Genomic DNA, 71,879 nt, shown 5'->3' with positions numbered 1-71,879 from the left:
GTGCACCCCAACACCTCTCACTCTGCTGCACCCCTCACTGTGCACCCCAACACCTCTCACACTGCTGCACCCCTCACTGTGCACCCCAACACCTCACACTGCTGCACCCCTCACTGTGCACCCCAACACCTCTCACTCTGCTGCACCCCTTACTGTGCACCCCAACACCTCTCACTCTGCTGCACCCCTCACTGTGCACTGCAACACCTCTCACTCTGCTGCACCCCAACACCTCTCACTCTGCCGCACCCCTCACTGTGCACCCCAACACCTCTCACTCTGCTGCACCCCTGACTGTGCACCCCAACACCTCACTCTGATGCACCCCTCACTGTGCACCCCAACACCTCTCACTCTGCTGCACCCCTCACTGTGCACTGCAACACCTCTCACTCTGCTGCACCCCAACACCTCTCACTCTGCCGCACCCCTCACTGTGCACCCCAACACCTCTCACTCTGATGCACCCCTGACTGTGCACCCCAACACCTCACTCTGATGCACCCCTCACTGTGCACCCCAACACCTCACTCTGATGCACCCCTCACTGTGCACCCCAACACCTCTCACTCTGCTGCACCCCTCACTGTGCACCCCAACACCTCTCACTCTGCTGCACCCCTGACTGTGCACCCCAACACCTCTCACTCTGCTGCACCCCTGACTGTGCACCGCAACACCTCTCACTCTGCTGCACCCCTGACTGTGCACTCCAACACCTCTCACTCTGGTGCACCCCTCACTGTGCACCCCAACACCTCTCACTCTGCTGCACCCCTCACTGTGCACCCCAACACCTCTCACTCTGCTGCACCCCTCACTGTGCACCCCAACACCTCTCACTCTGCTGCACCCCTCACTGTGCACTGCAACACCTCTCACTCTGCTGCACCCCTCACTGTGCACCCCAACACCTCACTCTGCTGCACCCCTCACTGTGCACCCCAACACCTCTCACTCTGCTGCACCCCTCACTGTGCACCCCAAAACCTCACTCTGATGCACCCCTCACTGTGCACCCCAACACCTCTCACTCTGCTGCACCCCTCACTGTGCACCCCAACACCTTTCACTCTGCTGCACCCCTCACTGTGCACCCCAACACCTCACTCTGCTGCATCCCTCACTGTGCACCCCAACACCTCTCACTCTGCTGCATCCCTCACTGTGCACCCCAACACCCCTCACTCTGCTGCACCCCTCACTCTGCTGTACCCCTTACTGTGCACCCCAACACCTTTCACTCTGCTGCACCCCTCACTGTGCACCCCAGGCTGTCTCCTGTTGCGTGGATCGCGGGGTTGGCCCTAGAGCTGCGCAGCCGCACTCGTGTCTGTGTGGACTGCGCAGCCGCGACCTGCTCAAGCGGCCATTTTAGTAGAGGCAGGAGAGCCCCCGGCCAGGGGGCTAATGAGCAGCGGGGACCCGGCGGAACGGCATGGAGGGCGTGGATGGCGTCCTCCGTGCATTAAAATACAGTGCAGTTTCTAGGCTAAAATGCACCCAGGGCGAGTGTGTAAAAATTGCGCCCCCCCCCCCCCCAAGCAAGGTATGGGTGCCCGCAGTATAGGTTAGCCAGGTCTAGTTGCACTTAGTATAGGTCCCCCCAGTATAGGTAGCCTGAATAGGTATCCCAGTATAGGTAGCCAGGCATAGGTGAGCCAGTATAGTTGCCCCCGCTATAGGTTAGCCAGGTAGGTGCCTCCAGTATAGGTAGCCAGTATAGTTGCCCCCAGTATAGGTTAGATAGGCAGGCGCCCCCGGTATAAGTTAGTTAGGTAGGTGCCCCAGTACAGGTTAGCTAGGTGGGTGCCTCTAATATAGGTAGCCAGAATAGTTGCCCCCAGCATAGGTTAGATAGGTAGGTTCCCCCCAGTATAGGTTAGATGGGTAGCTGCCCCCCAGTATAGGTTAGATGGGGTAGGTGCCCCCCAGTATAGGTTAGATTAGGTAGCTGCTCCCCAGTATAGGTTAGATTAGGTAGCTGCCCCCCAGCGTAGGTTAGATTAAGTAGGTGCCCCCCAGTGTAGGTTAGATTAGGTAGGTTCCCCCCAGTATAGGTTAGATAGGTAGGTGCCCCCCAGCGTAGGTGAGATTAGGTAGCTGCCCCCCAGTATAGGTTAGATTAGGTAGCTGCCCCCCAGCATACGTTAGATTAGGTAGCTGCCCCCCAGTATAGGTTAGATTAGGTAGCTGCCCCCCAGCGTAGGTTAGATTAAGTAGGTGCCCCCCAGTGTAGGTTAGATTAGGTAGGTGCCCCCCAGTGTAGGTTAGATTAGGTAGCTGCCCCCCAGTATAGGTTAGATTAAGTAGCTGCCCCCCAGCGTAGGTTAGATTAAGTAGGTGCCCCCCAGTGTAGGTTAGATTAGGTAGGTGCCCCCCAGTGTAGGTTAGATAGGTAGGTGCCCCCCAGCGTAGGTTAGATTAGGTAGCTGCCCCCCAGTATAGGTTAGCTTAGGTTGGTGCCCCCCAGGGTAGGTTACATTAGGTAGGTGCCCCCCAGGGTAGGTTAGATTAGGTAGGTGCCCCCCAGTATAGGATAGATAGGTAGGTGCCCCCCAGTGGGTTAGATTAGGTAGCTGCCCCCCCCCCCCCTTCCAGTATAGGCTAGATTAGACAGGTGCCCCCCAGTATAGGATAGATAGGTAGGTGCCCCCCAGCGTAGGTTAGATAGGTAGCTGTCCCCCATAATGGAGGGGGGAGCCGCAGCCGCTGGGAGGGCAGCCCGACCTCTCCCTCCCTCTCCCCGGGCCGCCCTCCGTGCTCCCCCCTCAGATGCAGAGCGCAGCAGCAGCAGCAGCAGCCAGGGAGGAAGCGCTGTAAACAACATACCTCCCTGCGTTCCAAGCGCTGCTCTCTCGCTGCCGGTCTCTTCCTCTCTGCCTATACGATGATGCACACGCTGGTTCCTGTTAGCCGGAACTAGTGTGTGCATCATCGTATAGGCGGCAGAGAGGAAGAGACCGGCGGCGAGAGAGCAGCGCTTGGAACGCAGGGAGGTATGTTGTTTACAGCGCTTCCTCCCTGGCTGCTGCTGCTGCGCTCTGCATCTGAGGGGGGAGCACGGAGGGCGGCCCAGGAGAGGGAGGGAGAGGTCGGGCTGCCCTCCCAGCGGCTCCGGCTCCCCCCTCCATTTCAGCGCCCACCTCCCAACAGCGCCCCGGGCGGCGGCACGGGCCGCACGGCGCTAAAAACGGGCCTGTTAAAATATCATGCAGGTATTTCACTTTTTTTTTACTATTTGGCCTCGTGAGTCCTTTAAAACAGAACTAAAAGTAAAATATATCAGTGAAGTTGACACATAGTTTGCTATACTATCAGCCAGGCTTGAACGGAATGTACAGTGCAGAGAAAGTCCTGTCCTGCTAGACATTTCACCCCCAGTCTGCTTCCCTAGTAAAATGATTCAGAGATTCGGTTCAAAGATCCAGATCTTTTCATTGAACCGATTCGAATCATCCGAATCCTTGAAAAGATCCGGACTTCCCATCTCTACAGGATATGACATGGTCAATCTGAGTACTCCAGTCACCTGACAGTCTAGTCCAATCAGAACCCAGCCTCACTCTGAGATCTAGAATCTAGCCAGACATGCCAGCAGCCATCTTAGAGACAGAATCTTCAGAGCTTATGAGAGAGACAGAGCAGAGAAACTGCCTTTAAGATCCTATGAGGTGAAAATAGGTGAGCTATCTTGGTTTATGTATACTGATTCATGCTGCTAATGACAATGTTAGTAGTTATATGTTAGAATTTATACTGAATACTGTTTTTGTATGTTTCTCCCTAGCTCTACCGCTCGCTTGAAACTGCTATGATCGCATTCTACCAATATTGCTCAAGTTGTGATCATCTTTGTTCCTGATTGCCTACCCTGATGTTACCCAATAAAGGAAAGTATCTTTGTACCAGCGTTATGTTAAAGTCTTTCAAGGATCCGAGGACAGTTACATGGAGTTCAGGATAAGATAACCTTCCCCACCTAGGAAAGACTTCTCTTGGCCTTATCCCCTCCAGTGAGAGATAACATTTTATTTCCTGCCCGTACTTCAGAAACTGAGGAGTCCTGGTTTACCCTGAGCTTGCTGGGTACTTTTAAAATGTCAAAAAGAAAAATAAGTAATATATGGGTTTATTTTGAGGAGGTTGATCCTAATAAAGCAAAATGCAAAATCTGTAAAAAGGTATATTCAACCTACGGAGGATCAACTTCAAATTATAAGCGGCATCTGCGAATAAATCACCCGAGAGAAGTCCTAACGCAAATTAGACAAAAGAGCACAGCAAAATCAAGACGACCATCAGCAGGCAAAGCAGCAACATCAGCACCCTGCACAATTAGCATCCCCACAACAGAATCATCCACCACATCTGGAGGAGGCGCGACTTCTCAAAGACCAGGGCAAAGTCGCACAACCAGTTGTGTAAGACCACCAACTACCCTCTTCAAACAATCCAAAGTGGATGAGGAGTTGGTGAGGATGATAGCATTGGACTTCCAACCGTTTTCGATCGTTGATGACAGAGGATTTAAAAATTTTGTGGCGACTATTGATCCTACATACTTCTTGCCACACAGAGAGACTCTAACAACAACTTTGATGCCAAGTATGTATGTGAGAACTAAGGCACATGTAATGGAGTGTGTAAATGATGCATCAGCTGTTTGTCTGACCACTGACTGCTGGACATCTCGAACAACAGTTAGTTTTATGGCAGTAACTTGTCATTATATTAATAAGGACTTTAAACTGATGTCCTCTCTTCTGGACTGCTTTCCTTTTACAGAGAGACACACAGCTGACAACTTAGCGGCTGAGCTTCAAAACATTTGTGAAGAGTGGGGCATAACCAACAAAGTCAGTGCTTGTGTCTCTGACAACGCAAGCAATATCAAAGCAGCCATTCAGAAGGTTGGTTGGAAGAATGTGGCCTGCTTTGCCCATACGCTAAACCTAATTGTGAGGGAAAGCTTAAAAAAAATACAGGACACCGTGGCGAAGGTTAAGAATGTTGTGGAATATGTACATAGAAGCACCATTGCATCTGAAAGACTAAAAGCGACACAAAGGCAAATGGGCCTCGAAGAGCTGAGGCTCAAACAAGATGTTGTCACAAGGTGGAATTCCACTTATTATATGCTGAAACGATTTCTCGAGCAGAAGGAAGCCATAATTTCAACCCTTGCCTTGGTCAACCCCAGCCTTCCAACCCTGACTCTGGATGAGTGGGACATAATAAAAGCTGCTTGTGAGATCTTAAAGCCCTTTGAGGAGGTTACGGTGGAAATCAGCGCAGACAGGTTTGTATGAATTTATTATACCTTATAACCATTTACATTTTTGAAAAACTCTGGTTAGTTATCAAGTAACCCTTGTACTCTTGCATTGCAAGATTTAGTAGCTTGTTTAGTCTAGGGAGGAGAGGTAGTAACACTTTTATTTTTATTTGACCTACATTAGCTCCGTGTTCATTAATAGGAAAGGTGTCTCTACATCAGGCGATTTTAGGACATAATGGACTTTCCAAAATTGTAATCAAGGGGTAATCGTCTGATGTATGGCCAAGTTAAAGGTGCTCGACCAACCAATTTTGGGGAATTTTGAGTAATACATCACGTTATTTTCTCGATAGTGCAAGATTTTCAGCTGCAGTTGTTTGGTCAGCTGTACATCGATACGGCAACCAATTTTTGGAACGAGTGATGAAACGACGAAACACCTGCCGCTGCCCTTAATGTGTAATGTACCCTTGTGTGTGCATTGTTACCTGTCCTGAGGTCCCACTTTAGCATTCTTCCACCGATTCTTGCGCCGGGCTGCTGGCGCATAGCATGTGACGTCAACACGCTATGTGCCAGCAGCATAGTGCAAGAGCCGGTGGAAGAATGAGGAAGTGGGAACTCATGGGCACAGGACAGGCAGGGGCAAACTCTGACTCTGTTAAGTTTCCCAGAGCTGCTCGATGCTCTGTACACACACTGTTGCTACATCCAAAGTCAACTGTATCAGGGAAAGAAAGGGGGCGGGGCTGTGAGCTGCAGGATACCTACAGACATTCTGGTGTCTCAACTTGTGACTGTTCCCAGACACTACAATAGCCCTGGTCTGAGAGGGGGATTCTGGGCAGCTCGTTTGCCTATGACAGGTAACCTATGATATACACACACAGAGGTACATTATATATTAGGGCGGGAAGCGACGGTGTGGAAGTGGCAGGCTTGACCAATTCTTTTAAGATTTCATGCTGAAATCTGATGGGAATTGGTCTGCTGGTGTATGCGCAGGAAGGATAAAGATCCAAATCTCTCTCTAATTAGATTTGATTTGAGAGAGATTGGTCTCTATCTAATCTGCCCATAATTGCCTAATGTATATGTATAGCCACTATAAGTCCTCTCCTTTCTTTTTCATTATAACAGATATGTGACCGCATCTAAGGTAATTCTGATGGCAAGAGAGCTTCAAGAAACTGTGCTACGTTTATGGGATGCTGCTTTGTCCAATCATGGCCCTGTTCTTGCAATGATGGATACACTATCGATGGAAATGAGTAGTCGTTTTCATCAAATGGAGTACTTTCGTCCGCTTGCTGAGGCCACTTTATTAGATCCTCGCTTTAAACAAAAAGCTTTCCATGACACAGCAGCAGCAGATGAAGCTTCCAAAAATATAATTACAGCTGTTGCAAGAACTCTGTGTAGTAACCAGCATCAAGTGGACCTCACTGACCCGCCAACCACTCCCGCTCCCCAGTCTGAACGTACAGCTTCTTTTTGGGAGGACTTTGATGAAGAAGTGGCTGAATCAAGCACAGTTAGCGACCCTATGTCATCTAGAGCAACGGCAGAAATGCGAAGCTATCTCGCCGAGCCTTTGATTCCAAAGACTGATGATCCACTAGCCTGGTGGAAAGCCAGGCAGTCAATTTATGAGGGCCTGACGGCAATCATGAAGACAAAATTATGTATAGTAGCCACCTCTGTGCCTGCAGAGAGAATATTTTCCAAAGCAGGCCAAATCATCTCTAAGAGAAGAAACTGGCTAAATCCTAGCATGGTTAGGCAACTGGTTTTTCTCAATGCAAATCTCCCATCTCCTGCAGACCGCTAACTCTTTAGATTCTTATTGTTCTTGATTCAGGTTCTATTTTTATTATTTTTGTTTTATTGTTCTTCTTTGGTTGTTCACTTATATGTTTCTTTGCCAGATACTTGCCTAATGAGAGGGAAGGCTCTGAGTCCTATAGAGCCTTCCCTGTCTTCGTTCCTGCACTGTGTCATCCATTCGCAGTGTCCGACTGAAACTTCATCAATCTTCAGAAGCCAGAGTGCTCCTGAAGATGGGCTTGGTCTGTACTGCGCATGCACAAGTGTGCCCTCTAGCATACTTGTGCATGCGCAGTATGGTGCCACCTGTCTTTGGGAGCACTTGGGCTTCCGAAGATTGCTGAAGTCTCCCGCAGCGAGGGATTCAAACAAGAAGAAGCGGTCTCTGACCAATCAGTCGGAGACTGCTTCTGGGGGACACAGTGCAGGAATGAGGGGGGCCCCAGGAGGAGAGGGAAGGCTCTAAAGGACCCAGAGCCTTTCCTCTCATTAGGTAAGTGTAATCGGACTTTTCTTTCCTTTTTTTTTTTTTTTTTTTTTTTTTTTGATTTAGGTTTGCTTTAAAGAGTAGTACGTTGAAGAAAAAAAGTTTTTGTACTTTTTGCACAGATTACATTGTTGTTTTATTATTGTTGTGGTTAATTAAAACTTAATAACTCTAACTCTGTTGTGTCATTTTTGCAATTGCTTGTGTATATGTTACGGCCAGAACCCGAAGTTTGGCTACTTCTAGTTCTGGCCGGCCACTTCGGGTTCTGGCCGGCCAATTAGCGAAGTGGCCGCTGCGCTGCGGCCAATGTTAGAAATGGATTGTTTACTCTGATATTAATGTATCTTCTGGCCGCAGCGCAGCGGCCAAACGTATTAATTTGTTGCAATTAGGCCGGCGGCAATGTAACAATTCAAGCCGCCAGCTTTTTATCTGCCTTTCTCTCCTTCTCCCCCCCCCCCCCCCCCCGCCTTTCTCTCCTCCTTCCCCCCGCCTCTCTCGCTCTCCTATGGGCAGCCGGAGGGGACACGAGTGTCCCCCCGGAGTCGTTCGTCGCGGCAGGGAAGCCTGCCGTTCTTGCAGAGCGGGTGCTGGCAGAAGCAATGTCTGCAGCCTCCCCGCTCTGCTGCCCCTGCTGCGACGAACGACTCTGGGGGACTCGCGTGTCCCCCGCCGGCTGGCCATAAGAGGAGAGAGAGAGAGGCAGATAAAAAGCCGGCGGCTTGAATTGTTACATTGCCGCCGGCTTAATTGCAACAAATTAACTAAGTGGTTATACGTTTGGCCGCTGCGCTGCGGCCAGAAGATACATTAATATCAGAGTAAACAATCCATTTCTAACATTGGCCGCAGCGCAGCGGCCACTTCGCAAATTGGCCGGCCAGAACCCGAAGTGGCCGGCCAGAACTAGAAGTGGCCAAACTTCGGGTTCTGGCCGTAACATATATAAGAGCAGCTGCTGTTCCGTACTAGTAGCATAACTCCCAACTGTCCCTTTTTTGGAGGGACAGTCCCTTTTTGGGAGCCCTGTCCCTCTTTCACCCTCATGTGTCCCTCTTTCAGGACTTTGTCCCTCTTTCTATGTAAATATATTTATATACTAAAAATGTATTTGATTGACTATACACTTTATTCCCATCCTTTAAATTGATATATTACTAATTTTAAAATGTATGAAGGAAAATGAACTAGGATAGAAAGGACCAGTGTGGTTTGAATGATAAAACATATTTTTCTTATGAAATCTTTATGGTATGCTTGACTAGAGGTGTGGTGAGGGTGTGGCCAGGGGTGTGGCTTAAGTGTCCCTTTTTCTTATCTCAAAGTTGGGAGATATGTAGTAGTACTAGACTAGTCAGGAGCTGAGGCTGTGAAGTCTAAATCCCTGAGTGCGCTGGGCCTGGGAGGAGTTCCTTCTTTCACTCAAGTGATTAAAGGGCACTGAAGCGGGAGGGATATGAAGGCTGCCATATTTATTTCCTTTTAAGCAATACCAGTTCCAAGGTTGTCCTGCTGTTCCTCTGCCTATAATGCTTTTAGCCATAGCCCCTGCACAAGCATGCAGCAGATCAGGTGTTTCAGATTTTATTGCCAGATCTGACAAGATTAGTTGCATGCTTGTTTTAGGTGTGATTAAGACACTGCTGCAGCCAAATAGATCAGCAGGGCTGCCAGGAAACTGGTGTTGCTTAAAAGAAAATAAATATGAGAGCCTGGGAGGTGTTCATTCTCTTTTACTCAGTGCAGCTGCAGTTCCTGACTCATCCACTGAACTGATTTGGTTCAGTGTGATGAGTCAGATCACTCGACTCACAGGAAAGAACCGGCTCAAATGAACCGATCACTCATGAACCGGACATCACTAGGTGATGCACTCCTCCCCCGGAAGTGGAGCTGAATCAAACACAATGCAGACACATGTAGCAGCTAGATAGCTGCAATGAGCCCGGCCAGCCCACTGAAACTCTTTCTGTCAGGGAACGTTGGTTAGGGCTCCCTGCATTACTGGCAATCTCATGGGGTTTTTATTGCAAAATAGCTAAGAATCATTAAAAAAATGCAGGCTAGCACAGCTACTACTGGGTGCCTGGGCTGCTGCAGGAAGCTGGATGGCATAATACAATGTACAGTAATGTCAGCTTGCAGAGCAGAGGACACACAGACTGCTCAGCTGGCTTGCAGTCTGAGTGTTCCTGTCTCTACCTGAACTGCTGACACTGCACTGTGCTTTTCACTTGTACTGGGCTCCCTCCCCCACAGATAAGGAACCAGGGGCGGACTGGCCAGGGGGGAAGGGGGGCAATCTCCCCCCAGGCCTCCTTTCATTCAGTGATTTGGGGCAGGTCTGGTGTCTGGTGTATTCAGGTTTGTTATTGTAATGCAATGTGAAACACTGTTAGCTGATAAAAGTGCAATTAGAGGGCAGGCAGCTGGTAAATATACACAGCATGATGCAGAGCTTGCCTGGAGGGTCCGTGGGCAAACATCTGTCTTGTCTCTCCCCATTGTGATAATGACTGCATGTGTGGATAAGGCTTTAAACAAGTTGAAAAGTTTTTGACAGTCCCTAGACTCCAGGAGGGCTGCTTTCTGACTTGTGTGAGAGGCTGGCAGGGACAGGAGTCATATTATAGGCAAGTAGCCTCTGTGTGATGTGAAACTGCAATACAGCTCTGCTCCATCTCAGGCTATTCTCAGTTTCTCTCCACTCCTCCTTTCTCTGGGCTAGTGCAAGCCAAAATCGCAATAGCAATCACTAGCAATTTGTGGGTGTGATTTTGTGAAACAATTTTTCAGAGCTTTTTTTGAATGTATCGCTCCAAAAAATGTTACATGTAGCGTGTTTGCGATTTTAAAAAAAATCACAACGCTGCTGTGAGAACACCGTCATAGGGTAACATTAGCCAAGCACTTTTCAAATCACTGTCGATTTGAAAAACGCTCAGAAGCACCCTTGGTGGGCACCAGCCTCCCTCATTCACCTTTGTTTCCCTTTTCCCCTAGTACTGGCTGGGTCTTCCTCTTATACAGGAAAGCTAAATAAAAGTGCAATCCTGGTGAGGCAAATTATTTAGTATTAAATAACCTACCTACCTATCTAACCTACCTATCTAACCTATACTGGGGAAACTACCTATCTAACCCATACTGGAGGAACCTACCTGTCTAACCTACTGTATACTGGGGGAACCTACCTGTAACCTATACTGGGGGAACCTACCTATCTAACCTATACTGGGGGAACCTACCTATCTAACCTGTACTGGGGGAACCTACCTATCTAACCTGTACTGGGGGAACCTACCTATCTAACCTGTACTGGGGGAACCTACCTATCTAACCTGTACTGGGGGAACCTACCTATCTAACCTGTACTGGGGGCACCTACTTATCTAACCTGTACTGGAGGCACCTACCTATCTAACCTATACTGGAGGCACCTACCTCTCTAACCTATACTGCGGGCACTTACTTGTCTAACCTATACTGGGGCACCTACCTAGCTAGCCTATACTGGTAGCAGCTATACTGCCTACATGTATTGGAGGCACCGACCTAACATACCTATACTGGGGGCACCTACTTATCTAACCTATGCTGGGGACAACTATTCTGGTTACCTTTTATTAGAGGCACCCACCTAGCTAACCTTTACTGGGGACACCTACCTATCTAACCGGACACCTACCTATCTAACCTATACTGAGGGCACCTGCCTATCTAACCTATACTGGGCGCAACTATACTGGCTATCTATACTGGAGGAAACCTAACTAACTTATACTGGGGGCAATTATACTGGGGCACCTATGCCTGGCTACCTATACTGGGGGGACCTATAGCCTGCTACCAATACTGGAGCACCTATGCCTGGCTACCTATACTCGGGGGACCTATAGCTGACTACCTATACTGAGTGCAACTAGACCTGGCTAACCTATACTGTGGGCACCTATACCTGGCTCCACGGCAGGGAAGGGGGGGGCGCAATTTTTACACTCGCCCTGGGTGCATTTTAGCCTAGAAACTGCCCTGGCGCCGCCGTTCTCCGTTCTTCAGTCAAGCACCGGAAATCGGCTACCTAACTTAGTATGAAGGGTGCACTTGGCTTAGTGTTAAAAAAGAGGACAGAGAGGGAATAAGAAGAGGTATTTCCAGAAGAAGCATCTTCAGCAATATCCAAGCCAAAAAAACACAGGCAACCATAACCCATGTACATGAGAAAGGATGCTGTTTTAGAGGGGAAGGGGGCTCTGAGGTGGGGGCGCAACCTCAATGTTTGCCATAGGATCTATATTACCCAGGTACACCCCTGGCTGGTTACCTGAAGCAAAAAAATCCAATTATGTGTGAAATCAGTATAAACGTTTAATTTCCGCATGCACAACTAAACACATGTAAGTTAAGGCTAGGTACACACTAGACACAGTTGCAGGACGGACACTGCAGTCCGGATCAGGGGAAGATTAGGGGAAGTACCACCGTACTGCAAACTGATGAAAGTGCATCAGTTTCCGTTCAGGTTTTTCCCTGACAGAAAACGTCTCTATCATTGGGAAGGAGTGGGAGGATTTTTTTGGGCCAATCATAAAGCTCAGGCTATCCGTTTTAACATCCGTTTTTTGCCTGTGGAGCTGGAGATGCGTTTTCTCATTGCTTTCACTACCCCCTGCGTGTATCCGTGGTCCTGATCCGTTGCGTGAAAATGCAGCAGATCCGGACCTTCCGTTCAGGTTTTGAAAACGGGTCCCCGCAAACGCAGACGGATGCGTTTTTTACTTGGGTGAGGCTGGCTGCTATTTTGAACATTAGTATCCGGGACTCCGTTTTTCAACAGGTTTGAAAAACGCAGCCACGGATACGTTTCCGGACCTAGTGTGGACCAGGTCTAACTCTGTAAAGAGTTTTTGCCATCATGTATTTACGGTAGTTGTGCATACACGGATTAAACTGTTATAATACACTGTTGTGCTTATTTTTTATTGTTTTTAAAGTGTTTTTACCGAAGTACGGATTACTGCTACAGTAAGAACATCCACTGAAGTTACGAGCGCTATTGCAGATGGTGTCCATTGTATGGGTATGTTGTGAATAGGTATAAGAATTTGTACCCAGGGACGCCACCAGGGTACAAGCAAGGCACGCCCATGCTTGGGGCCTCCAAGCTCGGCTGCCCTGTGCCCTACGCCCCCAGCTTCTGCCTCTTGTTCTCATCCATGTGCTGTGCCTCTGTGGCCCCCTTCGGCCATTACATGGCCCTGATCCAGTGCTGAGCCTCGCCCCTCTCCTGCTTGCCACTGAGCATCCCATCACCATAGTTACTTTCAGTCGGCACCTCTCATGACGTCAGAGGAGACGACCGGAAGTAACCATAGTGATAGGAGCTAGGCGGCAAGCAGGAGACTGCGAGGATCGGCGCCATGTGAGTTATAATGGCAGAAGGGGGCCACAGAGGCAGAGCACATGGATGGGGACAAGAGTTGATAGAGGGGCACAAGAGCTGGAACAGAGGAGGAACAGGAGGACAACAGGAGACCTACAGGAGGGACAAGAGGTGGCACAGGGAGAACAGAGGGGGCAAGAAGAGGTGACACACGGGGAACAGAGGAGACACAAGGGTAATGAGGGGACAAAAGGAGGAACAGAGCGAGACAAGAAGTGGCGTAAGAATGATCAGAGCAGGACAGGAAGTGACACAGGGGGACAAGAGGTGCCACAGGGGGACAAGAGGTGCCACAGGGGGACAAGAGGTGCCACAGGGGGACAAAAGGGAACAGAGTGGGACAAAAGGTGACACGGGTAACAGAGAGGGACAAGAGAAGGCACAGGGGGACAAGAGGTGGCACAGAGGGACCAGAGAGGGACAAGAGGCGGCACAGGGGGACAAGAGGTAGCACAGAGGGAGCAGAGGGGGGAAAGAGGTAACACGGGGACAAGGGGTGGCACAAGAGGGAACAGCAGGGGACAAACTGTGACACAATGGGGAACAGAGGGGGGCAAGAGATGGCACAGGGGGAACAGAGAGGGTCAAAAGGATGCACAGGGTGGAAAGAGGGGAACAAGGTAAAACACGGGGACAAGAGGTGACACAGGACACGTATGTGGAATTACAGCCTTAAAACCTCTTTTCCAGCAGTAAATGGCTTCTGAGAGAAGGAAAGAGATAAAGAGGGTCAATAGTTCATAGATTTTAGCTCTGGCATACTTCAATGAATGTGTAATCGAGCAGACAATTGAAACAGTAGAAACTTAGAGTAGATTTAAAGCTGACCTGCACTGAGAACTACCTTTCTGTTCTAAAAGATACACAAAAATAACCTTTAAAGAAAAACATTTTGTTTGTTACAGCTGATACAAATCCTGCAATAAATCTGCAGTGTTTCTACTTCCTGCTTTCGTTGCAGCAGATATAGGGTTAACATCTTGTGTTTACCAATTACCTCTGCCATGGCAGTCAGCTGACACAGGTGAGAGATCAAATACAACTTGTGCTTAGTCACAGGTGAGAGGGAATTAGACAGGCTAAACTCTCTAAATACATACAGGGTGCATTTCTCTATGATTTCCTTCTGTCCTGTGCAAGAGTTCAGCTCCACTTTAAATATACAATACAACTGTGGCATATCTAAAAAAAAAGTCATTTTTCAGAAAAGGAGGCATAGATACAATTGTTTATCTTATCCGTTTATCTTCACCTCGAATGCCCTTTGATAACAATCCTACTGACTAATTTGGACTTTGATACATGTAGAATTGGGCAAGACATTTGATAAACACAATACAAGCATAACTTGTTTTTAATTTAGGAGGCGGGAGCGGAAGGCTCTCCCCGGTGCTGGCCACGCTTGGGGGGACGCTTGCGCCCCCCAGCCTCCTCCTTTGGGGTGCCGCTGTGGGCAGTGAGAGAGCTTGGGGCCCCGCGGCACCCCTGCTGTATGGGGGCATTGGTAAGCCTTCCCGTGGCGCTGCTGGATAGTGCTAATGAAGCATGACCTAATTCCCGCAGGGCAACCGCTTTGCGGTGTTGGTCTTTGACCCTGCATAGTTTGGCATGTGAAAGCAAATGCATTTTTGTATGAGCATTGCCTCCTGAATAGCCAATAAGGCCAAATTTGCAAAGCCAGATATGTCAGGTGTTCACTTGTTGTTTAAAGAGACACTTAAAGGGACACTTAAGTCAAACAAAAAAAATGAGTTTTACTCACCTAGGGCTTCCAATAGCCCCCTGCAGCTGTCCGGTGCCCTCGCCGTCTCCCTCCGATCCTCCTGGCCCCACCGGCAGCCACTTCCTGTTTCGGTGACAGGAGCTGACAGGCTGGGGACGCGAGTGATTCTTCGCGTTCCCAGACACATTAGCACCCTCCATGCTGCTATATGGTATATGATATATGCTATAGCAGCATAGATGGCGCTATTGTGGCCAGGAACGCGAAGAATCACTCGCGTCCCCAACCTGTCAACTCCTGTCACCGAAACAGGAAGTGGCTGCCGGCGGGGCCAGGAGGATCGGAGGGAGACGGCGAGGGCACCGGACAGCTGCAGGTGGCTATTGGAAGCCCCAGGTGCGTAAAACTCATTTTTTTTTAAATTAAGTGTCCCTTTAAGCCAGAAAAAAAGAGTTTTACTCACCTGGGGCTTCTACCAGCCCCCTGCAGCAGTCCTGTGCCCTCGCAGCCACTCACTGCTCCTCTGGTCCCCCGCTGCCAGCTAGTTTCGTTTTTGCCGACAGGCCCGTCAGGACTGGCCACGCGTAGCTTTTTCCGCATTCCCGACTGTAATTAGAGCTATTGTGGGCCGCAACGCGTACAAAAATACGCGTTGCCGCATTACGAACGCATAGATATGCGGCACCGCAATAGCGCTAATTACAGTCGGGAATGCGGACAAAGCTACGCGTGGCCAGTCCTGTTGGGCCTGTCGGCAAAAATGAAACTAGCTGGCAGCGGGGGACCAGAGGATTAGTGAGTGGCTGCGAGGGCACAGGACTGCTGCAGGGGGCTGGTAGAAGCCCCAGGTGAGTAAAACTCTTTTTTTCTGGCTTAAGGTTCACTAGACACATTCGATTCTTTGTGTAAACAATACAAACTTAGCTGGCACTGGCATGTAGTTTTTTACACACACACACACACACACACACACACACACACACACACACACACACACACACACACACACACACACACACACACACACACACACACACACACACACACACACACACACACACACACACACACACACACACACACACACACACACACACACACACACACACACACACACACACACACACACACACACACACACACACACACACACACACACACACACACACACACACACACACACACTCTTGAGCTGCTCCTGCCGCCTGTCTCCCCCCCCCCCCGTATACATTACCTGACGCTGGCTCCGGGTCCTCTTCTCCGCGCTGCACCACATCCCAGCATCCCGCACCGCATCCCAGCGTACAATGTGTCACTCCGTGACCAGGAAGTTCAAATAGAGCGCCCTCTAGTTGAACTTCCTGGTCACTGGAGGAAGTAAATGTACGCTGGGATGGAAGCAGGAACAGAGCGGTGCAGCGCGGAGAAGATGCCCGGGAGCCAGCGTCAGGTAATGTATACCTGTATCAGATCGGCCGCCGCTAGCGACGCGCTCCCTACCCGCGGGCGATCGACGGAAATTTCACGCACGGCGCGATCGACAGACCGATCCGATTTCGGGAGGAAATCGGATCGGCGGGTGCGTTTAGCGCAAACGATTGGCAGCAGATTCGATCGCAGTGATCGAATCTGCTGTCGAACGGCGGCCAATCGGGCCAGTGTATGGCCAACTTAAGGGTGAAGTATCATCTGTCAATGTATAGTAAAACAGTGTCATCCTTACCTGGGACATTTCAAGCTATAGTAAGAGAAGCTGAAAGGTTATTCAATTGGCAATTACTTCATTATAGACTTTAGCAGGTGCCCACAGGAATAATACAAAAAAAGATTAATAAAAACTCAGGATTTGTTTGAAAAAAGAAACACAACACTTGTCACGAAAGCTACTAATTCACAAAACCTCTTGGCCACTCTCACTGTAATCTGAAATGACCCAGCTGATGCTAGCCACTTATGTGCAGACAATGTTTATATAATCGACATTGGCCTCAATTCACTAAGATCATGCTGGAGATAATAAGGCAAGAGAAAACTTACCTCCACACAGTGAGAGAGTTATCTTATCTCTTCATTCCTTAAGTTACCTCCTCTGTAGTAAATGTACCTCCTCTATAGTCAATTTACCTGCTCTGTAGTTATTTTCACACGCAGTTAATTAACAGTCTGTCTTTAACTCTGGAGTTATTTTAAAGATTAAAGAGTTAACTTAAAGACAGAAGAGTTAACTTTAGGTTTGCCTGAGGTAAAATGTTTCCTGGATACTACATGCCTTATCACCATGGTGATCACTCTAGAAATGTTATTAAAGACAGGAGATAAGCTTAGTGAATTGAGGCCAATATCTGTGAAGTGTAAACACATTTAATGCACAGTAATTTACAAATTTTTAAAAAGTATTTTTATCCTTTAAAGAGAAACCATGACTAAGAATTGTCCTTCATCCCAATCAGTAGCTGATACCCCTTTTCCCAAGAGAAATCTTTTTCTTTTCACAAACGGATCATCAGGGGGCTCTGTTGAAACCCCTCCCACAGGAAACTGTGAGGACCATGGTCCTGACAGTTGCCTGTCTGTGAACCTTGTTGCATTGTGGGAAATAGCTGTTTACAGGTGTTGCCAACCGCCAAAAAAGCAAGCAGCAGCTACTGTCACTGACATCACCTGCCAGCAGTAAATATGTCCCCATGTGATAAATGTCAGAATGTAAATCAGGGAGAGGAAAGATTTTACAATGGCCAAACACTGACTAAATAATTGATATATCATTATTGTAAAAATGAAGCACTTTTTTATTGCATTATTTTCACTGGAGTTCTCTTTAAGGCCCCATTCACACTAGAGCGCTTTTCAGTTGATTTCGGCATCGCTGGAAATCACTAGTGTTTTGAAAAGCGCTTAGTCAATGTTAAGTATATGTGGCTGTACTCACTTAAGTGTTTTGTGTTTTTCAGCAATTAGCTGAAACGCAAACTCGTAACCTGCACCATTTCTGAGCGATTTTGAGCGATTAGCGCTTCAATGTTAAAGATAGGAGCGCTTCAAAATCGCCCAAAAGCGAAGGGCTGTTCACAATCCTCAGCGTTTTTCCAGCGCTTTTACTCAGTAAATATAGCAGATTAGCCACAAGACAGAGCAGATTACCCATAAAACACCTCTGTTTCCTGGCTAGTGGCCATCTCCTGGAAAACGCTGAAAAACGTTTTCCCATACAGTGAAAAAACGCTCAAAATACTATTGAGAAAAACACCAGAAAAGGCTCTGCGTTTGCTTTTGCGTTTAGCGATTTGTAGTGTGAACAAAGCCTAAGAGTTGTCAGCTTTGGAGCTGGCATTTTTCAGAAGGTCCATAATGGTGGAATTTAGTGACATCACTGGAGTGTGTAGCAGACAGAAAAAAAAATGAGAAACTTTCAGCCAAAATCAGGTAAATTTTGGCTCTTAACATGTAATCAGAGACAGGCAGAGGGTCCTTAAAGGATACCCGAGGTGACATGTGACATGATGAGATAGACATGGGCATGTACAGTGCCTAGCACACAAATAACTAGGCTGTGTTCCTTTTTTTCTTTCTCTGCCTGAAAGAGTTAAATATCAGGTATGTAGGTGGCTGACTCAGTCCTGACTCAGACAGGAAGTGACCTGACTCAGACAGGAAGTGACTACAGTGTGACCCTCACTGATAAGAAATTCCAACTATAAAACACTTTCCTAGCAGAAAATGGCTTCTGAGAGCAAGAAAGAGGTAAAATGTGGAATTTCTTATCAGTGCGGATCACACTGTAGTCACTTCCTGACTGAGTCAGCCACCTACATACCTGATATTTAACTCTTTCAGGCAGAGAAAGTAAAAAAGGAACACAGCACAGTTATTTGTGTGCTAGGCACTGTATATACCCATGTATATCTCACCATGTCACAAGTCACTGCGGATATCCTTTAAGTGGGGGGGGGGGGGTGCAAATTGCAAAAAGGGGCCTTACCCCCCCCCCCCCCCCCCTGGTGGGTGGACCTTGCCCTACAGTGGCATGTAAACTCCCCCACCCCAAGCTCTCCCACTGTCCCAAACCATCCCCCTGAGCCCCTCCACCTGACACACATTCAATCACAGAGATGCTGGCTGCATTTAGGTGGTGTGAAGTCATTCAGATCTGTCACCTGAATCTGACAGGGACCACCTGCCTATTGTGTGTATTAGGCAGGGTTTAGATTTACATGATATGTGCACCTTAAAGGGAACACAAAGTGAGAGAGATATGGAGGCTGCCATATTTATTTCCTTGTAAACAATGCCAGTTACCTGGCAGCCCTGCTGATCTGCCATAAGTAGTGTCTGAGTCAAAACCCTGGAACAAGCATATGGCTAATCCAGTAAAACCTGAGTCAGCTGAGTCAGAGTACCTGATCTGCTGCATGCTTGTTCAGGGTCTATGGCTAATAGTATTAGAGACACAGGATCACAAGGAATGCCAGGCAAGTGTATTGTTTACAAGGAAATAAATATGGCAGCCTCCATATCCCTCTAACCTCGGGTTCCCTTTAAAGAGGAGCTGTTAGGTATAAGGTCTCAGAGAAAATAAACACATATATCAGTAGCTAAAGATTGGCTGTACTTACATTACATATGCATTTCACTGTCCACGTTTGGATGTCACAGAATTTGTATATAGTATTTGCAGAGATAGATGCTCCTGACAGCTCATGGCAGGCTCCATGTTTTTCTGTCAAATGTGTCGTCATGTCCTGCCTGCTTCCTGATCACAGAAAAGCTCCTACAGAATAACACAGTGTGCAGTGAATATTAATGAGCCATGTGGCTAGGAACAATAGCTGACTCCTGCAGTGTACTCTGCCCAGAGATTTATCAGTGCTACGCGCTGGACTGATTACAAGCTGCTATAACGTCTCATTAGCAGCCGAGGGGAGGGCCCCAGAATGCTTTGCAGTATAGTATGCGGCTTGCGTCCTCTTGGGTCTATAACAGCTTTGCTGATAAGCACACATCAAAGGTAAGAGAGATTTTTATCTTCACTAATGCCTTTTTGGCTTCCTTCTAAACTGTTTAACACAGGAGAATAGAGGTTTAAATTAGCTTCTGCAGCCTGACAGTTACTCTTTAAAGGATTCCCGAGGCAAACATTAAAGTGGAATATAACTCAGTATTTCTTCTTTGCTCTAAAAGATTATTTACAGCATATAATATACTAACACAATGCTTTTTTTTTTAGTGAAACAGCATTTAAAGGGTTACATCACAGGACTGACTTTTTCTCCTGCATGGGCTGCCGCATCCGAACTGGTGATTAGCTTATCTTCTGTATACATTCTTTACTTGATACAATTAAGTAAACATTCTCTGGCTGTGCAGAAACTTATGCTAATGAGTCCTGGGGTGAAACACAGGTCAGAAATCACTGATGGCTGCATTTACAACAGAATTACAACAGTTATGAATAAAATGCACCAGCAACTTTCAAAGTAAATAAACTGAACTTTGGGAAGTTATAATTCATAAATGAATAATAATACTTGTGCACAAAAGCAAATATGATAATTGTATGGGTTATAAAAAGTAGGAAAACACATTTTTGTTGAATATTTTGTCAGCGTTTTAAACCGCTTTAAAGTAAACCTGAGATGGACTTACTAAAAGATTTGATACTTGCCCAGGGCTTCCTCCAGCCCATGAGCACTGATGTGTCCTTCACCGTCCTCCCGAGTGCCTCTGTTTGGCTGCAATCAGCCCTGGTAACTGTCTCAGCCGCACCAGTCGGACTCTTCTGCACATGCGGGGAGGGGCCACACATGTGCAGAAGAGCCGACTGGCGCAACTGAGCAGATAACTAGATAATAGTCAGCAGAGCGCTGACAGGTGAAAATTGCTCTGGTTCTTTAAGGGAAAAAACCCTTCGAGGTGAAGTTGTTAAAGTGTGAAACAGCTGATCAAATTGTTGATCATTCACCTATAACTTTATTACTACTTATCACAACGAAACAATCTATATCTTGTTGAATTGTTGAATTATTTTATTCTAAAAGTGTTTTATCAGGGACAAGAAGAAAAAATTGAAAAAAAAATCATTATTTCTCAGTTTTCGGCCATTATAGTTTTAAAATAATACATGCTACCATAATTAAACCCACACATTTTATTTTCCCATTTGTCCCAGTTATTGCAACGTTTAAAATGTTTCCCTAGTACAATGTATGGCGCCAATATTTCATTTCCGGGTGCCCTTTTTTGATGTATGCCTGTACAAGTACTGGATGGCCCTAAAGTTTCCCTTGTATTTTGAAATGTTTTAATTACCTCCAGATACATTTATTGAACCAGATGATACACATATTACAGCATGGAGGGGTTCAGTGAAAGCAGCAGTGATGGTGTGGAGGTGTGTGATCAGGGGCAGGGCATAAAAGGAGATCTCCCCGGCCTCATAATCCAGACATATCCTGACTCTATCACTGGGGATCTTGTCAGTTAACCAGCTCCCTTTTCTGTCATGTGCCACTGAATACAGATTACCAGCCCTATCTAAACACCAAGACTTGTTATTACCTCCAGTCATGGACTGACCCCATCCTTTCCTTTCTATACTGGGGTAACACATCCCAACCTTCCAACTCTTTGAATTCCCAGTATCCACTTCCCAGTAATGGCGCCCTGAGGAGAATCTCTGGCTGCTCAACACCTGAGGACACTGAAATCTCTCTGGTGTTTCTGGGCGATGCTGCCTTCTGTCTGACTTGGATGCAGTTTTCCTGTCATCTGATATCTGTAGATCATTACTAGCTGTGTTTACATCCAGTAATATGTCTGCATACACTGGCAGCCCTGATGTTTGCTGTGCAGCCCTAATATTTGTCCCCCCAGCCTGGCGCTGTGAGTGTTGTACTCTGGGGGTGTGTTGGGGGCGTGGCCTGGATAGTGTAGCAGTGATGGGAACTTTGTCCTCTGTACTAGAATGTGGATAGGCCTGTGTGTCTGTATGTTTCTGCACAATTACCCCAGACATGATATCAGCTAGTCCTGTGTGTAATGTGTGTGAGATGCCGGCCACATCCAGATCCCCTCCATCATGGAACTGTTTATCATGTCTCTCTCTGTCCTCAGTGTCACACAAGTCACCTGTGTCTGATTCCTGTAAGACAGTCAGTGGGTCAGTCATGTTACACAGCTCCTCAATGTGACACATCTTCCTGGACAGCTCCTCCTTCTTTATTTCCAACTGCTGAATGACGTCATTGTATGATTGTGACACCTGCTGTGCCTGCCTAATGATGTCACTCCGGAGTCTATTCTCCAGATCTTCCAACTGTCTCCTGAGATCTCTAAACAGGGCAGTGACTCTCTCTGTTTCACCATCTGCTTGTTCTTGTTTTTTTCTCCTGCATTCCTCCAGACTCTGGACTCTTTTCTCAGCCTCCTCTGTCTCTGCCATCAGTTTCTGCAGAACATTTTTCAGCTTCTCCTTCTTCTTCTCAGAGGCCTCATCCAGTGTCTCTACTTGGTGTCCCTGATGTTCTCCATCCAACCTGCAGGACACACATATATAAGCAGAGTCCACAGTACAGAAATATTTTAATAACTCTTTGTGAATGGAGCATTTCCTGTTCTCCAGGGAAGTGTTGGGGTCACATAAGACATGTTCTGGTGCCTTGCTGTGGATTCTCAGATGATTAGCACACAGAGAAGCTTCACAATGCAGACAAGATTTAACAGCCGGTACATCAGAGTGAAAACAATACATACAATAGACCCCGTTCTTCTGCTGATCTGGCTGAATAATCAGGAATCGTCTTGCCATGTTCCTCACAGCAATGTTCCTCTGCAGTGTTGGCCTCTCCATAAAATTCTCTCTACATTCAGGACAGGAATAACCTCCAGACCCCTCTTGTGTATCCAGCACATGATCAATACAGACCCGGCAGAAGTTGTGGCCACATCTCAGGTTTACAGGATCTGTATAAACGCTTAGACCAGAGGTTCTCAAACTGGGTGCCGCGGCACCCTGGTGCGCCGTGAACAGATCCCAGGGGTGCCGCGGCTGCCCTCCTAATCGCGTGTATCAAATCCTCTGCAGGACTTCACAATCCTGCTCTGCCCTGTAAAATCATTAGATGCAGGCTGGCTGCGCCTGCACGTGCAGAGAGCCAGCAAGCCTGAGTTAATCCCTCCCCCGCCCCCTGTTCATTGTTTCACAGCACAGTGAAGGGGGAGAGGATCTTTACCACATTGGTTGGCCAGCCGACTAGCCCCGCCTCCCCACGGAGTACAGCTAGAGATGCGAGGTGGAAGTTTATGAATCCAGAAGTTAGCTAATGGTTCCAGCCTTTTCTGCATTAGTGCAGGGACAGCGGGGAGAAAGGCAGAGTAAGGTAAAATGTGAATGCTGCATCTCTTCACTGTCAGCCTACAACGCTGTCTGCCTGCCCTTCCCCCCACATCCTCAGTATGTGCACAATCTCTGCTGCATCTCTTTCTGACACATAAGTAACTTCAATGTGCCCTCACTCTGCTGCCCACCACTCCTTCACTCTCCTGCCCACCACCCCCCTCACTCTGCTACCCACCACCCCCCTCACTCTCCTGCCCACCACTCCTTCACTCTCCTGCCCACCACCCCCTCACTCTGCTGCCCACCACCCCCCTCACTCTGCTGCCCACCACCCCCTCACTCTGCTGCCCACCACCCCCTCACACTGCTGCCCACCACCCCCTCACTCTGCTGCCCACCACCCCTCTCACTCTGCTGCCCACCACCCCTCTCACTCTGCTGCCCACCACCCTCTTTGGATACACGTGTCTGGGAGTGCAGACGCAGTACTCCTGAGGTGGGTGTGCCTCAATATGGCAACCGGTTTTGTCAAGGGGTGCCTTGAAAATTTTTTAGAGTCGTAAAGGGTGCCTTGACCTGGAAAAGTTTGAGAACCCCTGGCTTAGACAGATGGGACACTCCAGCTCCTGGATCAGATCAGCAGACGCCATCGCTGGCAACAGGAAGTTAAAGTGAAATTTAGTTCTCAGAATCCAGTAGAACCAGTTCTATAACTATGTGCACAGGGTGGAACCAAATTCATTTTTCTCTGTCTGTCTCCTAAACCGTAGGTTATCTAAGCAATGCGTTCAGTTGATGAGGAGGGGGGAGGAGGGGGGAGGAGGGGGGGGGGCGACAACCTGGTGCCTAATGGACAGGGCCGGCCCGCTCATGAGGCAGGGTGAAACATTTGCCTCAGGCGGCAAACTTCAAAGGGCGGCACTAATTACAGGCTGGAGGGGAGCGCAGATCGGGGGACCCAGGCGAGGGAGGGGGGGGGTCCGACCCCCCTCCCCACCGCTAGGCACAATACCCCCGACCTGCCCGCTACCCCTCCGGCTCGGCGGGCGCCCCCCCCCCCCCCCGGACGGGGGGGGGGCGGCAGCAGCAGCTCTGCCAAATTTGCCTCAGGCGGCAAAAAGTGACGGGCCGGCCCTACTAATGGAGTGGCTTCTTGTGGAAGAGTAAGGGGGGAACAATATTCTAGCTGTTGTCGTCACCTAAAGCTCCAACATCCCAGATATTTAAGTGACCTTAAAGGACTTGCGATGTCAAAATAGTGAAAAAAGTTAAATACCTTTTCAGATTCTTGATCTACGGAGGACGCCAATCCATGTCTTCCCATTCATTCTGCCTTGCCCCCCGTTGTAATAGTCTCCCTCCGAACGGGGGGGGGGGAGGGGTTGTCGGGACCCAACCCCTCCGAATGGGTCAGGTTATCATTCCCCCCTCAATATGGCCACCAAATATTGCTGCGGCTGCTCAGTCTGCATAGACGCTATTGTGGCTGCGCAGCTCTAAGACCTCCTCCCGCCGTGTCATCAATCCATGTCATACAGCGGGAGGAGGCAATAGAGCTGCAGCAGCCGCAATCATGTCTATGCGGACTGCGCAGCCGCAGCAATATTTGGCGGCCATATTGAGGGGGGAATGAAAACCCAACCCGTTCGGATGGGTTGGGACCCAACTGGGGAGGCTATTACAACTGGGGGCAAGGCGGAATGAATGGGAGGGCATGGATTGGTGTCCTCCGTAGATCAAGAATCTGAAAAAGTATTTAACTTTTTCACTATTTTGACGTTGTAAGTCCTCTATGGGAACACCTGTACACATTCTGCATTCTCAACCAAAAGGGCCCCCAAATGCCTCTATTGACCAAGTTCAATCTAGTATGTGCACTCAGGGCCGGCGCTACCATAGAGGCAAAGGAGGCAGCTGCCCCAGGGCCCCAGAGCTTGTAGGGGCCCCCAGTGGCTACAAGAGGAAAAACATTTTTTTCAAATCGGCCTTATAGTTTTTGAGAAAATCGATTTTAAAGTTTCAAAGGAAAAAAAATACACATTTAAAAACCTGCCGACTTTAATGGTTAATAGAAAATCCACCTTAAATTCTAGAAACCCTCAATTTGCAGGATATGTTAAGGAGATCATTAGGAATAAGAGGAAAAAACTATTTTTCAAAAAGACCTTATAGTTTTTGAGAAAATCGATTTTAAAGTTTCAAAGGAAAAAAGTATACTTTTAAATGCGGTAAATGTCACTTTTAGTAGCAAACCTAACGGTAGTGTAATTTTACATGCATCAAACGAAAGCGCAATAAATTTCTTGACGGGGTTTCCAGGGGATCTATACGCAGCCGCAGCTCTTTGACCAGGGATCGCTATACAGCCGCAATATGGCTGTATGAAGATCCCTGGCATTTTTTCCTATTTTCCAAATTTTTTTTTATGTTTAGAGTGTGGAAATTAAAAAAAAAAAAATTATGTGGGGTCCCCCCTCCTGAAACTTGTTAACCCCTTGTCCCCCATGCAGGCTGGGATAGCCAGAATGTGGAGCTCCGACCAATTGGGACTTCACACCCTGACTATACCAGCTGCAAAAAAGGTCCCCTAATGCCGACTTTTTTTCCGGGGTATATGTTGGGGGGGGGCCCCCCAGGTTTATTTTGCCCTGGGGCCCCATTGTTGCTTAAACCGGCCCTGTGTGCACTGAGCTTAAAGGGACCTGAACTCAGAACTTCCTCTGCTCTAAAAGATACAAAACAGCATAATAACCTTTGAAAAAAAAAATGTCTTTGTTACAGATGATACAAATCCTGCAATAAATCTGCAGTGTGTCTACTTCCTGACCCAGGCTTGGAGTGAAAAAAGTTGCTATTATCAGTAATCCTGTGCTCAGTTTGGGGTTGACCAAGCAGGTTATGGCAGAGCCTGCAACAAAGCTGGAGTTATAACTCTCCACTCTGGGATCCAGACATTTACAGCCCATCTTCAGCATCTCCTCTGAGGCTCTCCATGTCTATATTGAGATCGGCGTCTTTCACATGACAACAGACGGCAATCTCACCATAGAGTAGGAGAGGATTATTATTATTAATTTTATAAAGTACAAACATATTCTGTGGTGCTGTACAAAGTAAGAAACAAAAAAGGGGTACAAAATAATACAGACAATGGTATATGCCAAGATACAACATATAGAATTGGTACAAACTACAGAACTGGAACAATGTACAGAATTGGTAAGTGAATAGTGAAAAAAAGTAACATGATGAATAAACTTAAATTGAAAAGATTGTAAATAAAGGTATGGGGGGTGGAACAAGAGATGGGGTATTATACAGTATTCATACCTAGAGCCTAGAGGAAGCGTTGCTTTTAGGTTATCTACTAAGGACTACAACTTAGCCAGAGATTGAAGGGGGAATTGCCTAAGTTGAAACATATGCTTGTTGGAAAAAGTGAGTTTTGAGGGAGCGTTCAGGGTCCGTCCACATCTAAAACCACAAAACGCCGGCGATCACCGCCGGCGTTTTTGCGGGAGTGATTTTTCTGTGATTAACGCAGAAAAGTCACTGGACACACATAGCGGTGCTATGCATGCTAATCGCGAATCGCCAGCAAACTGCTCTATGTGGCACGTTTGCGGTTAACACGTTAACGCTAACACGTGAGAACACTTCCATAGTGTTACATGTTGTAGCGGTTTTTAAAAAAACGCTAGCGGTTTGCCTTGAGCGGGAATCGCACGATTCCCGCTCAAGTGAGAATGGGCCCTCAAAGACTTTAAAGGTTGGAGAGTGATGTATGTGTAGTGGAAGAGTATTTCAGAGGAGGGGTGAGGCACGTGAAAAATTGTGTATACTTGAACATGAGGCGGTGATTCTAGAAGAGGACAGAAGAAGATCTGCGATTGCGGTTGGGTTGGTATCTGGAAACTAGTGAGGAGATGTACAGGGGAGAGAGATTGTGGAGAGCTTTGTAGGTTAGGGTAAAGTGTTTGAAATGGATCTTTTCACTCATTGGCAGCCAGTCATGAAGAGCTTGGCAGAGAGGAGCAGCAGAGGAAGAGCGAAAAGAGAGATAAATGAGATGAGCAGCCGATCTTGTGATATTGCTGCTCAGTGTGTCCACACAGTGCACTTTAGCTGTTGCAGAAAGGGCAGCCAGTGCTTAGTGCTACAGTAGTTCACCCTTCTAAGGGCTGTTTTTCTTTTTCTTGCTATTGTTATATTGCAATCCTGTGTGCCCATTGCACGTTAGTGGTTGGAGACAGGTCGGCGTTTTGCGCTTTCAAGTGTGAATGGGGCCTAAGTGCTTTTCTGCCTCTCAGAGCTTTCTGAGAGTTTTAAAAAAATAAAAATGCTCCCATTGACTTGCATTAAAATTGCAGTTAAAGAGACTCTGTAACAACATTTTCAGCCTTATTTCTTCTATCCTATACGTTCCTATACATGTTCTAATGTGGTCTGTCTTACTGCAGCCTTTCCTAGTTGCACATGCACAGTGGCTGTATTATCTCTGTTATATGAGCTAATCTTCTTTCCTTTGACAGCTTTGTCGGGCTCCGGCACTCAGGCAGGAATGTGCTCTGCTTGTGATAGGATAGAAGTTATACACACCCTCTCCACGCCCCCTGCAGGCTCTGTGTGAGTCACAGACTGAGCTCCTCTCAGCCTATCACAAGCTGGTTAGCAGCCATGTCTTTTGTTTGTAAACACTGCCTAAAACTGGCAATTACAAGCCAGGATTGCAGCAGGGAGTGGCAGAAACAGAACAGAGGGGCCCAGGAGAACATAATGAATAGAATGGTATGCTTTTTATTGTAAGAATTTTAGAGTACAGATTCTCTTTAAATCGCAGTCATTTTTAATGTAAGTCAATGGGAGCGTTTCTTTAAAAGCTCCCAGATAGCTCTGAGAGGCGAAAAGCGCTCAGAAAGCGCTCATAGGGCTTGATTCACAAAGCCGTGATAAAACAAATATCACACATTATCAGACAAAGATATCACACCATATCAAAGTTAACACACCTTATCAGAGTAGCATACCAAGGTTTACGAACCCGCAGGGGCTCAGGGCAAGACGAGTGCCATTGCCAATTAGCAGGCATAAGTTTGTAGCACTCTGATAAGGCGTGTTAACTTTGATAAGGTGTGATATCTTTGATAAGGTGTGATATTTGTTTTATCACGGCTTTGTGAATCAAGCTCATAGTGTGTCTCAGCCCTAGTAGGGCCGTTCTCACTTGGGCGATTAGCGGGTGATTCCCACTAAGCGCTAGCACAATACAAACCATATGGCAGTGATCTCACTGTCGCGATTGCCGCCGATTGCAGGAGATTTTCGATTAGCGGTCAGCATTTGCTTGCAGCATTTTTCCGCCATTCTGTTTCAGAATTCCTATCAAGGGCGTAGTCTAATGGGTATATTATGCAAAACAACAATTTTATTGCTTCATATGTGAATTTTAATAACACCAGGCCATATTACTCAGTACAGTATATACAAAGTATGCCATTTTACATTTTCGTGACGGTGTATACAAGATTCTCTGAACAAAATGTGAAGTGGCATACTTTGTGTATACTGCATTATATATTAGATGTACTGCATTATATACTGGTGTTATTAATATTCATATACAGACCAATAAAATATTTGTTTAGCATAATATGCCCACTGTTGTACCAGCATCTGTTGACCCTCAGTTGCTTTTGGCCTCCCCTCCATCTCGCTGCTGTCACCCCTGTGACTAGGCTAATGCTACGTACACACTTCGATAACGATCGTTCGCTAGGAACGATAATTGAAAGACGAACGATACGGCAACGATAGGAATGCAACGATGGGATGCAGCGATCATCATACACATTTTAACGATCGTTCTCGCCGAAAAGAACGATCAGAAGGAAATGTTGTGTACATATTTATATAAAATTAAATAAAACACACTAACATGGAGTTACAATAGATACAAATATATGATTGTTAACTTGAAAACAAAGTTTAATTGAAATGAGCAATGTAACAATCTTTACGGCCGCGCTACAAAGGAAGTACGGAAGCTGGGCAGAATTCAACGCAGGCGCATTGGCCCTTGTAACGATCTTTCTCGGCCGATGTCTGTACACACTATAGTTTTGTAACGATTGTCGGTAGATACGATCCGTCAGGTTGGATATTTCCATCTTCCCGATGTCGTTCTTTTGTCGTTCGTGTTAATGATCGTTGGGTAAAGTTTTTTCCCCGATTGTCGGCGGAACGATCGTTAATTAGCGGTTTCAAATGACCATAGTCGCCAGTGTGTATGTAGCATTAGTCAAAGCTACGGTGCATGCTCTGTCCCGTCCGTGCACCTTCTCAATCACGCCCCCAAGTGGCTGTGCATGGCAGCCATGGCCGGGAGTGTTCTATGCATGCGTGGAAAACTCTTACCCAACTGCGCGTGCGCAACTTATTGCTGCTCTCATTTTACTAATATTATTATCTTATTAGTTTAAATTAGATGCATTCATTTATCATGCATTCTTCTTCTAATTATTTATATTTTAAAGGTATTTATTACTAGCTGAAGTCCCGGCGTTGCCCGGGTATGTATTTGGCTGGTGTTGGCTCCGCCCACTTTTCCTAACCCTAACACACAATTACTCAATTACTCAATGACCAAGTTTGTGAGCTTTGCGGTCTTTGGCATCGGTAATTTGCATTTAAATAAAATAAATCTGATTGGATGTGGCTCCACCCCCTTTTCTGAATTTGAACCCCAATCACCCAATGACCACCTGTAGCAGGTTTGAGGCCGCTGACATTAACAGTGCAAGAATGGCAGCAATTAAATATTCCCCTTGAAAATCAGTAGGTGAATTTTGATTGGCCTTTATAGGCTCCACCCACTTTTCTGAATATTAATCCCAGTCACCCAATGACCAACTGTGCAAAGTTTGAGAACCCTGCCATTTACAGTGTAACAATGGCTGCAGTTTACATTTTCCCAGTGAAATGTGTATTTCTCTCTCCGCCCACTTTTTGGTTATGGGGATGATAAAAAGTATCCTATATGTTATTCCAGGTAATGTACTATCTGTGTGCCAAATTTCATTCACATCCGTTCAGCCATTGTTGTGTGATTGAATAACAAACATCCAAACTTTCGCATTTATAATATTAGTAAGATGAGATTATAACTGTATTATTATCAGTGAAGATTACAATCATGAGATAAACAATCGCATGAACATTAGATAAAAAACCAAAAAAACATGACACAGACTTACAATATTTAAATTTAACACATTTTGTTTTAAGACAACTCAGTTCTCCCTCTATTCCTCTGTGTTATTTTCACAACAAAGTGTGAAGGATTGCGGAATAGCCGCCGCGTGCCCTGACGGCGTGGCGGCTACTTCCGCGTCCAGCCCGGCGGTCTACGTGCGGCGGCATGTGTCTGATGTTATACAGCCTTCCTGTGCACATAGACTGAGGAATACGCGTGCGGAGAGACAGAGGCTTTATGGGAAACAGCGGGGGATCAGCTGACGGCGCGGGTCAGCTGATCCCGGGGCAGATGCGGATTGGCTGGAAGGGACTGGGCGGCGCTGATCAGCGCTGCACTATATAACCACTCGTCCCTCAGTCTCACGTTGTCTGCCGTTGCGAATGCTTCATGTGTTAGCACACAGACCTCAGTCAGATCCCACAGTGTGTTGGAACCAGGAAGGACCTGGGAATTCACACTGAGCTAGATTACTGTCTCTATGTTATGCTTTAGACTAGTTCCAGGGTGTTGTGACTACGGACCTCACACCCAAGCTTAGGATACTGTCTATGCTATGTTATGCTTTAGACTAGTTCCAGGGTGTTGTGACTACGGACCTCACACCCAAGCCTAGGATACTGTCTATGCTATGTTATGCTCTAGACTAGTTCCAGGGTGTTGTGACTATGGACCTCACACCCAAGCCTAGGATACTGTCTATGCTATGTTATGCTCTAGACTAGTTCCAGGGTGTTGTAACTACGGACCTCACACCCAAGCCTAGGATACTGTCTATGCTATGTTATGCTCTAGACTAGTTCCAGGGTGTTGTGACTACGGACCTCACACCCAAGCCTAAATTACTGTCTATGCTATGTTATGCTCTAGACTAGTTCCAGGGTGTTGTGACTAGTGGTGCTCAAATACCCCTTTTTAAAATTCGAGTTTGGTCGAATTCGAATAGTAAATTATTCGAGGTCAGTCGAATATTCGAGTCGAATAAATTTTACTATTCGATTCGACCTCGGACTTCGACCTCACTATTCGAGTTGGTATTCGAGCTCATTATTCGAGCTGACTATTCGAATTGGCCTTAAATAGCTTCCCAACACTTGTTTTGAGGGTGAATGATGCAAGAAACATATTTTTTTCCAAGTAACAACAGCAAGTGATTATGTGGGGATGTTCCTTTAAAAAAAAAAAAAGGTGAAAAGAGAAGTTGTGTCCAGAATTTTGTTCAGTACTGTATATACTTCTTCTTCTTCTTCTTCTTCTTTATCTTCTATATCTTCTTCTTCTTCTTCTATATCTTCTTCTTCTTCTTCTTCATCTTCTTCATCTTCATCTTCTTCATCTTCATCTTCTTCATCTTCATCTTCTTCATCTTCTTCTTCATCTTCTTCATCTTCTTCATCTTCATCTTCTTCTTCATCTTCTTCATCTTCATCTTCTTCATCTTCTTCATCATCTTCTTCATCTTCTTCTTCTTCATCTTCATCTTCTTCATCTTCTTCTTCATCTTCTTCATCTTCGTCATCTTCATCTTCTTCTTCATCTTCTTCATCTTCTTCATCTTCATCTTCTTCATCTTCTTCTTCATCTTCTTCATCTTCATCTTCTTCATCTTCATCTTCTTCTTCATCTTCTTCATCTTCTTCTTCATCTTCTTCATCTTAATCTTCTTCATCTTCTTCTTCATCTTCTTCATCTTCTTCTTCTTCTTCTTCTTCTTCTTCTTCTTCTTCTTCTTCTTCTTCTTCTTCTTCTTCTTCTTCTTCTTCTTCTTCTTCTTCTTCTTCTTCTTCTTCTTCTTCTTCTTCTTCTTCTTCTTCTTCTTCTTCTTCTTCTTCTTCTTCTTCTTCTTCTTCTTCTTCTTCTTCTTCTTCTTCTTCTTCTTCTTCTTCTTCTTCTTCTTCTTCTTCTTCTTCTTCTTCTTCTTCTTCTTCTTCTTCTTCTTCATCTTCTTCATCTTCTTCATCTTCTTCTTCATCTTCTTCTTCATCTTCTTCTTCATCTTCTTCATCTTCTTCATCTTCTTCTTCATCTTCTTCATCTTCTTCATCTTCTTCATCTTCTTCATCTTCTTCTATATCGTCTTCTTCTTCACTTATTTCTCTTTTCATTTTTTTTTTTTTAAAGAAATGCAGCTATTTTTGAGCGTAACAACAAATAGCTGGTGGCGCACGCACGTTGGAAGCGCCATTGTATGTGCTCCCTGGCAGTGGAAACACACAGACAGCAGGAGGTAAATTCAGCAGCAGGAGGAGGAGGATGAGTGTGTGGCAGCATGCAGTCAATGAGGCAGGCAGCGTGACATAATAGCCCTGGTACCTAGCGGTGATACCAGGGCTGTAAATAAACACAACAGGAGGTCCCAGACAGCGGTCGTGCAGCCCACATTGTGTCCAATACACAACTGGGACAACACAGTTTTCAACCCGGGCACCTCAGAAAAATTAAACCTTTTTTTGTAATGGTTTTGTAGTTTTGGTTTTACAACCAATTACACAGATATATAGCTATTTTTTGACGTAATAGCTGGTGGCAGAGTGGCAGCAGAAGGTAAATCTGTGTACCCTGGCGGTGGGAAACACAGACAGACAGCAGCAGCAGCAGGAGGAGGAATGGAGGAGTAATTATGTGAGCAGCTATTGTTTGACGTAATAGCTGGTGGCAGTGTGGCAGCAGAAGGTAATTCTGTGTACCCTGGCAGTGGGAAACACAGACAGACAGCAGCAGCAGGAGGAATGGAGGAGTAGTGTGAGTGTGGCAGCAGGTAGGCAGCGTGACATAATAGCCCTGTCACCTAGCGGTGATACCAGGCCGTAAATAAACACAACAGGAGGTCCCAGACAGCGGTCGTGCAGCCCACATTGTGTCCAATAGACAACTGGGACAACACAGTTTTCAACCCGGGCACCTCAGAAAAATTAAACCTTTTTTTGTAATGGTTTTGTAGTTTTGGTTTTACAACCAATTACACAGATATATAGCTATTGTTTGACGTAATAGCTGGTGGCAGAGTGGCAGCAGAAGGTAAATCTGTGTACCCTGGCGGTGGGAAACACAGACAGACAGCAGCAGCAGCAGGAGGAGGAATGGAGGAGTAATTATGTGAGCAGCTATTGTTTGACGTAATAGCTGTTGGCAGTGTGTCAGCAGAAGGTAATTCTGTGTACCCTGGCAGTGGGAAACACAGACAGACAGCAGCAGCAGGAGGAATGGAGGAGTAGTGTGAGTGTGGCAGCAGGTAGGCAGCGTGACATAATAGCCCTGGTACCTAGCGGTGATACCAGGCCGTAAATAAACACAACAGGAGGTCCCAGACAGCGGTCGTGCAGCCCACATTGTGTCCAATACACAACTGGGACAACACAGTTTTCAACCCGGGCACCTCAGAAAAATTAAACCTTTTTTTTTTTATGGTTTTTTGGTTTTTGGTTTTACAACCAATTACACAGATATATAGCTATTGTTTGACGTAATAGCTGGTGGCAGAGTGGCAGCAGAAGGTAAATCTGTGTACCCTGGCGGTGGGAAACACAGACAGACAGCAGCAGCAGCAGGAGGAGGAATGGAGGAGTAATTATGTGAGCAGCTATTGTTTGACGTAATAGCTGTTGGCAGTGTGTCAGCAGAAGGTAATTCTGTGTACCCTGGCAGTGGGAAACACAGACAGACAGCAGCAGCAGGAGGAATGGAGGAGTAGTGTGAGTGTGGCAGCAGGTAGGCAGCGTGACATAATAGCCCTGGTACCTAGCGGTGATACCAGGCCGTAAATAAACACAACAGGAGGTCCCAGACAGCGGTCGTGCAGCCCACATTGTGTCCAATACACAACTGGGACAACACAGTTTTCAACCCGGGCACCTCAGAAAAATTAAACCTTTTTTTGTAATGGTTTTGTAGTTTTGGTTTTACAACCAATTACACAGATATATAGCTATTGTTTGACGTAATAGCTGGTGGCAGAGTGGCAGCAGAAGGTAAATCTGTGTACCCTGGCGGTGGGAAACACAGACAGACAGCAGCAGCAGCAGGAGGAGGAATGGAGGAGTAATTATGTGAGCAGCTATTGTTTGACGTAATAGCTGTTGGCAGTGTGGCAGCAGAAGGTAATTCTGTGTACCCTGGCAGTGGGAAACACAGACAGACAGCAGCAGCAGGAGGAATGGAGGAGTAGTGTGAGTGTGGCAGCAGGTAGGCAGCGTGACATAATAGCCCTGGTACCTAGTGGTGATACCAGGGCTGTAAATAAACACAACAGGAGGTCCCAGACAGCGGTCGTGCAGCCCACATTGTGTCCAATACACAACTGGGACAACACAGTTTTCAACCCGGGCACCTCAGAAAAATTAAACCTTTTTTTTTTTATGGTTTTTTGGTTTTTGGTTTTACAACCAATTACACAGATATATAGCTATTGTTTGACGTAATAGCTGGTGGCAGAGTGGCAGCAGAAGGTAAATCTGTGTACCCTGGTGGTGGGAAACACAAACAGACAGCAGCAGCAGCAGCAGGAGGAGGTATGGAGGAGCAGTGTGAGTGTGGCAGCAGGTAGGCAGCGTGACATAATAGCCCTGGTACCTAGCGGTGATACCAGGGCTGTAAATAAACACAACAGGAGGTCCCAGACAGCGGTCGTGCAGCCCACATTGTGTCCAATACACAACTGGAACAACACAGTTTTCAACCCGGGCACCTCAGAAAAATTAAACCTTTTTTTTTTTTAATGGTTTGTTTGGTTTTGGTTTTGCAACCAATATAGCTATTGTTTGACGTAATAGCTGGTGGCAGAGTGGCAGCAGAAGAAGGTAATTCTGTGTACCCTGGCAGTGGGAAACACAGACAGACAGCAGAAGGGCAGTACACAGCAGCCCACTGTAGGTGTAAAATTTGTGGCTGCAGGCGACGTAATAGTCAAAGTGAACCAGGCTGGCTTAGTGAGCAGGAGCCAGGAGGTGGTAAAGGGTGGTAAGGCACATTAACGATGGTTCCGGCAGCCAGTTCATGTCCCCCTCTCGCCGACAACAGGGGCCAGGAACTCGCCTTCCACCCACGCCTGGTTCATCTTCAGAAACGTCAGTCTGTCCACAGACTTGTGAGACAGACGTGAGCGTTTCTCGGTGACCACGCCACCAGCTGCACTGAAGCAGCGCTCGGACAGCACGCTGGAAGGGGGGCAGGACAGCACTTCCAGGGCGTACTGCGCTAGCTCGCTCCAGATATCCATGCGCATGACCCAATACTCCATGGGATCAACAGGGGCATCGCTGTCAAGCCCGCTGTACGACCCCATGTAGTCAGCCACCATGCGGGTCAGGCGCTGGCTGTGACCGGAGGAGGATGCTGCTGCATGCATCTCCTCTCTAGTCACTGCTGCCGGAGCCTCTACAGTCCTGTAGAGCTCGTGGCTGAGAGACAGCAGGTCTGTGGGGCGCTTGCTGCTGCTGGATGCAGGCACCTGCTGCTGCCTCTGTGCTGGCTGCTGGACAGTGGGGGTGGAAGGCTGGGGGAAGGCTTCCTCCAAGCGCTCAACAAGGGCCTGCTGCAAGCTCCTTATTTGTTGCGCTGGGTCTCCTCCTGCAGGCGGCAGGAACTGGCTCAACTTCCCCTTGAGGCGTGGGTCCAACATCATGCTGATCCAGATGTCCTCCCTCTGCTTCATCTGGATCACCCTGGGGTCCCTGCGCAGGCACGTCAGCATGTGCGCTGCCATTGGGAAGAGGCGGGCCACGTCTGCTGGCACATCGACGTCAGTGCTGTCCTCATCCTCCTCCTCTGCCGCCTCATCCTCTCTCCACCCCCGCACCAACTCAGCTGCGCTGTGCTGATCCCCCTCATCAGCAGCCAGGTCAGGGACCTCCACCAAGTCCTCCTCCTCCTCCCCCTCAGAGGTGGACTGCGCAGCTGGTTGCCGCTCCTGCTGGTCCAAGGCTGCCGCTCCCTGTTCCAGCAAAGCATCGAGGGCCCTGTTCAGCAGAGAAACCAGGGGCACCCACTCGCAGACCATAGCATGGTCCCTGCTCACCATGTTTGTGGCCTGCAGGAAGGGAGCCAGCACAAAGCACACCTGCTGCATGTGCCTCCAGTCATCATCGGGGACGATGGACGGGATGTTGCTGGTCTTGTCCCTTCTCTGAGCTGCGGAAACAGTGGCCAGGGCAAGGTACTGGTTGACAGCGTGCCTCTGTTCAACCAGACGCTCCAACATTGCCAGGGTGGAGTTCCAGCGAGTCGGAACGTCAATGATCAGCCGATGGCGTGGCAGATCCAGCTCCTTTTGCACGTCTTCCAGGCTCGCACAGGCTGCAGCCGAGCGCCGGAAGTGACGCACAACATTCCTTGCCGTTTCCAGCAGTTCGCCCATCCCCTGGTAGGTGCGCAGGAACTTCTGCACCACCAGGTTCAGCACGTGGGCAAGACAGGGGATGTGGGTCAGGCTTCCCCTGTCTATGGCAGCAACCAGATTGGCCCCATTGTCGGACACCACCTCTCCGACTCTGAGGCCTCTGGGGGTCAGCCAAATCCTCTCCTGCTCCTGGAGTTTGGCCAACACGTGGGCTGCCGTCAGCTTGGTCTTGCCAAGGCTGACCAAGTGCAGCAGCGCTTGGCAGTGGCGGGCCTTCACGCTGCTGCTGAGGTGGGGGGTTTGGCCAGGTGTGGCGGAGGATGGCAGAGGATCGGAGGAACCCGCTGCAGTTCCCCTGACCCTGCGGGGTGGCACCACCCACTGTGTTGCTGCTGCTGCTGCTGTGCCCGCTGCTGCTCTCCCATCCTCACCCCCTTCCACCAAGCTGACCCAGTGGACAGTGAAGGACAGGTAGCGGCCTGTCCCGAAGCGGCTGCTCCAGGAGTCCATGGTGACGTGGACCCTTTCACCAACCGCGTGCTCCAGCCCTCGCTCCACATTGGCCATCACAAAGCGGTGCAGTGCAGGAATGGCCTTGCGGGCGAAGAAGTGTCTGCTGGGGAGCTGCCAGTCTGGGGCTGCGCAAGCAAGCAGCGCCCGCATGTCGCTCCCCTCCTGCACGAGCGTGTACGGCAGGAGTTGGGAGCACATGGCCCGTGCCAGCAAGCCGTTCAGCTGCCGCACGCGACGGCTGCTGGGAGGCAGAGCCCTAACCACCCCCTGGAAGGACTCGCTCAAAAGGCTCTGGCGTGGCCTTTTGCTGACACGGGAATCAGCAGACACAGCGGAGGAGGCCACTGAGGACTGGCTGCCAGAACAGGCCTCAGTGTCGGCGGCAGGAGTTGCAGAGGGGGGAGGAGCAGTGCGTTTCCGCACTCCTGCTGGTGCTGCTGGAGGAGCAGGAGGGCGGGTGGCTGCTGTTGCTGCTGCTGCTGCTGAAGGCTGTGCAGTGATGGGTGTGGTGCCACTGCCAGCACCAGATGCCTTCAGCCTCTGGAACTCCTCATGCTGGTGGAAATGTTTAGCCGCAAGGTGGTTGATGAGCGAGCTGGTGCTGAACTTTAAGGGGTCTGCACCTCTGCTCAACTTCCGCTGACAGTGGTTGCAAGTGGCGTACTTGCTGTACACAGTGGGCATGGTGAAAAAGCGCCAGATTGGTGACAGAAACATCCCCCTACGGCATGGAAGCGCTGCTGCCTGTCTCCCTGTGGTGGTTGGGGGGGGGGCTTGGGTGCGGCTGGTGGTGGTACTGGCTGATGCTGCTGCTGCTGCTGCTGAGCCTGAGACACCAGCAGGCTGTGGGACGCTGCCAATGCTTGCAATGATGCGCCTCCTTGCAAGGCCCACAAGCGCATCCTCCTCCTCCTCCGAGCTGCTGAGGACGACATCCCCTGGAGGTGGTGGCACCCAGTCTCTGTCTGTCACCGGGTCATCACCATCATCCTCCCCCTCCTGAAACATGTCCTGCTGGGATGATGACCCCCCAAACTCCTCTCCTGATGCATGGATGGGCTGCTTGACTGTCGCCACAGTCTTGCTGTCCAATCCCTCATCCCCCAAAGTGCCCATCAGCATCTCCTCCTCAAAATCGCCAACAACAGCAGACAATTGACTCATCATGCCTGGGGTCAAAAGAGTGCTGAATGACAGGTCGGCGACTGACGGTGAACTGGCCTCCTCCCCAGACCCTGCTGGGCGGCTGCTGCGAACAGGGGTGGTGGTGGTGGTGGTGAGGGTGGAGGCCTCGGATGCAGAGCTGATGGCGGGCTGCTCATCCTCCGTCATGAGTTGCACCACAGTGTCTGCATCCTTTTCCTCAATGGGACGTTTCCGACCCGGCTGGAGGAAAATGGGAGCAGGTGCTACACGCTGCTGCTGCTGTGTCTCTGCAGCGTGAGTTGCAGATGCTCCTGCTGGGCGGCGCCCAAGGCGTCCACGGCCAGTGGCTATGGGAGGAATGTTAGCCACTGACGCTGCTGCTGCTGCTGCGGAACTGTGCATGGTGGCGCGCCCGCGGCCGCGGCTTGCCACAATGCTGCTCCCTCTCCTCCTGATTCCCTTGCTGCCCTTCCCCTTGCCCAAACCGCGCTGGCTGCCACTTCCAGACATCTTCAATGTTTTGGGCGTATAGACAAAAGTTTTTTAAAAGGGCGGGTGAAAAGTGGGGTACTTTAATGGAGTGGGTTGGTTGGTGAGGTGACTGAGTGAGTGTCCCCTAGTACAGAAAGTAAGTAGTAACAGTCAGGAAGTACAACTAGCAGTTACAATAATCAGTAGTAATCACAAGTAAATTTAGTGTGTGTACACTCAGACAGTGAGTGCACGCAGGCAGGAGCTAGTAGCCTATGAACACAGTGACTGAGTGTCCTAGACTCCTAGTACAGTAAGAGTCAGTAGTAACACCAGTAAGTAGAACTAACTAATTACAATAATCAATCAGCGATCAGAAGGAAATGGAGTGTGGGTGTGTGTACACTCAGACAGTGAGTGCACGCACGCAGGAGCTAGTAGCCTATGAACACAGTGACTGAGTGTCCTAGACTCCTAGTACAGTAAGAGTAAGTAGTAACACCAGTAAGTAGAACTAACTAATTACAATAATCAATCAGCGATCAGAAGGAAATGGAGTGTGGGTGTGTGTACACTCAGACAGTGAGTGCACGCAGGCAGGAGCTAGTAGCCTATGAACACAGTGACTGAGTGTCCTAGACTCCTAGTACAGTAAGAGTAAGTAATAACAGTAAGTAGAACTAACTAATTACAATAATCAATCAGCGATCAGAAGGAAATGGAGTGTGGGTGTGTGTACACTCAGACAGTGAGTGCACGCAGGCAGGAGCTAGTAGCCTATGAACACAGTGACTGAGTGTCCTAGACTCCTAGTACAGTAAGAGTAAGTAGTAACAGTAAGTAGAACTAACTAATTACAATAATCAATCAGCGATCAGAAGGAAATGGAGTGTGGGTGTGTGTACACTCAGACAGTGAGTGCACGCAGGCAGGAGCTAGTAGCCTATGAACACAGTGACTGAGTGTCCTAGACTCCTAGTACAGTAAGAGTAAGTAGTAACACCAGTAAGTAGAACTAACTAATTACAATAATCAATCAGCGATCAGAAGGAAATGGAGTGTGGGTGTGTGTACACTCAGACAGTGAGTGCACGCACGCAGGAGCTAGTAGCCTATGAACACAGTGACTGAGTGTCCTAGACTCCTAGTACAGTAAGAGTAAGTAGTAACACCAGTAAGTAGAACTAACTAATTACAATAATCAATCAGCGATCAGAAGGAAATGGAGTGTGGGTGTGTGTACACTCAGACAGTGAGTGCACGCAGGCAGGAGCTAGTAGCCTATGAACACAGTGACTGAGTGTCCTAGACTCCTAGTACAGTAAGAGTAAGTAATAACAGTAAGTAGAACTAACTAATTACAATAATCAATCAGCGATCAGAAGGAAATGGAGTGTGGGTGTGTGTACACTCAGACAGTGAGTGCACGCAGGCAGGAGCTAGTAGCCTATGAACACAGTGACTGAGTGTCCTAGACTCCTAGTACAGTAAGAGTAAGTAGTAACAGTAAGTAGAACTAACTAATTACAATAATCAATCAGCGATCAGAAGGAAATGGAGTGTGGGTGTGTGTACACTCAGACAGTGAGTGCACGCAGGCAGGAGCTAGTAGCCTATGAACACAGTGACTGAGTGTCCTAGACTCCTAGTACAGTAAGAGTAAGTAGTAACACCAGTAAGTAGAACTAACTAATTACAATAATCAATCAGCGATCAGAAGGAAATGGAGTGTGGGTGTGTGTACACTCAGACAGTGAGTGCACGCACGCAGGAGCTAGTAGCCTATGAACACAGTGACTGAGTGTCCTAGACTCCTAGTACAGTAAGAGTAAGTAATAACAGTAAGTAGAACTAACTAATTACAATAATCAATCAGCGATCAGAAGGAAATGGAGTGTGGGTGTGTGTACACTCAGACAGTGAGTGCACGCACGCAGGAGCTAGTAGCCTATGAACACAGTGACTGAGTGTCCTAGACTCCTAGTACAGTAAGAGTAAGTAATAACAGTAAGTAGAACTAACTAATTACAATAATCAATCAGCGATCAGAAGGAAATGGAGTGTGGGTGTGTGTACACTCAGACAGTGAGTGCACGCACGCAGGAGCTAGTAGCCTATGAACACAGTGACTGAGTGTCCTAGACTCCTAGTACAGTAAGAGTAAGTAATAACAGTAAGTAGAACTAACTAATTACAATAATCAATCAGCGATCAGAAGGAAATAGAGTGTGTGTTGTGTGTGTACACTCAGACAGTGAGTGCGCACACGCAGGAGCTAGTAGCCTATATGAACAGTGACAGTGAGTGTCCCTACGGGTACAGTAAGAGTAAGTAGTAAGTAAGTACAACTAACAATAATCAATCAGTAATCAGAAGGAAATAGAGTGTGTGTACACACAGACAGTGAGTGAGTGCACACACGCAGGAGCTAGCTAGTAGCCTATAAACAGTGACAGTCAGTGAGTGTCCTACTCCTAGTACAGTATAACTACAATACTATTAGTAAAGGACAGCAGAAATACTGGTATAGATGAGAGAAATAAACAGAGGACAGCTGCCCACAGAGGCAAGGCCCCCCTGAGGCCTAAACCTGTAAGCTTGCAGCAGCTGCCTGCAGTTCTCTAATGTAACACACAAGCTACTAACTAAAATACAATGTCTATCTAACTAACAACAATATAGGTGTATATGGCAGGTGTAGGTGAGCAAAAACGCTAGGTAAATGACCACAATAGAGCACTTGCTAAGCCAAAGCACAAAGGAGCAACTCTCTCTCTGTACAAGTCTCAGGCAAGCATGGAAAAACCTAAAATGGCGGCCGCTATTTATAGGGTAGGGGCTGGCCAGGGTCCCCCTCTGTGATTGGCTGCCGTCAGAGGGCCTGGGAGCCCTCTGATTGGCTCTAAGGACATCAATCTGGGCTATGACGCTATTCGAGCTCGGTACCGAGCTCGAATAGCGCCGGTTTGCTCGAATAGCTCGAATAGTGAATGGGCTATTCGAGTGTACTCGGATAGCCCATTCGAATAGCTCCAGCTATTCGGAGCTCGAATACCGAGCTCGAATAGCTGAAAAAGAGCTCGAATATTCGAGCTACTCGAATATTCGAGCTCTGCTGAGCACCACTAGTTGTGACTACGGACCTCACACCCAAGCCTAGGTTACTGTATCATTCTATGTTATATGTTAGAGTTGTTCCAGGGTGTTGTGAATACGGATCTCACACCCAAGACTAGCATTGTGTACTTTATTACCTTAGCCCACCACTAGTGTGTTGAGAGCTAGGATCTCACATCTAGTAAGGGCAAGCTTGTTCTAATTAGCAGCAGGGCATCCTGCAACCAGGTAAAGGTCCCTCTCCTAGGGAGCCTTACCCTGTAGGGATTCACCCACAGTCTGGGGTGAATTCCCTCCTACCTCTTCTAACCGCCAGCCCCTCTGGTGGTTATCACTCAAAGTGCTACTGTTACATCTACACACTCATCTTAGATGTCCAGAGGTTAGACATAACTGGATTATTGGTGATACTGCAGATCATCCATAATCTGGTGTATATCTGCATTACTGGTGATTCTGCAGATCACTAATAATCAGATTCTCTCTGCGTGTTGACACCCATCGTTACAGAACGGCAGACCCAAACAATATGGATCCACTTGACAGTCGTCTGCTTGCACTCTCCACCTCGGTGGAGAATTGCATCAGCGTGCTGGATAGTCATCAGACCCTGATCAATGCCTTGTCTGGGTCTATACAAGCCCTTCAGACAACTGTTAACACAGTGCGATCCCCTCTTGTTACAGACTTGCGTATGCCTGTGCCCGAGAAGTTTTCTGGTCATAGATCTGACTTCCGAAACTTTAAAAATCGAGTGTTATCTTACTTTGAGTTGAGACCTAATGCGTCAGGTACTGTCGCACAGAGAATTATCTTTATTAAGACATTGTTGACAGGGGATTCCCAGACCTGGGCATATGGCCTTCCACCAAGGGATGGGGCCCTGACCCCTGTGGAGGAGTTTTACAAAGCTATGGCTATCATTTACGATGATCCGGACTTTGCCTCGACCGCTGAGCGGAAGCTCAAGATGTTGCGGCAAGGCAAAGATTCGGTAGAGACTTATGCAGCTGAGTTCAGGAAGTGGGCGGTGTCGGCTAGATGGGGCTCATTTGCGTTACTGGATTGTTTCTTGCCAGGATAATCAGATGCAGTGTCTAATCTGATGCTAGGGTATCCTGAACCCAAGACTATTGATGAGGCTATTTCGCTAGCAATCAGAGTGGACCATCGCCTACGGTACCAGAGACAAAGTAGGGGCAGGAGTAGTGTAAGATACGTTTCCTATGCTTCCTCTCCACCTACGTCACCTCCTCCTGAACCCATGCAGATTGGACGGTCAAAATTGTCCCGAGTCGAGCAGAGTCATAGAAAGGCTGAACAACTCTGCTTGTACTGTACAGAGGAGGGTCATAAAGTACAGAACTGTCCCAAAAAATCGGGAAACGCTGCCGCCTAGGACTGGTCAGAGGTAACACCCTAGGCACGCAGAATTTACCTCTTAAAGACGATCGATTGCTTCTCCCATGTACCATTTCATGGGAGGACCAAACAGTTCCTACTGAGGCCTTCCTGGACTCTGGCTCGGCCGCCAATTTTATTGACTATGATTTTTCTAAAAGATTGGGAATTCCTATTGTTCCATTAAGTCACAAAGTGTTAGTTACTGCCGTAGACGACTCTCCTCTGCAGAGTAAATATCCTCTGTCCCAGACTCCGGAGTTGCGGGTCACTATAGGGGTTTTACATAAAGAGAATTTGCAGTTTTTTGTGTTACGAATGGCAACTTCCACCATCATCCTTGGTCTGCCATGGTTGCGACTCTACGCCCTGCAGATTAATTGGGCCTCTGGTCAGCTAACAAGCTGGTCTACCCGCTGTTATCATCATTGTTTGGCAAAGGTAACCATGGGTAACACCAGAATACAGGTGGAAGGATTGCCAGAACAGTATAAAGATTTTGCTGATGTCTTTTGTCCTAAATCAGCACACAGACTACCCCCTCACCGTCCCTTCGATTGCCCGATTGACTTAAGATCTGGTTGTATGCCTCCTAGGGGTCACCTTTATAACTTGTCCGGGCCAGAAAAGTTGGCAATGCAAGAGTACATCAAAGAAAATTTAGCTAAGGGATTTATCCGCCCCTCCCGGTCACCTGCGGGTGCTGGGTTCTTTTTTGTAAAAAAAAAAGATGGAGGCCTCCGTCCCTGCATTGACTATCGGGGTCTAAATAAGATCACGGTGAAAAATCGTTACCCACTACCTCTGATTGACGATTTTTTCTCCCAGATCACCAATGCTAAAGTTTTTTCTAAATTGGACTTAAGGGGTGCATACAACCTGGTTCGCATCAGGGACGATGATGAGTGGAAGACGGCCTTTAACACACCCGATGGGCACTACGAGTACTTAGTGATGCCCTTCGGGTTGTGCAACGCCCCGGCCGTCTTCCAGGAGCTGATTAACGAGGTTTTTAGACCGATTTTGGGCAAATTTGCAGTAGTATATCTTGATGATATACTGGTCTTTTCAGCCACTCTTGCCGAACATCGGAGACATGTCAAGTATGTGTTGGAAAGACTAAGACAGAATCAGTTGTATGCCAAACTGGAAAAGTGCATTTTTGAGGTGACCTCTGTTGCTTTTTTGGGGTATGTAATATCTACTTCGGGCCTCTCTATGGACCCTGGGAAAGTCTCGGCTGTACTGGAGTGGCCACAGCCTGTAGGTCTGAAGGCCCTCCAGAGATTTCTGGGTTTTGCAAATTACTACAGGAGATTTATTAAAGGGTACTCTACAGTGGTTGCGCCCCTCACCAGTCTTACCAAAAAAGGGGCTGATACTCACCACTGGTCCGAGGAAGCTCTTACGGCCTTTGAGACCCTAAAGAAACTGTTCTGTTCTGCTCCTATCCTGAGACACGTTGATGTCACCTTCCCGTTCATAGTAGAGGTTGATGCCTCTGAGGTGGGGGTGGGGGCTTTGCTGTCTCAGCGTTCCGGTTTGCAGGGTAAACTTCATCCATGCGCCTATTTCTCTCGTAGGTTTTCCCCAGCGGAGAGAAACTACGATATAGGCAACCGAGAACTCCTGGCCATCAAGTTAGCCTTTCAGGAATGGCGACATTGGTTAGAGGGAGCAGAACATGTTATTACAGTTTACACAGATCATAAAAACTTGGAGTACATAGACAATGCTAAGAGACTCAGTCCCCGACAGGCCCGGTGGTCACTGTTCTTTTCCAGATTCAGTTTTATAATTACGTACACTCCTGGCAGTAAAAACGTTCAGGCTGATGCCTTGTCCAGGTGTTTCGAGCCCGAGACGGCCCAGCCCTCGGCACCCATGACTATTCTGCCTCGGAGGGTGATTTTGGCAGCCACAGAAACCTGGAAGGATTTTGCTGCCACCCTGGCCCCATATCAGCAGGATGTCCCAGAAGGAAAGCCTGAGGGAGTGTTGTTTGTGCCCCTGCCTTTTCGTCTACAGCTCTTACAGCTGTTCCACTCCCATAAGAATGCTGGTCATCCAGGAGCCACCAGGACACAGGATCTCCTTGCCAGGTGTGCTTGGTGGCCATCCCTGGCCACAGATTGTAAGGAGTTTGTGAGAGAGTGTGCTGTGTGTGCCAGGAGCAAACCTTCCTGACAGGCTCCGGTGGGAACTTTGCAGCCCTTGCCGGTTCCAAGTGAACCATGGACCCATCTGTCCATGGATTTTGTGGGTGAACTCCCCAGGTCTGAAGTCATGACTGTCATCTGGGTGGTAGTAGACAGATTCAGCAAGATGGCCCATTTTATCCCTCTGAAAGGACTCCCCTCCGCCCAAGAGCTGGCTAACCTCTTCATCCTGCACATTTTCCGGCTGCATGGCATTCCGGAGAATGTGGTGTCAGATAGGGGAGTCCAGTTCGTTTCTAGATTCTGGAGGGCATTCTGTCACCTTATGGGCATGTATTTGGTACACTGGAAAGGTTATGGTGTGGAGGATGGAACTTGGGTACCAGAATGCCGCATACACGCAGAGGAGTTGAGGAAAGAGTTCCATGACTTACATCCTGGGAAGCCTGGTGGGAAGTGTCCGGGGGGGGGGGGTTTCGGGGCGGGGTAGGGTACTGTGAAGGATTGCGGAATGGCCGCCGCGTGCCCTGACGGCGTGGCGGCTACTTCCCCGTCCAGCCCGGCGGGGGGGGTAGGGTACTGTGAAGGATTGCGGAATAGCCGCCGCGTGCCCTGACGGCATGGCGGCTACTTCCACGTCCAGTCCGGCGGTCTACGTGCGGCGACATGTGTCTGATGCTGTTCAGCCTTCCTGTGCACATAGGCTGAGGAATACACGCGCGCGCGCGGAGAGACAGAAGCTTTATGGGAAACAGTAGGGGATCAGCTGACGGCGCGGGTCAGCTGATCCCGGGGCAGATGCAGATTGGCTGGAAGGGACTGGGCGGTGCTGATCAGCGCTGCACTATATAAACACTCGTCCCTCAGTCTCACGTTGTCTGCCGTTGCGAATGCTTCATGTGTTAGCACACAGACCTTAGTCAGATCCTACAGTGTGTTAGAACCAGGAAGGACCTGGGAATTCACACTGAGCTAGATTACTGTCTCTATGTTATGCTTTAGACTAGTTCCAGGGTGTTGTGACTACGGACCTCACACCCAAGCCTAGGATACTGTCTATGCTATGTTATGCTCTAGACTAGTTCCAGGGTGTTGTGACTACGGACCTCACACCCAAGCCTAGGATACTGTCTATGCTATGTTATGCTCTAGACTAGTTCCAGGGTGTTGTGACTACGGACCTCACACCCAAGCCTAGGTTACTGTCTATGCTATGTTATGCTCTAGACTAGTTCCAGGGTGTTGTGACTACGGACCTCACACCCAAGCCTAGGATACTGTATTATTCTATGTTATGTGTTAGACTAGTTCCAGGGTGTTGTGAATACGGATCTCACACCCAAGACTAGCCTTGTGTACTTTATTATCTTAGCCCGCCACTAGGGTGTTGAGAGCTAGGATCTCACATCTAGTAAGGGCAAGCTTGTTCTAATTAGCAGCAGGGCATCCTGCAACCAGGTAAAGGTCCCTCTCCTAGGGAGCCTTACCCTGTAGGGATTCACCCACAGTCTGGGGTGAATTCCCTCCTACCTCTTCTTACCGCCAGTTCCTCTGGTGGTTATCACTCAAAGTGCTACTGTTACATCTACACACTCATATCTCAGGTGTCCAGAGGTTAGACATACCTGGATTATTGGTGATACTGCAGATCATCCATAATCTGGTGTATATCTGCATTACTGGTGATTCTGCAGATCACTAATAATCAGATTCTCTCTGCGTGTTGACACCCATCGTTACACAAAGCTTTAAATTATCAGCCCCGGAAAGAGCTGAAGATCGATTGAGGATCAACAATATTTCTAGATGACTGCTTGTATCAGTTGGGGAAAAAAATCATTTTGGGCCCAGAAAACATGTTTAAATTGAAACTTAAGCCTAGGGAGGCTGGTGCTTCTACCGGCCCCCTGTAGTTGACCTGTGCCCGCGCCTGTACTAAACAAGCCTCTGGACCCCCGCCGCAGCTTAGTTTCGGTTTCGTGGCCGTGTGCTTCATCGATCAAGTTCCCGTGTCTGGGAGTGTCCTGCTCAGGGGCAGTAGAGATTTTCTCGTACTGAGCCTGCGCAGGACGCTCCCGGCCACAGGGGTGCAGTCAATGTGGCGCACGGCCAGGGCCGCGCAGGCACAGTGGCTAGCAACAGAGCCAGTTGCCGAAACTAAGCTGCGGCGGGGGTTTCAAGGCTCATTTAGCACTGGCGCGGGCACAGGATGACTGCAGGGGGCCGGTAGAAGTCCCAGGTAAGTAAAACTGGTTTTCCTCCCCAGGCTTAAAGGACACCTCAAGCAAAAATAAACTAATAAAATAAATGATTGTATCTATTTTCCTTACCTTAAAAATGACTTTTTAAGATATTCAACGGTTTTATTTTGTGTTTAAATCTACTTTTTAAGTTTTAACTGTTTTATTGTTTTTGCTCAATGACACATTCATTGAAGTATGCCAGAGCTAAAATCTATGACCTATGGTCCCTTTTTATCTCTTTCCTGCTCTCAGAAGCCATTTTCTGCTAGGAAAGTGTTTTATAGTTTGAATGTCTTATCAGTGAGGGTCACACTGTAGTCACTTCCTGTCTGAGTCAGGACTGAGTCAGCCACTTACATACCTGATATTTAACTCTTTCAGGCAGAGAAAGAAAAAAAGGAACACAGCCTAGTTATTTATGTGCTTGGCACTGTACATACCCATGTCTATCTCATCATGTCACATGTCAGCTCGGGTATCCTTTAAGAATTGAACATCAGCAAACACATAAAATATGTGCACATTTAGTATAACAGAGAGAAAAGTTATTGGCCCTTATTCTATTCACTTTTTCTTCTAAGTTTTCTCCTAGGACATCATTTTTCATCTTCTGTTTAACATAACTTTTCAGCACTCTGCAACTAAAAAGGTACCAAAAAGAAGCCGAAAAAATACTGTCAGAATTCATCTGAGCATTTTCTTGCTTGCTGGTGGCTTAAAGTAAGCCTGAAGCGAAAATAAAACAAAAAAAAAAAGATACTCACCTAAGGAAAGGGGTCCTATAGAGCCTTCCCGTTCCTCCTACGGTGTCCTCGTTCCAGCGCTGGATCCCCCGTTAGCAGTTTATGACCGATTGATCAGAGACTGCTCACTTCCACCACTGTGGGAGGACTCGGAAATCTTTGGTAGCCAAGTGCTCCTGAAGACAAGCCGATGCATACTGCGCATGCACGCGTGCGCGAGAATGTGTGCCACAGCCTCCCACAGTGGCGGAAGTGAGCAGTCTCCGGCCGATCAGTCGGAGACTGCTTATGGGGATCCAGAACTTGAACGAGGACACTGTAGGAGGAACAGGAAGGCTCTATAGGGCCCAAAACCGCGTACATCAAAAAAGGGCATCGGGAAAAAAGGGCGCGTGGTGTAAACGATAAACAGTATTATCGTTTATAGAAATATTGTGTAGAATTTCGTTTACAAATAGTGTTTTAAGAATTTATAAATCACTAAATAATGTGTATGAGATCGGCAATTCTTAAAACGTTAATCTTCCCTGTTTGTAAAGTGAAACTTATATTTTCGTTTATTAAAAACCCTCCCTGTACCTATCCCTAACCCCTAGACCCCCTGTTGGTGCCTAAACCTAAGACCCCCCTGTTGGTGCCTAAACCTAAGACCCCCCTGTTGGTGCCTAAACCTAAGACCCCCCTGGTGGTGCCTAAACCTAAGACCCCCCAGTTGGTGCCTAAACCTAAGACCCCCCTGGTGGTGCCTAAACCTAAGACCCCCCTGTTGGTGCCTAAACCTAAGACCCCCCTGTTGGTGCCTAAACCTAAGACCCCCCTGTTGGTGCCTAAACCTAAGACCCCCCTGGTGGTGCCTAAACCTAAGACCCCCCAGTTGGTGCCTAAACCTAAGACCCCCCTGGTGGTGCCTAAACCTAAGACCCCCCAGTTGGTGCCTAAACCTAAGACCCCCCTGGTGGTGCCTAAACCTAAGACCCCCTATGGATAATAATGTTTTACAGAGATTAATAAATAGAAAATGTAAATAAAAAAATGTAAATATTTTTTTTGGGTGGATAATAATGTTTTATAAATGTTTTAGAAATAGTGATTTAGTATCTTTATAAACGTTATTCGTCACTGGCTCATTTTGTAAAGTTAAATCATCACAAACATAGTTATAAATCCTTAAAAATCTCCGGGCGCCGTTTGTTAAAACGTTAATAATCTCCGGCGCCTTTTTTTCCCTGTTCGGCGCCCATTAAACGATATTTATAATGGGAGTGAATGGGGCGCCCTTTTTGTCCACTTGTCTCATGCGCCCAAATCTCCTGCTTCCCCCAAAACCTGCGTACGTACAAAAAGGGCGCCCGGACAAAAAGGGCGCGGGGTGTAAACGCTAATTAATAATTAATCATTAATAGCGTTTATAAAAATAGTGTGCTATATTTCGTTTACAAATAATGTTTAACAAAATTATAAATCACTAAATTATGTTTATGAAATCGGCAATTGTGAAAACGTTAATCTTCCCTGTTTCAAAAGTTAAACTTATAATTACGTTCATTTAAGAAACCATAATATATGTTTAATTGTTATAATTGTATATTATTGTGAATAACCTTCATTTATGATTTGTTCTTATAATAAAATCTTAAAATATTCTTTATAACGATGATATAAATATAAATACGTTCGTAATAAGTGTTGTAAAACATTAGTAAGTATTACTAAAATTTTACTAAAACTATACCTAGGCCTACTCTCACACAGAACCCTCCCTGTACCTATCCCTAACCCCTAGACCCCCCTGGTGGTGCCTAAACCTAATACCCCCCTGGTGGTGCCTAAACCTAAGACCCCCCTGGTGATGCCTAAACCTAAGACCCCCCCTGGTGGTGCCTAAACCTAAGACCCCACTGCTGGTGCCTAAACCTAAGACCCCCCTGGTGGTGCCTAAACCTAAGACCCCCCTGGTGGTGCCTAAACCTAAGACCCCCCTGGTGGTGCCTAAACCTAAGACCCCCCTGGTGGTGCCTAAACCTAAGACCCCCCTGGTGGTGCCTAAGCCTAAGACCCCCCTGGTGGTGCCTAAACCTAAGACCACCCTGGTGGTGCCTAAACCTAAGACCCCCCTGGTGGTGCCTAACCCTAACCATCCCCCTTACTGATCGCTTTATTATGTGGATAATAATATTTTACTAATTGTGGCTGCAAAAAATATATTGCAATTTACGTTACGTTCTGATCGCTTTATTTTGTGAATAATAATGTTTTACAAACAGTAAGGGATAAAACTTTAAATAATGTTTTAATTAGTTAAATAAGATAAATATGTTTAGTATTTTTATAAACGTTATTCGGCACGGGTGCATTTTATAAACTTAAATCACCACAAGCACAGTTATAAATCATTAAAAATCTCCGGGCGCCGTTTGTAAACTTTATTTAACTCTGGCGCCCTTTTTTCCTGCTCGGCGCCCATTAAACATTATTTATTATGAGAGTGAATGGCGGCGCCCTTTTTGTCCACTAGCTGCCTGCACCCTTTTTTCCCGCTTCCCCAAAACCTTCCCTCTCCTTAGGTGAGTATTTTTTTTGTTTGGTAAGGTGTGAAAATACCACCCAAAAAAGGGGCCACTTGATTTTTCCTTCTAACTTTTCTCCTGGGTGAAATTTTCACACCTCTTCAATAAAATGCTTTTTAAGCCATCAGCAAGCAGGAACATTTTCTGCATAGTTTTGACAGTATTTTTCACTTAGTTTTTGGTACATTTTCAATTGCAGATTGCTGAGAAGTTATTTTAAGCAGAAGAAGAACAATTATCTCCTAGGAGAAAAAGCGGATTGGATCAGGGCCCAAGATTATCTACTGTTGTGTGTGTGTGGGTTTACTTGATTTGTTTGCAGTTGTTGATCATGTTGGTAGATTTCCCCTCGCTTTCTGATTTCTATCCCTGAAAAAGTTGGCACCAAGGCCAAAAATAAAGTGATTTTTAATAACATTTGTCACCAAGACAGAAATTGGGGACCAGAGTAAAAGGATAAGTCATTTCACACATCAAGGATCAAGGGTGGGCATTCCTTACATTTACCGTATATACTCGCATACAAGCCGACTTTTTGACCCCCAAAAAGGGGGCCAAAAGTTCGGGGGTCGGCTTGTATGGGAGTCTTGGGTGGTCTTGGGTGGTGGTGGTGATCCGCGGCGCCCCCCGCCAGCCCGCTCCCTCCCTCCGCGGCCGCCGCTGCTATTACCTGTTCAGCCGGCGGCCGCTTCCTCTACTCCGGTTGCCTCTCGCTCTGCTCTCCATGTCTCCATCACGCGTATTCGTGTATCACAGCAGCGCGCCCGGCGCTGCTGCTGTGACAAGGCAGGAGAGAGCAGTTCCCCTGGTAACGGCGATGAAGCCGTTACCAGGGGATCCGCTCTCTCCTGCCTCGTCACAGCAGCAGCGCCGGGCGCGCTGCTGGGATACACTACGCGTGATGGAGACATGGAGAGCAGAGCGAGAGGCACCCGGAGTAGAGGAAGCGGCCGCCGGCTGAACAGGTAATAGCAGCGGCGGCCGCGGAGGGGGCGGGGGGGAGGGGGGATCGCTATACTGGCTATACTGAGTACTATGCTAGCTAAACTAGGGCACTTTACTAGCTATACTGAGCACTATACTAGCTATACTGGGCACTATACTAGCTATACTGAGCACTATACTAGCTATACTGAGCGCTATACTAGCTATACTGAGCACTATACTAGCTAAACTGGGGCACTATACTAGCTAAACTGGGGCACTATACTAGCTAAACTGGGGCACTATACTAGCTAAACTGGGGCACTTTACTAGCTATACTGAGCACTATACTAGCTATACTGAGCACTATACTAGCTAAACTGGGGCAATATACTAGCTAAACTGGGGCACTTTACTAGCTATACTGAGCACTATACTAGCTATACTGAGCACTATACTAGCTATACTGAGCACTATACTAACTATACTGAGCACTATACTAGCTAAACTGGGGCGCTATACTAGCTATACTGAGCACTATACTAGCTATACTGAGCACTATACTAGCTAAACTGGGGCACTATACTAGCTAAACTGGGGCACTTTACTAGCTATACTGAGCACTATACTAGCTATACTGAGCACTATACTAGCTAAACTGGGGCACTATACTAGCTAAACTGGGGCACTTTACTAGCTATACTGAGCACTATACTAGCAATACTGAGCACTATACTAGCTATACTGAGCACTATACTAGCTATACTGAGCACTATACTAGCTATACTGAGCACTATACTAGCTAAACTGGGGCACTATACTAATGATACTGGGCACTATACTGGCTATACTGGGCACTATACTAGCGATACTGGGCACTATACTGGCTATACTGAGCACTATACTAGCTATACTGGGCACTATACTAGCTATACTGGGGCACTACCTACCCATACTGGGCACTTTACTAGCTATACTGGGACACACTAGGGAAATAAGGCAGCCAGCATTTCCTACCCCCGGCTTATATGGGGGTCAATCATTTTTCCCTGGTTTTTCAGGTAAAAGTTGGGGGGTCGGCTTATATGCGGGTCGGCTTATATGCGAGTATATACGGTAATGAGATTATGGTTTAATGGAAGTTAGGTAACGTTTCTTCAAAGGGGACATTGAGACAAGAGAGCACAAAAAAGAAAACCTTTTAGGCACACTTTATACACATTTTCCGTGTCAGTTTATGACACCCATGGGTCAGTTTTCCTGGCTGTTAATTTAGGGCAAACAAGCTGAGTCATCCTCACACGTATCTCCTTGGTTTTAAGGCCATAGATGAGTGGGTTCAGAATTGGTGGAACCACAAGGAACTGCAGTGACATAACCGTCCTGACTTCATAAGGCAGGTTGGTTGGAGTGAAGCGATGTAGAAGAATCTCAAAAAGCACATTGATGGCAAAATTGGTAATGGTGACAAGGTGTGGAGTGCAGGTCTGAAGGGCTTTGGTCCTAAAGTCCTTTGATGATTGAATGCACACCTTTAGAATCTTAACGTAGGAGATGAAGATGAGCACTGGCATCAGGCCAACTATGACTGCTGTGATGAACAGCCCAAAAATGTTGTTCACAGTCGTGTCAATGCAGGAGAGCCTTACTACAGACCAGTTGTCACAGTAGATCTTCAATATGGTGTCACCACACAATGGAAGCCTGAGTGTTAGTGTGAAGTGAATAGTGAATAAGGTGATGCCCAACACCCAGGCCCCTACGATCAGCTTGAAGACCATCATCAAGGTCATCAGACTGTTATATCTTAAAGGGTCGCAGATGCACAAGTATCGGTCATAAGCCATCACAGCTAAAATGGTCAACTCACAGCCCATGTATGTGTGAATGCAGAAGACCTGGGTGACACAACCTATGTAGGAAATAGTTGGAACTTTGCTGAGCAGATCAATGAAGAGATTGGGGAAGAATGCACTGCTCCCGTAGAGTCCATTCAAGCACAGTGAAGATATGAATAAGTACATGGGCTCGTGAAGACTCTTGTGTAAGATGATGGTTGAGATGACGGCGCAGTTGGAGAGCACAATGACTAGGAAACCAAGTAGAGTTAGAACACTGTAGACATACCTTATTTCATCCATGTCCCCAAAGTTAAGTGTGAGGAAAGGAGGTTGAGAAAATGATGTGTTCACCATGGTCGCTCTTAGTTTCAATTTGCCTTCCTGGAGATGAAAGGATTGCAAGTATAAGTAGTCTTCTCTTGAATGAATGAACGAATGAACTCTTATGTGTTTAACCACTTTGCAGCCAGACCTTGTTTCCCCCTTATGGACCAGAGCAGTATTGACATATTAGCTATATCCCTATTAAATCAGCAATAACTGTATCCCTACTTATGACACCTAAATGAAATATATATTGTTTTTTTTAAGACTAACTATGCTTTTATTGTATGGCATTTTCCCCCCAAACAATTTTGTTTTCTATGCATTTTAAAGAGAAAAAGAGGGGAAAAATTGAAAACACATCTTATTTCTCAGTTTTACCAATTCCAGTTTAAAAATAAAAAGTGCTTTTGTAGATAAACACAAATTTTGTTTGGCTATTTCTACTGTTTATCACAAAATAATGCTACCGTGTGTGTTTTTCACTATAAACTAAAAAAATAAAAGTATTTTAATGGTAAAAATCAATATTATTGGTTCAGGAAACATATATTCCCTTTCACCAGTTAGTGCTGCAGCATATAGGGCTGGAAGTGTGCACAGGAGCAATGGCCAACCGTGCACAGCTGTGCTGAAGGTACAAGACGTATATCTGCATCTTCGTGACTTAGATAAAGTCACAGATGACGTAGATATACTGTAGTGGTGGAAAATGTGGTTAAATAGGTGGTGTTGGCATAGGTCATGGACCTCCACAGCAATTTCACTCTTACATTTGCAGCTTCCCCACCCAGGATTTTGTCAAGTGTCACATGATCAGAAGTGTCACTTGATCAAGGTCACTAAACCCAAATCGAGGACCTGGCATAGGAGCATTTAACTATTCACAATCCAGGGGTTACCACGGTCAAACCTGTGCTGTCATTGTGGAGCCCTAGTTGGCTACTAATACCACTTATGACCTGACATGGCGCTGCATCTATTTGAAGCTTACCGTTCTATTATTATAGCTTACCGCGATATTCAATAATTTTTATAGATTAGATTAGATGTTAGTGTTTGGCTCAATAACAGCGTCAAATTGAATGAAAATCGATTAAAAAAGAATGCCCTTCTCAACTGAATTTCTTAATGTATCCATCAAAAAAGACTGTTTTTTGTCCTGTCTGAGGGTTTGCAAGAGCTTGATTGGAAAGGGCCCAGGCCAGCACCCGAAAATGATGAAAATTAGGTGGTGCAGATATTGGTGAAGGGCAAATTTAGGGGCAAAGGCAGCGCGTAAATTGGCGAAGATTGTGACGCAGGGGGTAGGATAGGGTTAGGCATTGTTAGAGGGAGAGGAAAAATGAGAATAGGGCAGGTTAGGCCATCGTAAACATGGGTAAAAATGACCGATCTTTTACTTTTCAGAAATAGCTAGAGCCAAATATTAGATTATCGGTAAATTTGCCAATTTTTACTAGTGGCTATCCCCAGTGCCAATATCAGTATTCTTTTTCTATGTATGTGTTTGATGAGGCCCCATACAGCTTAGAGCAGAATATAACCCTGCATTTCAACTTTGCTCTAAAACATTATTTACAGCATATTATATGCAACCAGCATTTTTTTTTTACTAGACCAGCATTGGAAGGGTTACATACAGAGCTTTAAAGTTCCGTGGAGAGAAAAGCTGCAACAGCCAAAGTTTAGATAGATACATTTAAGTAAACACAATGTAACAAGTGAGGAATGTGACTCATTCTCTCTGACTGTGCAGGAGCTGGAGGACAGCCAAAGAGTGTGTAACATTCACCACTTGTTACATTGGGCTTGATTCACAAAAGAGTGCTAACTGTTAGCACGGCCGTTTTCGCGCAAATTTTCGCATTACGCGCGCTCGATATCGATTTCGCGGGAAAATTCGCGTTTGCGAGCGAAAACGCTATAGTTTCGCGCGAAAATTCACGAGCGCGCGCAATGCCAAAATTCGCGCGAAAACGGCCGTGCTAACAGTTAGCACTCTTTTGTGAATCAAGCCCATTGTGTTTACTTAAATGTATCTATCTAAACTTCGGATGCGTCTTCATTTCTCTCCACGGAACTTTAAAGCTCTGTGTGTAACCCTTCCAATGCTGGTCTAGTAAAAAAAAATGCTGGTTGCATATAATATGCTGTAAATAATGTTTTAGAGTAAAGTTGAAATTCAGGATTATAGTCCGCTTTAATATTGTACTGAGCAGTGGAAAGCTAGCTGTGAAGTTGTTTAGTTCTATCAATTATGGTCGGACTCAGTGGTGCTCAAATACCCCTTTTAAAAATTCGAATTTGGTCGAATTCGAATAGTAAATTATTCGAGGTCAGTCGAATATTCGAGTCGAATATTTTTTACTATTCGATTCGACCTCGGACTTCGAGCTCACTATTCGAGTCGGTATTCGAGCTCACTATTCGAGCTGACTATTCGAATTGGCCCAAAATAGCTTCCAACACTTGTTTTGAGGGTGAATGATGCAAGAAACATCTTTTTTTCCAAGTAACAACAGCAAGTGATTATGTGGGGATGTTCCTTTAAAAAAAAATGTGGAAAGAGAAGTTGTGTCCTTAATTTGGTTCAGTAGTGTAGTGTTACTGTATATACTTGTTCTTCTTCTTCTTTATCTTTCTTAATCTTCTTCTAGATCTTCTTCTTCTTCTTCTTCTTCTTCTTCATCATCTTCTTCTTCTTCTTCATCTTCATCTTCTTCATCTTCTTCTTCATCTTCTTCTTCTTCTTCTTCATCTTCTTCTTCTTCTTCATCTTCTTCATCTTCTTCATCTTCATCTTCTTCATCTTCATCTTCTTCATCTTCATCTTCTTCTTCATCTTCTTCATCTTCTTCATCTTCTTCATCTTCTTCTTCTTCTTCTTCATCTTCTTCTTCTTCTTCTTCATCTTCTTCATCTTCTTCTTCTTCTTCTTCATCTTCTTCATCATCTTCTTCTTCTTCTTCATCTTCATCTTCTTCATCTTCTTCTTCATCTTCTTCATCTTCTTCTTCATCTTCTTCTTCTTCATCTTCTTCTTCTTCATCTTCTTCTTCTTCTTCTTCATCTTCTTCATCATCTTCTTCTTCTTCATCTTCATCTTCTTCATCTTCTTCTTCATCTTCTTCTTCTTCATCTTCTTCTTCTTCTTCATCTTCATCTTCTTCATCTTCATCTTCTTCTTCTTCATCTTCTTCTTCATCTTCTTCTTCATCTTCTCCTTCTCCTTCTTTTTCAATATCGTCTTCTTCTTCTTCTTCACGTATTTCTCTTTTCAAATTTTTTTTTAAAGAAATGCAGCTATTTTTGAGCGTAACAAATAGCTGGTGGGCGCACGCATGTTGGAAGCGCCATTGTATGTGCTCCCTGGCAGTGGAAACACAAAGACAGCAGGAGGTAAATTCAGCAGCAGGAGGAGGAGGATGAGTGTGTGGCAGCAGGCAGTCAATGAGGCAGGCAGCTCGCCGTGACATAATAGCCCTGGTACCTAGCGGTGATACCAGGGCTGTAAATAAACACAACAGGAGGTCCCAGACAGCGGTCGTGCAGCCCACATTGTGTCCAATACACAACTGGGACAACACAGTTTTCAACCCGGGCACCTCAGAAAAATTAAACCTTTTTTTTTTTTTATTGGTTTTTTTTGGTTTTGGTTTTACAACCAATATAGCTATTGTTTTGACGTAATAGCTGGTGGCAGAGTGGCAGCAGAAGGTAATTCTGTGTACCCTGGCAGTGGGAAACACAGACAGACAGCAGCAGCAGGAGGAATGGAGGAGCAGTGTGAGCAGCTATTGTTGTGACGTAATAGCTGGTGGCAGAGTGGCAGCAGACGGTAATTCTGTGTACCCTGGCAGTGGGAAACACAGACAGACAGCAGCAGCAGGAGGAATGGAGGAGCAGTGTGAGTGTGGCAGCAGGTAGGCAGCGTGACATAATAGCCCTGGTACCTAGCGGTGATACCAGGGCTGTAAATAAACACAACAGGAGGTCCCAGACAGCGGTCGTGCAGCCCACATTGTGTCCAATACACAACTGGGACAACACAGTTTTCAACCCGGGCACCTCAGAAAAATTAAACCTTTTTTTTTTTTTATTGGTTTTTTTTGGTTTTGGTTTTACAACCAATATAGCTATTGTTTTGACGTAATAGCTGGTGGCAGAGTGGCAGCAGAAGGTAATTCTGTGTACCCTGGCAGTGGGAAACACAGACAGACAGCAGCAGCAGGAGGAATGGAGGAGCAGTGTGAGCAGCTATTGTTGTGACGTAATAGCTGGTGGCAGAGTGGCAGCAGACGGTAATTCTGTGTACCCTGGCAGTGGGAAACACAGACAGACAGCAGCAGCAGGAGGAATGGAGGAGCAGTGTGAGTGTGGCAGCAGGTAGGCAGCGTGACATAATAGCCCTGGTACCTAGCGGTGATACCAGGGCTGTAAATAAACACAACAGGAGGTCCCAGACAGCGGTCGTGCAGCCCACATTGTGTCCAATACACAACTGGGACAACACAGTTTTCAACCCGGGCACCTCAGAAAAATTAAACCTTTTTTTTTTTTTATTGGTTTTTTTTGGTTTTGGTTTTACAACCAATATAGCTATTGTTTTGACGTAATAGCTGGTGGCAGAGTGGCAGCAGAAGGTAATTCTGTGTACCCTGGCAGTGGGAAACACAGACAGACAGCAGCAGCAGGAGGAATGGAGGAGCAGTGTGAGCAGCTATTGTTGTGACGTAATAGCTGGTGGCAGAGTGGCAGCAGACGGTAATTCTGTGTACCCTGGCAGTGGGAAACACAGACAGACAGCAGAAGGGCAGTACACAGCAGCAGCCCACTGTAGGTGTGAAATGTGTGGCTGCAGGCGACGTAATAGTCAAAGTGAACCAGGCTGGCTTAGTGAGCAGGAGCCAGGAGGTGGTAAAGGGTGGTAAGGCACATTAACGATGGTACTAAGTTCCGGCAGCCAGTTCATGTCCCCCTCTCGCCGACAACAGGGGCCAGGAACTCGCCTTCCACCCACGCCTGGTTCATCTTGAGAAACGTCAGTCTGTCCACAGACTTGTGAGACAGACGTGAGCGTTTCTCGGTGACCACGCCACCAGCTGCACTGAAGCAGCGCTCGGACAGCACGCTGGAAGGGGGGCAGGACAGCACTTCCAGGGCGTACTGCGCCAGCTCGCTCCAGATCTCCATGCGCTTGACCCAATACTCCATGGGATCAACAGGGGCATCGCTGTCAAGCCCGCTGTAGGACCCCATGTAGTCAGCCACCATGCGGGTCAGGCGCTGGCTGTGACCGGAGGAGGATGCTGCTGCATGCATCTCCTCTCTAGTCACTGCTGCCGGAGCCTCTACAGTCCTGTAGAGCTCGTGGCTGAGAGACAGCAGGTCTGTGGGGCGCTTGCTGCTGCTGGATGCAGGCACCTGCTGCTGCCTCTGTGCTGGCTGCTGGACAGTGGGGGTGGAAGGCTGGGGGAAGGCTTCCTCCAAGCGCTCAACAAGGGCCTGCTGCAAGCTCCTTATTTGTTGCGCTGGGTCTCCTCCTGCAGGCGGCAGGAACTGGCTCAACTTCCCCTTGAGGCGTGGGTCCAACATCATGCTGATCCAGATGTCCTCCCTCTGCTTCATCTGGATCACCCTGGGGTCCCTGCGCAGGCACGTCAGCATGTGCGCTGCCATTGGGAAGAGGCGGGCCACGTCTGCTGGCACATCGACGTCAGTGCTGTCCTCCTCATCCTCCTCCTCTGCTGCCTCATCCTCTCTCCACCCCCGCACCAACTCAGCTGCACTGCGCTGATCCCCCTCATCAGCAGCCAGGTCAGGGACCTCCACCAAGTCCTCCTCCTCCTCCCCCTCAGAGGTGGACTGTGCAGCTGCTTGCCGCTCCTGCTGGTCCAAGGCTGCCGCTCCCTGTGCCAGCAAAGCATCGAGTGCCCTGTTCAGCAGAGAAACCAGGGGCACCCACTCGCAGACCATAGCATGGTCCCTGCTCACCATGTTTGTGGCCTGCAGGAAGGGAGCCAGCACTAAGCACACCTGCTGCATGTGCCTCCAGTCATCATCGGGGACGATGGACGGGATGTTGCTGGTCTTGTCCCTTCTCTGAGCTGCGGAAACAGTGGCCAGGGCAAGGTAGTGGTTGACAGCGTGCTTCTGTTCAACCAGACGCTCCAACATCGCCAGGGTGGAGTTCCAGCGAGTCGGAACGTCAATGATCAGCCGATGGCGTGGCAGATCCAGCTCCTTTTGCACGTCTTCCAGGCTCGCACAGGCTGCAGCCGAGCGCCGGAAGTGACGCACAACGTTCCTTGCCGTTTCCAGCAGCTCGTCCATCCCCTGGTAGGTGCGCAGGAACTTCTGCACCACCAGGTTCAGCACGTGGGCAAGACAGGGGATGTGGGTCAGGTTTCCCCTGTCTATGGCAGCAACCAGATTGGCCCCATTGTCGGACACCACCTCTCCGACTCTGAGGCCTCTGGGGGTCAGCCAAATCCGCTCCTGCTCCTGGAGTTTGGCCAACACGTGGGCTGCCGTCAGCTTGGTCTTGCCAAGGCTGACCAAGTGCAGCAGCGCTTGGCAGTGGCGGGCCTTCACACTGCTGCTGAGGCGGGGGGTTTGGCCAGGTGTGGCGGAGGATGGCAGAGGATCGGAGGAACCCGCTGCAGTTCCCCTGACCCTGCGGGGTGGCACCACCCACTGTGTTGCTGCTGCTGCTGTGCCCGCTGCTGCTCTCCCATCCTCACCCCCTTCCACCAAGCTGACCCAGTGGACAGTGAAGGACAGGTAGCGGCCTGTCCCGAAGCGGCTGCTCCAGGAGTCCATGGTGACGTGGACCCTTTCACCAACCGCGTGCTCCAGCCCTCGCTCCACATTGGCCATCACAAAGCGGTGCAGTGCAGGAATGGCCTTGCGGGCGAAGAAGTGTCTGCTGGGGAGCTGCCAGTCTGGGGCTGCACAAGCAAGCAGCGCCCGCATGTCGCTCCCCTCCTGCACGAGCGTGTACGGCAGGAGTTGGGAGCACATGGCCCGTGCCAGCAAGCCGTTCAGCTGCCGCACGCGACGGCTGCTGGGAGGCAGAGCCCTAACCACCCCCTGGAAGGACTCGCTCAAAAGGCTCTGGCGTGCCTTTTTGCTGGCACGGGAATCAGCAGACGGAGCAGAGGAGGCCACTGAGGACTGGCTGCCAGAACAGGCCTCAGTGTCGGCGGCAGGAGTTGCAGAGGGGGGAGGAGCAGGGCGTTTCCGCACTCCTGCTGGTGCTGCTGGAGGAGCAGGAGGGCGGGTGGCTGCTGTTGCTGCTGCTGCTGCTGAAGGCTGTGCAGTGATGGGATTGGTGCCACTGCCAGCACCAGATGCCTTCAGCCTCTGGAACTCCTCATGCTGGTGGAAGTGTTTCGCAGAAAGGTGGTTGATCAGCGAGCTGGTGCTGAACTTCAAGGGGTCTGCACCTCTGCTCAACTTCCGCTGACAGTGGTTGCAAGTGGCGTACTTGCTGTACACTGTGGGCATGGTGAAAAACCGCCAGATTGGTGACAAAAACATCCCCCTACGGCATGGAAGCGCTGCTGCCTGTTTCCCTGTGGTGGTTGGGGGGGGGGGGGGGGTCTTGGGTGCGGCTGGTGGTGGTACTGGCTGATGCTGCTGCTGCTGCTGCTGAGCCTGAGACACCAGCAGGCTGTGGGACGCTGCCAATGCTTGCAATGATGCGCCTCCTTGCAAGGCCCACAACCGCATCCTCCTCCTCCTCCTCAGAGCTGCTGAGGACGACATCCTCTGGATGTGTTGGCACCCAGTCTCTGTCTGTCACCGGGTCATCATCATCATGCCCCTCCTGAAACATGTCCTGCTCTGATGATGACCCCCCAAACTCCTCTGCTGATGCATGGATGGGACGCTTGACTGTCGCCACAGTCTTGCTGTCCAATCCCTCCTCCCCCAAAGTGCCCATCAGCATCTCCTCCTCCAAATCGCCAACAACAGCATTCAATTGACTCATCATGCCTGGGGTCAAAAGAGTGCTGAATGAGAGGTCGGCGACTGACGGTGAACTGGCCTCCTCCCCAGACCCTGCTGGGCGGCTGCTGCGAACAGGGGTGGTGGTGGTGGTGGTGGTGAGGGTGGAGGCCTCGGATGCAGAGCTGATGGCGGGCTGCTCATCCTCCGTCATGAGTTGCACCACAGTGTCTGCATCCTTTTCCTCAATGGGACGTTTCCGACCCGGCTGGAGGAAAATGGGAGCAGGTGCTACACGCTGCTGCTGCTGTGTCTCTGCAGCGTGAGTTGCAGATGCTCCTCCTGGGCGGCGCCCAAGGCGTCCACGGCCAGTGGCTATGGGAGGAATGTTAGCCACTGACGCTGCTGCTGCTGCTGCGGAACTGTGCATGGTGGCGCGCCCGCGGCCGCGGCTTGCCACAATGCTGCTCCCTCTCTTCCTGATTCCCTTGCTGCCCTTCCCCTTGCCCAAACCGCGCTGGCTGCCACTTCCAGACATCTTCAATGTTTTGGGCGTATAGACAAAAGTTTTGTAAAAGGGCGGGTGAAAAGTGGGGTACTTTAATGGAGTGGGTTGGTTGGTGAGGTGACTGAGTGAGTGTCCCCTAGTACAGTAAGTAAGTATTAACAGTCAGGAAGTACAACTAGCAGTTACAATAATCAGTAGTAGTAATCACAAGTAAATTTAGTGTGTGTACACTCAGACAGTGAGTGCACGCACGCAGGAGCTAGTAGCCTATGGACACAGTGACTGAGTGTCCTAGACTCCTAGTACGGTAAGAGTAAGTAAGTAGTAACAGTAAGTAGAACTAACTAATAACAATAATCAATCAGCGATCAGAAGGAAATGGAGTGTGGGTGGTGTGTGTGTACACTCAGACAGTGAGTGCACGCACGCAGGAGCTAGTAGCCTATGGACACAGTGACTGAGTGTCCTAGACTCCTAGTACAGTAAGAGTAAGTAAGTAGTAACAGTAAGTAGAACTAACTAATAACAATAATCAATCAGCGATCAGAAGGAAATGGAGTGTGGGTGGTGTGTGTACACTCAGACAGTGAGTGCACGCACGCAGGAGCTAGTAGCCTATGGACACAGTGACTGGGTGTCCTAGACTCCTAGTACAGTAAGAGTAAGTAAGTAGTAACAGTAAGTAGTAGAACTAACTAATAACAATAATCAATCAGCGATCAGAAGGAAATGGAGTGTGGGTGGTGTGTGTACACTCAGACAGTGAGTGCACGCACGCAGGAGCTAGTAGCCTATGGACACAGTGACTGAGTGTCCTAGACTCCTAGTACAGTAAGTAGTAACAGTAAGTAGTAGAACTAACTAATAACAATAATCAATCAGCGATCAGAAGGAAATGGAGTGTGGGTGGTGTGTGTACACTCAGACAGTGAGTGCACGCACGCAGGAGCTAGTAGCCTATGGACACAGTGACTGAGTGTCCTAGACTCCTAGTACAGTAAGAGTAAGTAAGTAGTAACAGTAAGTAGAACTAACTAATAACAATAATCAATCAGCGATCAGAAGGAAATGGAGTGTGGGTGGTGTGTGTACACTCAGACAGTGAGTGCACGCACGCAGGAGCTAGTAGCCTATGGACACAGTGACTGGGTGTCCTAGACTCCTAGTACAGTAAGAGTAAGTAAGTAGTAACAGTAAGTAGTAGAACTAACTAATAACAATAATCAATCAGCGATCAGAAGGAAATGGAGTGTGGGTGGTGTGTGTACACTCAGACAGTGAGTGCACGCACGCAGGAGCTAGTAGCCTATGGACACAGTGACTGAGTGTCCTAGACTCCTAGTACAGTAAGTAGTAACAGTAAGTAGTAGAACTAACTAATAACAATAATCAATCAGCGATCAGAAGGAAATGGAGTGTGGGTGGTGTGTGTACACTCAGACAGTGAGTGCACGCACGCAGGAGCTAGTAGCCTATGGACACAGTGACTGAGTGTCCTAGACTCCTAGTACAGTAAGAGTAAGTAAGTAGTAACAGTAAGTAGAACTAACTAATAACAATAATCAATCAGCGATCAGAAGGAAATGGAGTGTGGGTGGTGTGTGTACACTCAGACAGTGAGTGCACGCACGCAGGAGCTAGTAGCCTATGGACACAGTGACTGGGTGTCCTAGACTCCTAGTACAGTAAGAGTAAGTAAGTAGTAACAGTAAGTAGTAGAACTAACTAATAACAATAATCAATCAGCGATCAGAAGGAAATGGAGTGTGGGTGGTGTGTGTACACTCAGACAGTGAGTGCACGCACGCAGGAGCTAGTAGCCTATGGACACAGTGACTGAGTGTCCTAGACTCCTAGTACAGTAAGTAGTAACAGTAAGTAGTAGAACTAACTAATAACAATAATCAATCAGCGATCAGAAGGAAATGGAGTGTGGGTGGTGTGTGTACACTCAGACAGTGAGTGCACGCACGCAGGAGCTAGTAGCCTATGGACACAGTGACTGAGTGTCCTAGACTCCTAGTACAGTAAGAGTAAGTAAGTAGTAACAGTAAGTAGAACTAACTAATAACAATAATCAATCAGCGATCAGAAGGAAATGGAGTGTGGGTGTGTGTACACTCAGACAGTGAGTGCACGCACGCAGGAGCTAGTAGCCTATGAACACAGTGACTGAGTGTCCTAGACTCCTAGTACAGTAAGAGTAAGTAGTAACAGTAAGTAGAACTAACTAATTACAATAATCAATCAGCGATCAGAAGGAAATAGAGTGTGTGTTGTGTGTGTACACTCAGACAGTGAGTGCGCACACGCAGGAGCTAGTAGCCTATATGAACAGTGACAGTGAGTGTCCCTACGGGTACAGTAAGAGTAAGTAGTAAGTAAGTACAACTAACAATAATCAATCAGTAATCAGAAGGAAATAGAGTGTGTGTACACACAGACAGTGAGTGAGTGCACACACGCAGGAGCTAGCTAGTAGCCTATAAACAGTGACAGTCAGTGAGTGTCCTACTCCTAGTACAGTATAACTACAATACTATTAGTAAAGGACAGCAGAAATACTGGTATAGATGATGAGAGAAATAAACAGAGGACAGCTGCCCACAGAGGCAAGGCCCCCCTGAGGCCTAAACCTGTAAGCTTGCAGCAGCTGCCTGTCTCTAATGTAACACACAAGCTACTAACTAAAATACAATGTCTATCTAAATAACAACAATACAGGTGTATATGGCAGGTGTAGGTGAGCAAAAACGCTAGGTAAATGAACACAATAGAGCTCTTGCTAAGCCAAAGCACAAAGGAGCAGATCTCTCTCTGTACAAGTCTCAGGCAAGCATGGAAAACCCGAACATGGCGGCCGCTATTTATAGGGTAGGGGCTGGCCAGGGTCCCCCTCTGTGATTGGCTGCCGTCAGAGGGCCTGGGAGCCCTCTGATTGGCTCTAAGCACATCAATCTGGGCTATGACGCTATTCGAGCTCGGTACCGAGCTCGAATAGCGCCGGTTTGCTCGAATAGCTCGAATAGTGAATGGGCTATTCGAGTGTTCTCGAATAGCCCATTCGAATAGCTACAGCTATTCGGAGCTCGAATACCGAGCTCGAATAGCTGAAAAAGAGCTCGAATATTCGAGCTACTCGAATATTCGAGCTCTGCTGAGCACCACTAGTCGGACTTTTGCTGAATCCTGATCAACAGTAATCCAGGTAACTGAACAGTATTGAGCAATTATCGATTGCTCATCTGATCTAGTAGAAAATCCAATAGTGTGCTGGAGCCTTAAAGGCTGACCGCATCAGAGCCCTTGAGTCAGAGGGGCCCCATAGTGCCCTCCCTCATCCCCAGTATAAGCTCTCTATTGGTCCTGTGCTCATAATAATCACTTCTATAGATAATTTGAATAGTAGTAATCATTATCCTCCTTGGCGGTAATGACGAGCTCAGCTCGTCCATTACCGCCGGAGAGTGCCGCTCAGGCCCCACTGGGCCGATTTTGACATTTTTTTTTAAAACACACAGCAAGCACTTTGCTTGCTGCGTGTTTACACCGCTCGCCGCTGATGCGCCGCTACCTGACGCATTATAGGGCCCCCGAAACTCCATGCGCAGCCTGGCCAATCAGTGCCAGGCAGCACTGAGGGGTGGATCGGAGCTCCCAATGACATCACGACGTCATCACGATCGTCGCCATGGTGACGGGGGAAGCCCAAAAGGAAATCCCGTTCAGAACGGGATTTCCTTATGGGAAGACGTGCCGGCGGTGATCGGAAGGGTGGGAGGCACGCCGCAGGGAGTGGTGAATCATGTAGCTAGCGCTAGGCTAGCTACATGATTTACATAAAACCCCACAAAAAATAGTGCTGCGCCGGTGCCGCCACCCTGGCGCATTTAATAGAACACCAGGGTGGCTAACAAACTGTTCCCCATCCCCTTCTTGCACCTCTGACACTGTAGTTGCCATTGGCAGGTTTTGGTGCGCCGTATCAATTGTTATGTATAGAGTGCTTGGGGGGCCCCAATGTAAAACTTGCATCGGGGCCCACAGCTCCTTAGCTACGCCACTACAAATAGAAATATTTCGTGGAAACCATTGTCCAAGCTTTATAGTCACACCTCAGTCCGTAAATTCGTGAAAATAAAACGCGCTATTGCAGAGAGCAGACCTGGCGGGAAGGATGTCCCATCCCTCACTGAGGAGAAATGGGTTTCTGTACTCCCTGATATTACACTCTTCATCTAGGCCAGGTGCTTGTTGCTTCATATTACAAAGCTGCGCAGAGCGTATTTCACCGCACAGAAGCCGCACAACGTGTTCTGTAATAAGGCTAAGGGGAAATTGGGACATTTATCCACACAGCCTGTCCTTGCAATCAAATCTGATCATTCTGAAAGGAGATAAGGGGAGCTAGGAGCCTGATCCTGTAACACGATACTCTGCTCAAGGTTTCAGCAAATCATACAGTCTCTATTAAGGTGGCCACACAGGACACAATAAAATGATCCAATTTTGGGCAATTCAATATAAGCAATTGGATTTCCGTAAAAAATCTAAAGCTTTTTTTTATATTCGAGCAAACAATTTTTTATGAAAATTGAATGGTGTGTGGTAGATTGCCAATTTCTTAATATATACACCCAAACAATTTACTTGGAGTTTTCAATCATTTTTTATTTCATAATTGGGGCAAAATTGAACACATGTGTGTGGTACATTGGTCAGATATGTCAAATGTTACAATCAATCAAAAAAATAATAATAATAATAATTGTAATCCTTGAATTGAAAAGACATTTTAAAAAATTGTATGGTGTGTGCAGCCACCTTTATTATGCTTGGCATGAGATCTCCTTATATTGGATTTAGTCAGCAACTCCCGACAAGCTGATGTGAAGAACCACTTCAGAAATTAAACGTATTCAATGTAAAGCGTCTGTCCCTAAACTGAAGGGCTGTACTTTGGGTGGAGGTTAAAGTTAGGTACCACAGAGCACTGCACTTTGGGTGGAGATAGTTAAAAAATTAAAGTGGACCTAAACTCTTGCACAGGAGAGTAGGAAAACAGAGAGATCCACCCTCTGTTTATAGAGAACAGCCTGTCTGATTCTCCCTTCTCAGCAAGTAATGAGCCAGTGTAATTTGAGCTGTCAGCTCTTGGAGGACTCTGCAGGATTCTGAGCTAATATGCAAATACAGGATGCTAACCCTTACTGTGCTCCCAGGATACCAGGAAGTAACCACTCTGCAGAATCTCAGTACTATAAGTTGTCACAAAGAAATGTTTTTTTCTTTAAAGGTTATTATGCCTGAACTGGAATAAAAATACACTTTTACCTACCTGAGGTTTCTTCCAGCACCCCATATTCTTTTAGGTCTCTGGGTGTCCCTCCGGGTCCCCTCTGCTGGGCTGTTGCCCCCTTTTGAAAGATCTCAGATCAGCAACTGGAACTACGATCTCATCCGCGTTCCTTCTCGGACACATTCCTGTCACCATGAACATTCTGCGCATGCGTGTTTCTCAAAATAATTGCACTACGTATGCGCAGAATACATCTGGCGATGGGAGTGCAATTGAAGAGGATGAGACGGTGCATGCGCAGTAGCCGCATCTGGAGTACAATTGGCAGGTCTTTCAGAGGGGCAGCTACACAACAAAGAGGGCACGAGGGACCTGAAAAACTACAGGGTGCTAGAAAAAGCCCCAGGTAAGTAAAATTCTATTTTGCTCCCATTTAGGTGTGCTTCAAAAACATCAGCTTTGCTTGCAAAGTCCTTTTTAGAATTACCAGCTCCACGTTACACAGACAGTATACCATGCAGCTCTATCAAGATTGATAGTGGATGATTGGTGTCAGGACACCTTCTGGGAAAAAGACACAGGAAACAAAAACACGGGAGCCCAATAGTGTAATATGTTTAGTCAAAATTGTCAATGTAGAAGATAAGAATCTACTCACAAGAGTGGGTTGCAGAGGGGCAACCGACCACAGGAAGCAGGTGGAGACAATTAACCCGACTCGTCTCGGGGAGGTCACTAAGGACCTGGATGCGGTCGCTCTCCTTGGAAAAAAGAAGGGAGGCAGATGTCCACCGTGGTGTAAACAATGTATGTTCTGCCTCCACCCCTCACACGGGTATTGTATGGGGGTTAGGGGTGCACTAAATGGTTTAAAGAGGCGCCCTGGTGGTATATAAAAGTGTTTAAAAGCAGTTTTAAAACCGATAAAGGTTTGAGGTTGCTTACCTCAAGGACGACAAATCTTTGTAGGGACAAAAGATTTTATTGGTAGCACAGGCAACGCGTTTCACGGGTCTGAGCCCGCTTCCTCAGGCCAATAGCAGTGCCAGGCCAATTGAAATAGCAAGCTAAGGGAGGCTCCCTTAGCTTGCTATTTCAATTGGCCTGGCACTGCTATTGGCCTGAGGAAGCGGGCTCAGACCCGTGAAACGCGTTGCCTGTGCTACCAATAAAATCTTTTGTCCCTACAAAGATTTGTCGTCCTTGAGGTAAGCAACCTCAAACCTTTATCGGTTTTAAAACTGCTTTTAAACACTTTTATATACCACCAGGGCGCCTCTTTAAACCATTTAGTCTATCAAGAGTGAGATGACGCTGTGTATTACTGATACATTGCTGCTATTCATGCTAAATAATACCAGTTTTTAGCAAGCGGCTTTTATGTTTAGATTTATTACAAAATCCTAGTGTTTCTTGCTCATCGGGAAGTGATTGGGAACTCTGTAAGACAACATTCTTTTGATATGGAGAAAATGACAGAAATTAGACCAGCTGAGGGAACATTTATTTTAGGGTTGCTTTCATTGATTATTGTAATGTGTAGTAACGATTTCACAAAATTTGGTGTAATTTTCGTAATTACAATTATGATCAAAATGGAAAAATTGTAATAAAAAAAATAACATGAAATTTTGTGTAATTACGACTATGCACACATTTTCCATAATTACAATAGTTTCTCTAATTACGATCGCTTTCGGAACGAATTTCCGTGTTGAACACAAAATTACGATTTTGTGTTACCTGTAATTTTGAGTAAAACAAGAAATTACGATTTACATTTTATGTAATTTTCATAATTACTGTACAATTATGAATGAAACACGAAGATATGATTTAACACAACATTACAACACAAAAATCTGAAATTCCGAAATACGATTTTTTATGATTATGAATTACAATTTTGTGTCGTAATTGCAAATTTCATGTCATGATTATGAAAACACAAAGTTTTGGCTCATCTCTGGTTGCTTTAAGTTGATATAAACCACGCCACGAGGTGCTCAATAAGGAGATTACCTGCTGATCCCCGAAGCGAGAGACGTAGGCTGATAGTGAGGAGCGTTGTACATTCTCAGAGCTGTGCGGTGGGCTGTGATTTTATCATGACATTTATACTCTCTTTGTTGTGGCATAGATGATGCCTCCAGATCAGTTCATTTGGAATAATTGAATTTTAATTGCCTTTCGAGTGATGTCAGGTGGTGTATTTCTGTTGGAGACACTTCTGGGAGTTAGGCGAGGTCTCACGAGTTTAAGGATGCAAATACATCATAAGGAATAAAGAATAAAACTGTAAGCATAACATAAATTCTTGAGGTTGCAAAAAAGTTTGAGAACCCCCTAAAGCTGTACTTAAATACAAAGTGGACCAAAATGGAACGCTGGAACCTAGTCGTGGGCCAACCTCAGTGTCTACTGGCCATCTTACTCCCTTATAAAGTTCCCTGGTGTGTAATGGCCCCCCTCCAACCCCCAATACAGTTCCCTGGTATCTAGTGGTCTTCCTTTCCTTCCTTTTAAAGATTTCCCTGGTGTCTAGTGGTCCCCACCCTCCCCTATGCAGTTCCCTAGTATTTTGTGCTGTTCCCTTATCTCCCCCATATGCTTTCCCTGGTGATCTAGGACTTTGCACACAATATAGCTTCCCTGGTGATTTAAGGCTCTGCATCCAATATAGCTTCCCTGGTGGTCTAGAGTGGGCCAAACATAATGCAAAGTGGGGAAACCATTTGGAGGCCAAATTGAATGGCTCTGAGGGCCAGATTTGGCCCGCAGGCTGGAGTTTGACATGTATGCCCAATTGGAAATCTCAAGTGAAGGAGAGAAGTTCAGTTTAACTTACCTGGCCCTTCTTCCAGCCTCCTGTAGTCAGTCCGTTGCTGTCCTCCCAGTCCGCTCCGTTATGCCGCTGTCAGCTCGAGCCAGTTGCTGACCACTGCGCATTGCCCGGCCCAGGCTACATGCCTCCGTGATTGCACTTCTGTGGCCAGGAGCATTCTGCAACGGTGCAGTCACAAGGTTTATGAACTGTGCATGTGAGGAACGCCAGGAGCGCAATCAAGAAAACGTGTGTGGCCAGTACAACACACAGGGTGACAGCTAGGGACTAGAAGGACTACAGGGCAGTGGCAAACCTAGGGGATTTGACACCCGGTGCTAGGTATTAAATGACACCCCCCCAGTGATTGCAGCATGCTAAGCAAGCCACTAAACTGCTCTGGTTACGGGTAGGTATTGGAGAGGTTAGTGTTAGGCGTAGGTATAAGGGAGGTTAGCGTTAGGCGTATGTGGTGGGGGTTAGTGTTAGGCGTAGGTATGGGGTTAGGCATATGTGGGGGCCCCAGCTAGTGTTAGGTGAAGGTGAGCAGAGTTTAACGCACAGGTGGGGTGGAGGTACCTCAATCGGCAATGCATAATCTGATGCATTTGCTGATTGAAGTACCCTTACCCCACCTATGCCTTAGACTCTGCCCGGAGCCCACCTTCACCTAACACTAACTACTGCAGAGTATTGCAAGCAGAAGCAAGCCATGCCATTATCTCACCTCTTCCACCGGTGTGTCCTCCTGTCCTCTCTCCCCCTAGCGGCAGGTCTTCCTCATGTATTAGTGCACTAGGAGCACTAGGGGGAAAGCTGAGTGGTGACTAGAGGTCAGACATCTCTGGACTATGGTGGGGGAGCAGGTGAGTTATAGGCATGGCTTGCTTTCGCTCCCAATATTCTGCAGGAGATCGCTAGTGTCACCCCCTGCCATGGTGACACCTGGAGCATCCCACTCCTGCCGCCACCCACTTACTCCAGCACTGCTACAGGGGGCTGGAAGAAGCCTCAAGTCGGTTAAACTACAGTGACCAGATTTTTGTAGGCTCAACCTGGGATGGGGGGAATTGGGGGGGTCGCAGCTGCTGTGCGCGTAGCGCACCGCGCCGAAAAATAGGGGGTGCCGCGCCGAAAAATGTGGTGTCTGCAGCGCGC

The 71,879-nt window shown here is 47.4% G+C and overlaps 3 protein-coding genes across 3 annotated transcripts in view; 1 reads left to right on the top strand and 2 right to left on the bottom strand.

Annotated features, from left to right (window-relative positions):
• LOC137542918 (zinc finger BED domain-containing protein 4-like) overlaps positions 1–7,740 on the top strand; it is a 275,159-nt gene extending 267,419 nt beyond the window's left edge. Inside the window, exons 2-3 of the mRNA XM_068264642.1 lie at positions 3,791–5,302; positions 6,422–7,740. Of these exons, the coding sequence (XP_068120743.1) occupies positions 4,101–5,302; positions 6,422–7,112 (1,893 nt within the window). The 5' untranslated portion in view covers positions 3,791–4,100 and the 3' untranslated portion in view covers positions 7,113–7,740. The remainder of the gene's footprint in view (positions 1–3,790; positions 5,303–6,421) is intronic.
• Positions 7,741–20,779: 13,039 nt separating this feature from the next.
• LOC137542902 (E3 ubiquitin-protein ligase TRIM11-like) lies at positions 20,780–70,849 on the bottom strand. The gene is made up of 4 exons (XM_068264641.1): positions 70,746–70,849; positions 69,920–70,112; positions 54,097–54,191; positions 20,780–22,296 (listed from the first exon to the last, which is right to left on the bottom strand). The coding sequence occupies exons 3-4, from the start codon at positions 54,162–54,164 to the stop codon at positions 21,063–21,065; spliced, it is 1,302 nt and encodes a 433-aa protein (XP_068120742.1). The 5' UTR covers positions 54,165–54,191; positions 69,920–70,112; positions 70,746–70,849; the 3' UTR covers positions 20,780–21,062.
• LOC137547468 (olfactory receptor 52D1-like) lies at positions 53,205–54,071 on the bottom strand (the record flags this gene model as incomplete). The annotated part of the gene is made up of 1 exon (XM_068271065.1): positions 53,205–54,071. A coding segment is annotated over one exon (867 nt), but the record flags the coding sequence as incomplete, so codon positions are not given.
• Positions 70,850–71,879: the final 1,030 nt, after the last annotated feature.

This window comes from Hyperolius riggenbachi, chromosome 2 (genome assembly GCF_040937935.1).
Source record: "Hyperolius riggenbachi isolate aHypRig1 chromosome 2, aHypRig1.pri, whole genome shotgun sequence".
Lineage (NCBI taxonomy): Eukaryota > Metazoa > Chordata > Amphibia > Anura > Hyperoliidae > Hyperolius > Hyperolius riggenbachi.
Note: the sequence above shows the minus strand (reverse complement) of the source record. Positions and strands in the feature narration are given on the sequence as shown.

Bases quoted from the DNA above. Each gene is read 5' to 3' on its own strand.
- LOC137542902 (XM_068264641.1), bottom strand. From the start codon at position 54,164: ATGGTGAACACATCATTTTCTCAACCTCCTTTCCTCACACTTAACTTT. The intron at 22,297-54,096 runs GTATGTCTACAG...TGTGTCCTGCAG, and splicing joins GGGGACATGGATGAAATAAG to GTTGGATGGAGAACATCAGG.